Source organism: Coffea eugenioides, chromosome 3 (genome assembly GCF_003713205.1).
Source record: "Coffea eugenioides isolate CCC68of chromosome 3, Ceug_1.0, whole genome shotgun sequence".
Classification (NCBI taxonomy): Eukaryota; Viridiplantae; Streptophyta; class Magnoliopsida; order Gentianales; family Rubiaceae; genus Coffea; species Coffea eugenioides.
In genome coordinates, this window is record NC_040037.1 from 22952393 (window position 1) to 23024481 (window position 72089).

A 72089-nucleotide genomic window follows, 5' to 3' on the forward strand; every position below is an offset into this window, starting at 1 on the left:
AATTGCAATCATAGAACCATCGTTTTCTTCAAACTCATTCTTCAAAGTTAAGATGAATGGTCGCATGCTAGCAATATAGGAAGAATAAATGTTTTTGTGAAGAGTTTATTTGTATATCTGATGCATGGAATAACAAAGTGGATTAGCAGGCAAGATCATTACTCTTGGATGGCAATGACATAGTCTCGAGCAATGGATGGTTTTCCCTGAGAAGTGATAGTTTTGATAGGTAAAGCATATAGCACAATTCCCATGACATCTAAGGCAGTTAAAAAAAAAATTAGTATGCTAGTAATTTCTTGGCAGCCAGAAAAAATATTACATGGTATAAGCATTAACTTACTTATAAGCTCATCTGTGTCAGCAATTATATCTAATGCAGTGAACGAATATAGCTGGAAATGAAGAGGAAGAGAAGGCTGACTAGCCTCTTGAATTTCTTCAATTAAAGTATCTTCAGTAGCAATGAAATGAAATGGATATTCGATGATGGCAGTATGAGTGTCTGGCTGAGAAACAAATGCTCTAGAGATGTAGTATCTTTTAAACGATACAAGCAATTCTATTCTTTGATCGAAAATGTTTTGAGTAAAATGCATTTTGACTGTAGTACCCTGTGATTAGTGAGCATTAAATTGAATCAGAATTTAATTTGATGATAGGAAGGTAAAAGGAAGACTGAGATATATATCACCTCTGCGTCAGCTAGCACAAATGTTCGATAATGTTGTTGAAGAATTGAGTTATACTTGATATGAGTTGCTTCAATAGCTTGGACAGTAACTCCCCAGTCTTTCAAGGATGGATGAACAGCAGACAAAGGCATGCTAGAAGGGTTCATTTTGGGGTATGCTGTAACAGGATGTAATTTGAATATCTAGTTTAGCAAAGAAAGAAAGAAAGGATCAAGCACACCGTTTTGTGAAGAAAGGACTGAGCGTGCTAGTTATTTGATGGAGAAAGTAAATGTAATTTATTGGTAGCAGGTAATGAATATCTAGTAGACAAGTCAAAAATGATTTGTAGTGTGGTAGGTACTGAAAAGGTGAGTAATAAGTTGATTGACCGGTTGAAAAAAGAACAAGTAAGCAGTTTGTCAGGCATGAAGCTGGAAATGTAGCACTATAATGCATGTACTGAAGAAACTTTTGTTAGGGCTATGGTATTTTGTCTGTTACTAGTTTAGAACTTGCGATCTAATCTAAGCATTTTTTTTATTAGTGCATAAGCTGAACGAATAATATGGTGCAAATTAAGATGGCTGTGGCTAGCAATGCGAAATTATATAAAATGGAATAGTAATCAAAGGTATAACCGTAATATAGAAATAGATATTGGGAATTTAATGCATAGTAAAGGAATATTGTGGATAGAAAAGAAAAGTTTGTTTGATCAGTGTTGGGTCATGCGTGATATTTGGTTCAGATAAGGCATTGCATTGTCAAGAATCTGATTAGCTTTTGCAGTAGGGGAATATATTTGTGGGCAGAATAAATTGTTGGATATGCATGCTAGTCAAAATGAGCCAGAGCAGTTTTGTTATCGAGAAGCATGTTAACAATGAGTTGATTATACATTTAATTGAGTATTATCTAAGTGGATATCGCTCCATCATAAAAATACAGCGAAAATATACCGTACCAAGGGAAAATCTTCTCAACTCCATTACTATCAAAGATTAAAATAGCAAAGCTTGTCTCTGATTCTGGAATGAAGACAAGGGTGTCATTATACCTTAGGCGATGGTCCAAAACAAAGTTTCTCCAATTTCGTTTGAGTCGATTGCCTTTTATCCCAACTTCAGTGATGCTGTGTCCAGTTTTTAGAACTATAGTTGGAGTTCTCTCACCATTTAGAAAGTGATCAACAAACTGAGGGATTTTCTAGAACTAAGAGAATGAGAGTTAGTTTATCAAGGAGGGTAATTTATTTTGTCTGATGAAACTTGTTTAGAAACAGTGGGAATAAGTTCATTACCAAGGTACTTGGATACGCTGAGTCAAACGGTTAATAAAAGTAGATTGAATTGGACAAATCTTGAGAGAAATCTAGTCTCAGTGATGAGAAAACAATTTGTTGATGAAGCGGTAAAAAAGTAGGACCCGGTAATGGGAAAGAATGATATTGTAAGATATAGTATGTGGTATATGTAGAATTATAAATTAGAAAGCCAAACATAACTTGCGAACCTATACTGTTTTGCTGATGCAAAAGATCTGGCAGAGAAACTGTCCATCAGAGATAGACTTGCTTTTTCAGCTCACAGAAACGAATAATATCAAAAATTAGATCTCTAGCATGTTGAAGCAACAGCATATCATGTTCTTGGGTAATGTTCTCATGACAATATTCTACCCATCCTTCTCCAAAGCAGTTGTTTCTAGTTGAGATAGTCCATCGGTGTAATCCATGTCTGAAGGTGACTGAGCAATATTTCAAATTCAACAGGCAAAGGCTGTATCTTGCATAAAAAGGGAGTTCATGTTTAAACGCAAATTCAAGAATAAACCATAACAGAGTTATTACATTAGAGACAAATATTATTACCTACCCTCTGACTTGCATCTAATAAGAAAGCAATATGTTTGTGGAGCATTGCTTGATATGTGAGAGCAATCCATAGAAACCATAGATGCTTCCGCCATTAAGCTGCTAAGGTGAATGGATGAGATATTGTTTACAATACAGCGCAACATACAGTTTAGGAAGTAAAAGTAATAAATATATGAATGAGAGCAGTTAGTGAATGTAGTTGTATAAGTTTCAGCTATGACTACATAATGAAAGAGATTAGCAGGAAAAACCTATTAGTAAAGTCACGCACAAATATGCTGTTTGATGTGTTAAGTTAAGGAAGCAAAGACATGCACACATAACAAATTAATGGAAGACGGAACAGATTTCATTTATTTATACTACTAAGTAATAACTATTCATTACAACACAACAAATATAATAGGTTGTGTGTTGAACCAGCAATTTAGCAGCTGAGGACGTTGATGCGCAAAGGAGTATATGTTATAATTGATAGTATATCTGTTATATCCACTGAATATTTAATGTAGAAGTATATAACTATAGAGTAAAATTGTGACCAAAGTATCCTGGTCTAACTGGAGGATAATGAGCATGTGATTGAAATGTAAAGATTGAATAACTGGAAAAAGCTAAATGGCAGTAAAATGTTTAGTCAGAAAAGTAACAGAATAAGATACAAAAGTTTTTTTATATTAGCAGCAAGTTCCAAAAACGGGAATCAAGCACTGGTAGCATAGTTCCCCTAACAGAATAAGCTACCAAACAAAATAAAGTTCAAAAGAAGGGGATCAAGCACTGGCAGCATAGCTTCTCCAGCAGAATAAGTTGCTGAACAAAAATTAATTGATAGCAACATACAATTGCGTTAACCATTTATTGCTATGAATACAAAAGGAAATGAGAGCAATCTAAATGAGCTTCGCCTTTTTCTTGGAGCTTTCATCGACAATCTGGGAAGTATTATTGCCTCCATCATCTATCAGATCAAATTTTTCAGTCAGACATTGTCTAGCCTTCAAAGCTGGTTTGGTTTCTTTAACAGGTGAAGCTCCTGTAGCATGATGAATTTTGTTAACAAAGCCAAAATATTAATATATATATAGGCTATATTCAATTGTGATAATTAAATATCTACTCAATTGTATAATAGAATCAGAAGAACAAAGAAGTTTTTGAACTGATTTTTATGGGCAATCATTTTTTATTTGAGAATGAAATAAAAGCTTTTTTAATGTTACTAGTACTGTAAAATGCTATTGCTCAACTATTGATACCTGGAGTGATGGTGTCAGTAGTGTCAGCCTGGAGGTCGATTAACAAAGTATCATTCTTTGACTCGGTTGGTGGCTGAATAGCACGAGTAGCATCGACAACTTCAAAATAGTAGATAATTGTATAGCGCTGCTTTGCATCAGCCATTTGAGTTTGCACTAATTTTATATGTACCAGAAACCACTTTGACTCCAGCTCCTTATGGACAGCTTCAAGAGGGAGCTCAATGTTCTATGAAAGGAAAAGACGGAGAAAAAAATAAGTAAATGGATAAAGATTATATGCACAATGTAGACGTCTACTGCAATAAGAATTAAATGGAAATAATAATAATTTGACAGTTGTTTTTTTTTTAACGAGAACAGGCCTGCTTAATATGGTCCATTATTTCAAAAGCAGTGAATGTTAGCAGCTTTTCTGCTTGTTCTCCAAGGATAGAAGCTGTGATGGCACCAGTATCATCACATAAATCCATGTCAAAGCGACACCTATAGATGTATGTAAATTTCAGTGAATCATGTCTACAAAAGAATAGTTAAATAATCAATGAGCATAACTTATACGTTAATGAATTTTACAGCAATTACCTAGGCTGAGCAGGATGCTTTTCTTTGCATGTATTACACATAAAAATAACTCCATCTGCTACAGCAGTGCCTCGACAGCATTTTTTACAGCTCATATACCAGTATTTCTGGAATATGTGCTGAAAAGAAAACCTTGCTTTCACCCTTATATTCTAAAAGACAACAAATGAAAGGCAGAGTTTTAACCCATATGTTGATATGCAAATGGACAATTAAATGACAGATTAGAGGAAAAAGTTCTGAACCTTTTGTAATGGCCTGACATTTGAAATTAAAGTGATTTTTTAATCTAATTTCACTGATATGTGAGGGTTATACTTAATATAGCTTTTTTCATTAATGATTGCTGCAAGCAGTTTGGTATTTCTCATCGCCCTGTCATAGAGTAAATGAAAAAAGTAATGGAAACAATTGATTATAGGTGATCAATTGCTTACATGACATAAATAATTAATCAATACCAGTTCTTTAGTTCTCTTGCTTCCTGTACAGGAGGATCAACGAGGATCGCAGAATCAAACCACGTCGACAGTGCAACTCCTATAGGATTAAAAATGATGATACATTGGCAAGTCTGGTGCATCAATTTTTCATGGAAATACAACTTAAAATAAAGATGTATAGAGGCAGAATTACCATTATAGTTGCTAACTTTCAGCCAGCGACATATGACGACAGGGTAGTTGTGTATGTCAGCTAATATTTGTTGTCCTTCATTCTTGATGAAATCATCCCATATAGAAAATATCATAGCTTGTGATCTAATACGAAGACAGTAAGTAGCTGTTAAGACATATAAGAGATATACATAAAATAAAAATGGAACTAAGTAAAACTTGAAAGAGCAATAGAAAGGAAATTTTTACTCTTCATTGACAAGGACAAATTTCTGAGCAACAGATTCTTTGAAATCTTTATTAATGATCCTTTTGTCTTGTGCTTCAATAACTATTCCAAGGACATCTGTGAAAGAAAAATGTTCTTGTAAAATCTGTTCTAAGCTGGAATTCATGATATGTGTAATACACAACATACATACCCACAAATTTATCCCTATGATCCATGTATTGTGCCAAGTCTGTGAATTGAGTGCAGTTAAATTTGACAGGCATTATATCTTCATCATCAGCATCCTTTTCAATAACAGTCTTACTAGTGATCATCCACTGTATTGTCAGTTCATCTGTTTGATATTTTGGGTGGATTGGTCTTACCACAGCATTCGATATCTTGTACTTTTTGTACACCTGCAAGATTGGTCCGACCTTAGGAAGGTCATGGTTGAAAATAATGCCTTCAACCTTTGATCCCTATTGCATAAACGAAGATGTTCAAGTATGAATCAGTTGTGAATATGAATAAAATATAAACAGAAATTTTAAATGTAAAGGTTGTATCTATCTACCTCTATATCAACAAAAATAAACTTTTGCTTCTTCGTCGGTGTCGACAGTGATTGGGTAACCTGCTGTTTTTCCTGAACAATAACTTTGCATGACCAGTCTTGCATATCAGGTACAATTTCTTTTATGGATAACAGCTTGTCCATGCTAAATGGAAAACAATAAAGCAAATATCTATCAAATATCAGTACGGATAAAGAATGCTATTGCAGTATAACAACAAAATAATAATTATGGGCAACAAACCTAAAGTCTAATTAACTCTAACGTGCAGTTCTGGTGTTCAGTCAGTTGAAGTATTTCCTCAAACACAACATTTCTAGTCTTGCAATCAACTTTTATGCCATCAAAAGTTCTAGGCACAATAAGGACTTTAAGTGCTGCAGAAGTTTTAACTCTAGATATAGCAACATATAGTTGTCAGTGAGAAAAAACTGGTTCGCGAAAGTAGATTCCAACATAATCTAGTGTTTGGCTTTGGGATTTGTTGATTGTGAAGGCAAAACAAACACGGACAGGAAACTGTGTCCTTATAAATGGCAGGCCATTCTTCTCGTCATCAGATACTTGCAAAGGACTTTTAGGGAGGAAATTTCTTTTTCCTTGATGCTGGCCAACAGCTATCTCTGCGCAGATAGTATTTTGCCTCAGCTCTCTGCAAATGAGTTGCGTACCATTGCACAATCCTTCTGTAGGGGTTGTGAGGACTCGCAAAATTCTTCTTATTTTCTTAAAAGTCCCCTTTATTTTGAATAAATTACTTTATAATAGCTTTACTACTCATTTACCTTCTCCATAGTTGCAATAAATCATAGAATTAAGAGTTTCCCCTTTTCTTTCATCGTTAGGGTAAATTAGGGTTTTCGCGTATTTTGGTAGTGTAATTAATTGGTGAGGTGTGGGTACTAAATTTGGTGGTTAAAAATGAGTTTTAGATAAGAGGAAGTGTGTGATTAGAAGTGCTATTAAGAAGTTAGTGAATCATAGGTTAAAACCCTAATACGCGTGAGTTAAGGAAAATAAGCTTGAACGGACGCGCACCGTTTGCTACCGATTGAGTGTACCACTTGAACACTACTTTATTACCTTAATCTCCTTGTTATTAATTGAGCAAAATTAGCCCCAAAATATCCTCAAGCCAGCCGAAATTTTGGACCAAGAAAAAAAGACAAAAGAAAAAAAAAATTGACCACAAATCAAAGTGTGACACTTGTTGACTTTGACCAAGCAAATTTCCTATCTTCTTATCTTTCTTCTTTGCTGATTTTTCTTCATTTCTTGCTGGTCTTGGCCGAGAGTGAGAGAGAGAAAAACAAGTGAGGAAAGCTAGCAACTTCAACCTTGAATCCATCTTGTTTGAATGAAATCTCAAAACCTAAACCGATTAAACTTATCTTGTGGTGTTTGGCAAGCTTTGTATGGTAGAAGTTTTGGAAGAAAGGGGTTTGGTTTTCACTTACAAGCAGCTCTTGTAAGGTATAATGGTTTCCTTTCCTTTTCTTGTACTTAATCTAGTTAAAATTGGGGGATAAGCTTGTGTTCTTGGTTTCCTATGGTTAATTATTTAGTTTTGTATGATATGGTGGAATGTTTAGCTAGGGTTTGAAAATTTCAGTTGTGATTATTGTTGTTTAGCTAGTAGATGATGATGATGAGCTTGCATAAGGACTTGGGGTAGTGATTCAAGGCATGAATGTTAGTTTTAAACATTAAAACATCAAATTCCAGCAAGTGTAGTAGAATCTGCCTTGTTTCTGCACTGTATATTCGTCCATGATAAAGACTGAATCAGGTCTTGCTCAAAACATGAAAGTTGTAGAAAATGGAGTTAAATATCTTTCTGAAAAATTTCAACTCAAATGGAGCACTGTAGCTTATGAAATGACTAAATTACCCCTGACTGCCAAAAGCCCTATTTCACAGGCAGCTTTTTGTTTTCTCTAAGATTTCACATTTTGACTTTGAAAATGCATGAACTGGGTGTTGATGTCTTCATAAGAAATGTAGCTTTCTGTCTTAGCTTTGAAACGTCATAAAATATATACTAATCTGATAAGCGTAACTTCAGCTGTGACCAAAATGCCGGAAGATGTCAAACCTGTTACATAGTTATTCTTCTTTAACACTAGTTTCCAGCTTTGGTCTTGGTCGTTTCATTGCTAGAATTGCCTTGTATTTGGATGACATTGAACCTAGTTGAAGGGCTATTAGGTTAAGATTGTTTATGTGTGAATTTGGGCTGAGTTGAGGAAAGAAATGAAGCCTTAAGTGGCTGGAAAATCGTTAAATACAAAAGGCATGCTGCCCAAATTTCTATTACTTGCTCTTATGAATATTAGTAAGATATAAGGTTTGATTTTAGGGTTAGTTGGATCTTAAATTATATATGTATCCTTGAATGAACTTCAATAGTAGTATATGAGTTGTTTTTGACCCAGATTTGGTATCAACTAAGATGAAAAGTGTTAGTTTTATCTCAAAAACTTTGAATTACATTTGCTCACTTCAATTTGGGATTGGTTATTCTTAGGGTTTGTCGGTGATCAAGGGCATAATCCGGAAGGAAACTTTTGACGTTATTTTGGCTTAGACGGGTGAGTATTCTTTGTGAATGTTTGTTTGAATGTTAAATGATTCTAAGGATTGCTAAATGGATTTTTGATGGGCGAGTGTGTACCTTATTGCACTCGACCCAAGCCAAAATGAATTTTCAATGATTGAATGCTACTTGTGCATGAATGTAAGTCTTTTGGCTGAATTGGGCCCTTGCCCTTCATTGCTAGTCGACTCGAGCCAGAAGCGGACTCGGTCCGGCGCTGGTGACCCTCGGACAGTGTTTTGGTATACTCGAGTATGATGATGAAGGTTGGTGGAGAACTGGCCCGTGAATTGGTTAATGGCAGGAAATGAAATCAATGAATGAATGTCAATAAACTAGAGGAATTTTCACTTGCAAATATTTTCTAATATCGGAGGGATAAGGAAAATGATTGGCGAATGAATGAATGAATGGCTCCAAGTGAGCACGTATCTTTCCAATGATTGAGTGTTTATCTCTTGAATGACCGTATATTACTATGCAAAATGTGCAAATTATTAAACGTAACGTTTCCTTGATTTCTTGTTTGGGAACCTCACTAGAATTTTAGCTCATTCCACGCCATTTGTTTTCCTTACAAGGTGTACGAGCTAGCATAGTCTAGTTTTTTAAATTTTGCGATTGTACTCGCTCTAGTCGCTCAATTAGGATTGAATGTATTGAGAACTTAAGTTTTTGATATATTTGGGATTGTATAGATGTTTGAAATAGAAATGAATGTATCTGTATGTTCCAAACTTGGGTACTGCTATTTCCTTTATTCTTGAGGTTGCACCCTATTTTCTTGACGTGAGTGAGTGAGTTCTGGCGAGAGCTAGGTAGGCGGTCCGCTGAACCCCTGGGGTACGCCCTAGGGGGAGGTGGGGTTGTCACAGGGTTCAAGTTTCTTATAAGCATCATTGGATAATTTTCTTTGAGCAGCAACTTGTGAGGAGGAAGACCTTTTGGATTTTGAGAATTTAAAAAATCTTCATAGTCTCCTTGATGGCGTGGATCAACAGTTCTATCAGAACTGACATAGACATGAAGATTTCCAGAAAATCTTTTGATCATCACGTCATTTATTTCATCAACTGAACTATTTTTTGGAACAAAGACACATCTATTGATCATACTATAAGGATCTTTTGAATAGGTCATTAAATCTGAAAAAATTGATTTGAGCAACCTGTTCGTAAGAAATTTAAGTGAGAATATATAAATGTTCAACTATACAACAAAGACCTGATAAAAATAGTACTTGGAAGGAAAAATTCCTTAACCTGTTCAAAGATTCTTCTTTTTTAGTATAAGGGATGACCATCTCAGAAGATAAAGTTATTTCACCATGTCTATCAACAGCTTCTCTTCCTTCTCCTATTCTCAATAAGAATTCTGAGAATACTGGATCTAAGATGGCTCGTATATTCTGTGTCAACTAAAGCTTTTGTAACTTAGACCACAAAGGAAAGTTAGGAAGACTAGATTCTATAAGAACTTGCTTTGTAGCCTATTTGATAACTGGCAAAGTTTGACAAAAATCATCACAAAATACAACTACTTTTCCTCCAAATGGAAGGTCACAGTCCATTATATCTCTAAGCAAATCATCAAAGGCTTCAAGAGTTTCTAGTTTGGCCATTGAAGCCTCGTCCCACAAGATTAACCTTGATTGAAGAAGTAATCTTGTAATACTGCCCTGTTTACTAAGCTGGCAAGTTTTATTTCTAGAAAAATCTAATGGTATTTTAAACCTAGAGTGGGCTGTTCTTCCTCCTGGAAGAATAGAGACTGCAACACCTGACGTTGCAACCACAATAGCAATGTGTCCTTGGGATCTCAAGGTAGCAAGAAGGGACCTATATAAGAAGGTCTTACCGGTTTCTCCAGGACCATTAATAAAAAAACTTTGGCCAAGAGGAGAGAAAACTGGCTGGAGAATTAAATCATAGGCATGCCGTTGTTCAACATTTAACTTGAAAGACATAAGAAGATCCTCTACTAGAACTTCAATACTTTTCTCACACTCAATTTCCTTTGTTAGCTGATCATAGTGCACAACTGCCGAAGTGTCTGCAGCTAGATGGTAGTCAGCAAAACTTTTACCCATCTGTTCGACCAATTTTTTCAATTTCCTGCAGGACTCTATTTCTGATTTCTTCAGGGGTGTAAAAACATAGATGTTGGGATCAATGGTAATCTGTAGAGAGATCTAGCTCAAATTTGTCCCAAAGAAATTGAGGATATGCTGGAGAACAATGAACAAGAATAGTAGCAAATAACAGTCTCAAAGGGGATGGCATTTGGAAAACAACTGCTTCTTCAAGGGTCTCTTGTATATATGTATCTGACTGCAAAAGTCCAAGGACCAAAGCAGCATCTCTAAAGTAATTCATTTTTTGGCCATTAATAGTTAACAGGTCATCAAATGATGTAGGTGCTTGAACATGAGTTAGCAAGAGTCTAAGGTAATAACTCTCTCTTTCACGAGGGCTAACTGTGACCAGCCTTCCATTGGCTTTTTTACGCTTTCTCTCAATCCAAACTTTAAATTTAAAAGACCAAACAAAATTTTCTGGAAATTCTCTATAAAAGCACTTCAAGTTCTGAGCCTTTGCATTTGTTTTGTTCATTCTGAAGAACTCAGTCAACATGGTTTTTGAAAAGTCAATTTTCCTCATCAGCTGTAAAAGGTCTGAGTTATTGTTGAAAGTGATAAGCTACTGGCCAGGTAAGTGAACTTGAAGAGTATAAACTGCTGGAGTCATCTCATTTAGTCTGAATTCGAAGATGCGCCAAAAAGCTTTAGGGGGTGAAATCTATCTTCCTTGCTGGAATTCTTTTATTTCATCGACATCGGCATGGGAATCATCAGATATAATTTTAAAACTGATAAGATCATATCCTTTAAAGACATACTTGTATAAATATTTCACAAGCTTCAAAGTAGAACAGATTTCCACATTCATGTGGCAATCAAACAAGGCTAAAAGATATGGATTATAAGGGATAATCCATCTATTGTCAAGTTCAAACCTGCGGACAGTTACTTTTCTGCCATCATTCCTTCTCCTATAGTATGGATAGCTGTCTTTGGCATGAGTCGTATGTTCACAGAAGCTTTTTGGGTAATGATTTTTACAGGCACCATTTTTCATACAAGGGCTATTCTTGTCCATGTCTCCGCAAGGGCCATGAACCATGTGTTTAAGAATAAGAGAGTACAAATGAGGGAACTGCTTAGGATCAGGAAGTTCAGCAGAAACTATTCTATCATATGAGTCAAGATTAAGCAACTTGAATTATGGCTTCAAGATTAATAACAAGTGAGCACGAGGAAAGCCCCGTTTTTGAAATTCAATAACATAAACACATGCAGCGACTTCTCTAAAAATTTTTGTCTAAAAGTTCAGCCTTGAGCATCTCAAATTTTGTTCTAAAAACTCTAGACAAAAGATCTGGCCTATCTTGAGGTTTTTCTTTAAATTGCAGATTATCTTGAATCTCTTTCCACATTGGATTACATGTCATGGTCAGAAATATATCGGGCTTTCCATATTTTTGTACCAATGTCATTGCATCGAGATATCTCCGCCTCATATCTCTTGGGCCACCGATAAAAGAAGCCGGTAATATCACCTTGCGACCAACTTTTGAGCCTTCTGTCTGACCAATGGAAACACTATCTAGGACTCCTTCAAGAATTTCTGTCCAAATATCATTTTGCCTTTTACGCTGAAAATCCAGTCTTGATGTTTCAATTTTTACATAGGAATCAATTGAAAATTGTTGTAGCAATCTAAGAGTATGCAATAGCATGGATTCATCATTTTTTCTGATCTGGAACCTATAGCAATAATACTCTCTAGTTGATACAGTATGCTCATCCTTCTTTCCATGGTCAGCAGCTATAGGAAATGAAAAAAATTCAACATGTAAACAAAAGTTTATTTCGTAAACGCAAAGTCGGTAAATTATAAAAGGTAGGAGATGTACTTGCCTCTCTTTTCTAAATCCATAAGTTCAGATGGATCCTGTATAGAAGAAGGATCAATGATAACCTTTTCATCACAGGAATTATCACTTCGCCTTCTTTTATAGGCTCGCTTAATTGCATGGTGCCATCCATATTCACCACGAGGAAATAAGAAAGGATACTGCAAAGGATCATAACAAGCATAATAGCTGGACCTTGTTAGCAGTATTTGAGTGGCTATATACGAGAATATGCGCTCATTTATCGACTGATTCATCATCATTTTCAGTCCATATAACGGCAACTTGAGAAGTAGAAGGAAGATTATAAATACGCTAATCAAGGCCAGGATAACAGTTCAGCACAACATTATGCTTTTCAAGATGTGGAACATCCCTTAGATCCTTAAAGAATCTAGCATAAGAATTATCAGAAAGTATGTCCATCAATAGCTTTAAAGTGCTCTCATGTAGCTTGTCAGAAGCAGCAACTCGCTTGATTAATTCTTCATTGGTATAAAAAAAGTAGAGATGAATTCCACAAGGTCTATCATCGGGCTGTGATAAACTGTTTAGAAAATGATAAACTTGGCCCTAAACACCAAAGGTATATACTCCTCTTGCATTTCTTGTCAATTTCGGATCATACTTTGCAGCAAAGGAAGTGAAAGACAAGTTATTGTTATAAGTACGAGCTAATTTTCTAAAATGTTCACATTCTTCATCAATTCCTATAAATAGATGCTTTAGAGCGTAAGGCATTGGAGGAGCAATAATAGAAATTTCTCCTTGAGAACAACAAAAGGTAGGGGGTTCCAAATGAAATCTCTTAGCTCCACAATATTAACAATCAGGAGCATCGGGAAGCAATAAAGATTCTTTAGGAATTGCATCAATCCTAGAGACATTTGAACGACGGCGTCTAGTAATTGTCCCTGTAGTTCAGGCTATGTAATGGGAACGATACTCTCAAACAAATCTTAAACAAGACTAATATAAAGGGAATATGGGTGAAAAGGTCTGAAATACGACCAGCAAAGAAAGAGCAACCTGATTGCCTCCTTCTTGTCAATATAACATTTGAACAATTCCTTGTAGTAGCTGTAGCACCAACAGCAAGATCAGACGATTTGTTGGTCTCATTCATGTTGCCCGGCAAACCGTTCTATTATTTTAGAAGGAATAACTGTTTGTTTTTAAAGCAACAGGACATCTACTATTGCAAATACTAATAAGCTAGGCATAAGGCACAACATTGTCTTAGAAGAGGCAAATTATATTTTTTAAAAGGCAGAGGTTGAACACGGAAAGGAAGAAAAACAATTAGCAAAATGAATCAATGATACCTGTAGGTTGAGCAGGACTAAAAGATAGAGGATTGAATGTAATAGAAGAAGACACACCATGCTCGCATAAGCGACCTAAACAAGAAGTATCGGAAGAGCCAAGAAATCCAGAATTTGACCCATCCATAGGTTCAAATATGCTATTTGTATTTTCAGTATGAGGATGACAGTTTGTTCATTTTCATTATAGGCTGCAATGGTAACTTGTGGAAGATGAGACGCTTCTGTAGACAGACCACTCCAATGCCTCTGCTTAGAACACTAGTCATGAGGTAAAGAATGTGAAGGTAGAAGGGCCTTTTTTTCTTTTCTGAGAATTGAGCAAATTGCGCGAAATGTCACTAAACTATTCGAGGTGCCAGTTTTGGTCATTAAACTTTTTTATTAGCAAAAAATGTCACTAAACTAGTAAATCTGTACCGTTTTGATCATTCCGTCTATTTATGCCATTAGGAGAAACGGAAAGTAATTTTTTGAGGGACAATTTCATCTATTCATGCAGTTTGGTCATTCCAGTTACTCGTCCTTTTAAGTCAGAAGAAATTGCCACTTCACCCTACCTCTCTCTCTCTCACGCACACACACACACTCTGCAGTCTGCAACTGCTGCATTCCTCAATCATTCCTGTCTCGTGACTCACTTTCCATTTCTCTCCCCTTTCGCCCGCAATACGATAATATCTCCCCTCCATTTTATACACTGGTAAAGTGCATCTTTAACCAATATCCCATAAAAAAATTTTTTCTTTGAGAAAACCAATAGCCCATAATTTTCCCACTTTCTACATGGTATGGTAAGTAGTGAAATATCCCAGGTAGATAATAGATGGTTAGTTGATTGCCCAACTGCCATTTGACCTTTTTCCGTTTCCCAATTCACCTTTTTTTGCTTCTCTGAAATCCTATTTCTCATGTCAAATTAGGAATAAAAAAGGAAGAAAACTATGAAATGCTTTGATTTTACCAATGGGGGGACAAAGGGGGACGATGAGGACATCGATGATGTCATATTATCTCGGACATCCAAGGTGACGTGGCCACGCTCCTTGAGTGTGGCATCCAGTAGTGTTGATTCAGTGGGCGCTCTGAGTTTGGCTCCAAGTCCAGGGACTTCACTGACTCCTTCGGCTTGTACGAGTTTCTGAGCTAGCGGAGAGAGAATGAGCAATTTCAGAAGTTTTGGAGGAGATCAGACAGAAGGCAAGACAAGGACGGTGATAGGAACATAGAGTAGCTGGAATGACCAAAACGGCGTAAATAGACGAAATTGTCTGTTAAAAAGTTACTTTTCATTTCTCCCAATGGCATAAATAGACGAAATGACCAAAACAGTACAGATTTACTAGTTCAATGACATTTTTGGCTAATAAAAAAGTTTAATGACCAAAACCGGCACCTCGCAATAGTTTAGTGACATTTAGCGTAATTTGCTCTTGAGAATTACTCTCTATGGGACATTTCCTACGATCAACTCTGCCACTGCACGAAGCTGCAGTAATGCAGAGAGATAGATGGTCTTATGCATATCGAAATAGCAGACAAAAGATGACGATACCAGAAGCGAACAAGAAAGTCAAGGAAAATGATTGCCAAGTATTGAAATACATATACCCTAACAAATGCTAACAAATGAGAGATTGAACACAGCAGAAGAAGAAACACAGTCTCTGAAGAAGCAATTTGAAGACATCACATTGAGAGAGCTAAGGATTTCAAAGTGTAAGTTCATAGCAGATTTAGAGGCGTTATGTGCATTTTCATTCAAAGCATCAGAAGATTGTTCATTCTGGTTGGATGCTGTAACAATATTATCTGAAAGATGATCCAATGTTTTAGATAAGACATTTCTATGAGTGGGGTGAGAGGGCTGAACTTTTGAGCAAAGACGAGGGGAGAGAGAGTCTTGTTCTTTCATTTTTACAGCACTAGATTCTGGCTAATCTTGCCTAGTGTGAACTGTACCATTCAGTAGAGTTGCTGCAAAGCGTACAAATAGATGTCGTCACTTGTATCAGAGCACCACAGAGAAAATGAAGGCAATCAAAGATGCCAACACGGCGAAAACAACTAAATAACTAAATGGACATGGAACAGACAACTAGAATACTACAATGGCATATATACCTTTAGGAGAAAAATCACATTGTACTAAATGTGGCACAACAGGAAAGGAAAAAACACCACTAGAAACAGACAGCAAGTCAGGTACACTGGCAGACATATAGTCCAACGATTCTTCAACCACAACGGTATGATTATCAACAATTTGATTGTGACTACTTGCTAACTTGTCAATACCAACAGGAGCAAAATCAGAAAAACAGACACTAGTTTCTACATAACCGAACGGCACCCTACGAAGGTAAGAAAGCGATGATTTCTCCTTTTTCTTAAGAAGCCTGGCTTTACGCCTCTGACGTGAAAGGTCATCCTTGTCACTGTGTGACATTTCTATGTAACGCTTTCGTCGTATAGCATTTCTATCCATCTCACTCAAATAACTAAGAAGGAACAGTCCAAATATGATGAGCCGATGGCAATTAACAATAACCATAAAAGACCATAGTAGAATCTAAAGTAAAGAATACAACACACGTGAGTTGCTCCAAAGAACAGAATATAAGAAATGATACAATGAAACGATGAAAACATGCATGTACAGCAGCTGCACTGCAAGAATGTAGCGAGCAAAAACACTAAAGCATGAATATTCTGAAGATGCCATGCATGTTCGGCAATACACGTAAGTTGTGAAATGACCATTATCCAGGCAAAATACAAATGCAAAAACAGCACAGGGTGGAAAAAAAACAGCCATCAACTAATGCAGGCACAGGAGAGGAAGAGGCAAAGAAAACGAAAAAACAAGCATCTAACCTGCAAGGAAATTCCTGCCATAACACATAACAGAAGATGAGCTCCATAACAAGCTCCCTGCAAGAACGAAAGTGCCAGCAAATTCTAGAAATAAAGACATCAAATCAAGTTGTAAAAGAGGAAATCACAACTACAGAAAGGAAAGCTGGAGAGAAAACAAAATGGCGGGAAATTTTAAAAAATGAGCTCACCACAAAAGCAAAGGCATATATGGACTAGCATTTATCAGCAGGGAAAGGGGGAAAAAAAGAACAAAGTCAGTGAATAAAATGGCCAATGCTACCATAGTTCATAAGCAGGAATAGTTAAAAAACATATAAATCGATAAACAAAAAACTGACCGAGGCAATTTTCCTGAAGCAGGCGAAGAGAAACGAAGGCTTCAAAAGAACAGAGCAACAAGCAAAGAAAAAAAAGAGCAAACCAAGCTTATAACATAAACAGTGCAACAAAAGAGAAAAAATGGTGACCCAAACTGTATAGCAACCACAAAGTATGATAGCATCTGCAAAATCCAGGACACAAAGTATGGAGCAGCTTCTAAGACCATACGAAGAAGAGCAGAAAAGGCTGTCAAAGTCAAAGGAGAGAGTCTTGTTTGAAAGGTTGCACAGTGACTAAGCATCTCTTTTGACATCTATAACCTAACAACAACAAAACTAAGTCAACTCACAAAAAAAGAATGTAAATAAACATGTCAACCAAGGGTAAATAAGTAACTCATGAGCTGTCACATTGACCCAATAGGCACTCTAATCTCACCAAAGACCTGACATTAGGTAAAAAGCATAATAATTATTATCACCAGAAGCCAAGTATTATTATTATTATCACCACTATGAGTCTATTTCTCGGTTCCATACAAGCAGGTGAGTATTCTTATTATTAGCACCACTATGACTCTGTTTGTCGGTTCCATACAAGCATGCAAAACACACCCCATTTACGTTGTAACAACATCACAAAGCAGGTATTGAGCACGTGCAGGACTACAACTTTTCCACCCATCACAAAGCGACACATCAGCAAACCACATACCCTTTGGCAACTTTCCTAAGCACTTAGTCTACTTTAGGTTAATAATGATTATTATTTCTATGGGGAATATGAACTTGGACTATTAGTTTATGTTGGTCAAAGATTGTTATTTAGTCAACTTTTAATATTGATTATTGTGGATATAATTATTGTTGGTCTCTCTTTTTGACCTTACCTTTTCACCTCAAACTCCGAACCAATTTTTCATAAATTTCAATTAGATAAATTGAGAAAAGGAAAAGAAAAAAAATGAGATCTTAAGTTTGCAGATATGCTACACGAGCTGCAAGGACTCTTCTTTCTAATTCCACCAGGCAAAGCTCCCTTGCTTGTTCCGAAGGGCGAACAATAGTAGTTTCATTGAGAGGAAGGGCAATTAACCCTGCCGTGCATGGCAGGGTGGATCCAGGAAATGCTTCTAGAAGTTGGATTTCAGGGCTTCTTGCCCTTCCTGCAGCAGCTTACATTCTCACAGAGCAAGAAGCACATGCTGCAGAGTTGGAACGCATTTTTATTACCATCAAGACTGATGGGGTGCAGAGGGGATTGATTGCAAAAATTATATCCCGCTTTGAACGCAAAGGTTTTAAGCTCATGGCAATCAAAATTGTGGTTCCTTCAAAGGAATTTGAACAAAAGCATTATCATGATGTGACGCTCCCACTTCTCCCTAAGTCGAACCAAAGGGTATCCACGGGACGCCTGCCCAACTCTCGCCAGAACTCAAGCAATTTTCGTCCAAACTTAATACAATACTAGACGTTACGATTAAATACCATAAATACAATCAGTGCGTAAGCATTCAAGCTTATCAATATTCAACATCTGCCCAATCATTACATCGAGACCTCGAAATACATCAATATTCAAATTATACATCAATCACAAGTCTAGCCCCAAAGTGCAACGGAAACCCTAAAACAAGAGTACGCCAAGAGGGGTTTCTCCAACATTTCTCCAAGTCCAATCCTGTTAAGGAAAACAAATCTACAAGGTGAGTGTAGACACCAAATTTTTGGTGTAATTTCATTTTTAGTTTTTTTATTTGTCGAGTTCATTTTTAGTTTTTAGTTTCCAGTTTTATTTTTATTTTTAAGTTTTATCATAGAATTTGGAGAAAAGGAAAAAAAGCATTCAAGAAAAATATGATTTAGTCGTTTGTAGTTTAAATTCAATGCTTTCTTAAAAGAAAAAAAAAAGAAGAAAAAGAGGAAAAGAAAGAAAAATCATAAAAAAGAGAAAAAGGGAAATTCGTTCACAAAAATATGTTTATTTCTTTAAATTCAACCTTTTTGCACTTTAGTTATTCTTATTAAGTTATTTTGAAAAAGAAAAAAGGAAAAATGAAGAAAATTTGAAAAATGGACATTTTTGTGGTTTTTATTTATTTAGTTTGTTTTTTTATTTATTTGTTTTCATTCTTATTATTATTACATGGTTTTGTCGTTTTGTTATTCTTATTATTATTTATATTCTGTATTTATTAAGTTGTAAAAAAAAAAAAAAAAAAAAAAAAAAAAAAAAAAAAAAAAGCTACGTGCATGCAAGCTGCATTTTCGCAGCTTGCAAAGGAACTTTGAGGTAGCTCCTTAGCTGCAAATACAGAGGGAGTTTGTTAAGGGTTTAGGAGGGGGTTCTTGGTATAAATAGAAAAAGAAACAGCAGCCGCAAGAGGGGAGTAAAGGGCGATAGAAAAAATAGCGAGAGAAAGAGAGGAGGTTTTCATCTGGGTGGGAAGAAAACAGAGGGGGACGGACAAGGGGAGCTTCGATTGGAGAAGGAAAGGATTGACGGCTGCTAGAAGGGAAAACAAAAACACAGAAGGCTACGGGGGTTTCTAGAGAGCAAGAGAGTAGGCGGCGGCTGCATAAGGGATAGAGAGAAACTAGAAAAGTGACGGGAAATCTGCAAAAGAAAGGGAGGTTTCGGCAGTAGAGAAATCAGAAGCAAGAGCCTTCCGAACTTGAATCTCGCCCCTCGCCATCGTTGTCAACCTCCTCCTTCGCCGCAACAGCTGCATCGACTGCTAAGAAGAAGCTATCAACTGGCGCAACCACCAAAGCTGCTGTCTCTCGCTCCAAGTCAGTTACTGCAGCGGTTAAACAGACGCCGAAGCTAAAGCTGAAGACGATGTCCTCAACACCACAGCTCCTGCCCTCACCAAACCTGATGAGGACCACGACCATGACAGCGACATCCAGGAAGAGAGCTGGAAAAAGTTGAGGAAAACCAAGAAGGGAGCTGCGGCTGAAATCTGGAACTTGGAGAAGGAATTTCGGGCAGTGCGAGAAGCAAAAGAGGAAGGCTGAAAGAAAAGTGCAGAATTTTCGCAGAAAAGGCAGATCTCAGCCATTTGCAGCTTCAAACCTTTCGTTCGAACGCATGTCTTCAGATTGCTCGCGTTGCTTTGGCCCCGTAAACATACGGAGGTAACCCTTGCTTCCCGTTTTGTTATTTTTATATGCATTTCATGAAGATTCCGATTTGTTAGACATGAATCTTGAGTTTTTGCTAATGGGTTTTCTTCATGCTCATTTCTAGATGTTTTTCTTGACTATGGCCCTTTCTGTGTTTAAGTTTGGCTTTGGGATTGTGGAAATAAAGTCCATGAGAAGTTAATTGACGGATTTACATGTTTCATTAGAGTTCATGACTGTTCTTTTGTTTGTCTTGGTGCGCAATCTGGTTGGAGAATTCTGGGCAATGCATGATTCACGACTGAGCTTCGTTTGCTGCATTTTCTTTGTTGTTTCGGTTGGGATGGTCAGGCAATAAATTCATGTTCAAAGATGTTTGTGAGTTTAGTAAATAAATGGACAGATCAATGCAATGGTCCCAGCACGTAACCTACACTAGTTGGAGCTGCAAAATTCGAAGCAAGTAAAAAAGTAAAAAGCCGCTGCATTTTTTTCCTTGCTGTTTTCTTTTCCATGGCTGTTCAAGTGAATCTTTACACTTAAATTGCATGTTAATCTGATGTTAAAGGGAAGAAATGGAATGATTTGGGTTTGGGTTTGTGTGTTTGGGTCTAGAAATATTTGAGTTACGATTGAATGCTTGCTGGAAAAATAAATGATCAGGTTGTCGAATCGTTTTTGCATGCATTTTCCAGAAATCTTGTATGATGTCTTCCCAAGTTTTCTGGTCATTTGAATTGCGGTCACTAGGTAGTTTGTTGCTGGGTTTAGAGTCGTGATGCTGGGCTAAAAACGTTTGATCAAGGTTGTGCATTTGAATCAGAAATCTGGTTCACATGAATAGAGAGCTGCGGCTGGAAATTGCAGCAAACTTGGAAAACAAAAGGAAGCATGTTTTGTTTTTGTTGCAAAAGTCTAAGCTTTTACGTGGCTGCATGTTTTTGCATGAAAGTAATTTCTGAATTTAGCATTTTGCTCCCTCAAGTCTCCTCTTGACTCATTGTGGCCCAAGTAATTGGAATATTTAATCAATTTAATCCCTCAACCTTCTCCATGTCCTACAAAAAGCTCAAGCAGGTTCTAGTTCTCTTGCATTTAGGTCCTAAGGTTTTCTGCATTTCAATCATTACTTGGCAGCTTTAGTTTTTGCAATTTCATTGTTTGTTTTGTTTTAATTAATTACTATGTTTTGTTTCAATTGCATTTAAATCATGACTTTAGAGGCTTTATGACCAAGTGAGCTTGTTTTGCCCATTTCTATTAATTTTTCTTAAATAAAGTGGTGCGTTGACCTTTCTATTATTTTGGAGGGTAATTGAATAATTTCACTACGTTAGGGCGTCGCTTCAAGGGAGGTACACTCTATCCCTCACTTGCACTTCATTTGACCCTACGTGCTCCTACGTGTTATGTGAACATGCATGTCTACTCCGCTTTCCTTACCTCCTTGCGTGCATTTACTTGCTTTTACTTTTATTTAAGTTTTATGGGGTATGTGTACACCTCTTGGCTTGTAATAGATAGTGCTCGGAGAGCATCTGGTCCATTTCCCCTTCCCTTTTATGCTTTTATGGGGTATGTGTACACCTCTTGGCTTGTAATAGATAGGGCTCGGAGAGCATCTGCTCCACTTCCCCTTCCCCTTGGTTGCTTGCTTTTGTTGCTACATGTTAAATTGCCTTAGTAGGCTCTTGCATCTAGTCGAGCATGCTAAGTGCTACGTGCTACGTGTTTACGAGCGTTTTGGCATGTCTACTTGCTTTCATAACCATGAATGAATGGAATGGATGAATGTACGTCACCACACTAGTCCAACGCTAGTTGTGGCTCATTATTTCATTAGGAATTCATAGAAAGGGCTAGTCCAACGCTAGACCCAATAGAATTTTTCCTTTATTTTTCATTAATGCATTATTTGCCTGTTCACTACATATCATGCATTTTTTCTTAGTTTTATCATCTGGCATGCTCCTCGATTCCCCTTTCCCCTCACTTTAGGTTTTGCATCCCATACTAGCTATAGGGTTCATTTTGCTTGAGTGTCCCCTCTTGATAAGGGAAACGAGCGAGTGTGGCTACTCGATAGCCTTAGCACGCTAGTTTCGCCTTCTAATCAAAGGGAAAATCAAGTCACGATTTAGGTCTCCCCGTACCCAATATGCATGAATTCCCTAGGCTCATGCATTCTCAATCCACTCTATCATTACACTTTCACTTTTGTCTCATTTGCACACATGCACCTTTTTATCACCTTCACTTGCACACGAACACTTTTTTGTCTCCACTTGCACACGAACCCTTTTATCTTCACTTGCACACGAGCATTTTATCTTCACTCGCACACGAGTACTTTCATCTACATTTGCACACCTTCACTCTTATCTTATTACTTTTATCATTTTTCTCACTTCACACAAACTCACACTTTCACATGGCATGCATTCCACTCATTTTTCACGTCATTTAGGTTTAGGTGTGACCTCTCCAAAAGGATCATTATTGGGCTTCACAATTAATGTGATTGGCACCACTCAACCTTTGAAGAGAAATTTCCCCCAATCCCCCTAGGTCTAGGTTTTTGCATTCATATAGACATATCCAATACGCGATACATACCTTGGGTAGAAAAATTAGGAAAAATTGGTTTAAGTCGCGCAACTAGCCTTGGCTAGGTCAAAGGGGTGCCTTGGATTCTATCCTTGCCTTCCCCTTTGTCAAACGTGACCCCCGAACCTTTTTCTTTGGCTTACGTGGACTAGGAGTCGTTTTAAAAAGGGTTTTACTACTTTGTCTTTAAAAAACACTTTTTGGGTGACTTGGTACACCCCAAATCTATACCAAGTGGCGACTCCGTTTTCATATTTAAAAAACCCTTTTTAAAATTTTATTTGGCCAAATCGTCGCTTTCCAAAGTCCCATGGCCTTTTTACTTTTCATTTTGCACACGTTCACACCACACTTCACACACACATCACAATCTATTCGAAAAGTGGGGCGCGACAGTGAGCAAAACGCTCGTGAGGCCAAGAACACACATGCAAGCACGTTGTTCAGGTAACAAGCCCAAATAACAGTTCAAGTGATAAATTACAAGTAATTCATAAAGCCAACGAAATGTAAACAGAAACAATTCAAGGATATGATAGCCCTCAGGATCTAAGTTCCACTTGTTTTGACAGTTCATTCGTATATCTTCCCACTGTCGCGCCTCACTTTTTGAATAAATGATGTGAGTGGTGTGTGTGAGTGATATACATGTGAACGTGTGCGGAATGAAAAGTAAAAGGCCATGGGACTTAGAATGCGACGATTTGGCCAAGTGAAGTTCAAAAGGGTTTTTGTATCAAAAATGGAGTCGCCACTTGGTATAGAGTTAGGGTGTACCAAGTCACCCAAAAATGGTTTTTGTTTTTGAATAAAAAAGTAAATAAACTCTTTTTGAGAACTTTTGGGTCTGCGTAACCAAAAGAGGGATCGGGGGTCACATTTGACGAAGGGGAAGGCAAGGATAAAAAAATCCAAGGCACCCCTTTGACCTAGCCAAGGCTAGTTGCGTGACTTAAACCAATTTTTCCTAATTTTTCTACCCAAGGTATGTATCGTGTATTGGATATGTCTATATGAATGCAAAAACCTAGACCTAGGGGTATTGGGGGAAATTTCTCTTCAAAGGTTGAGTGGTGCCAATCACATTATTTGTGAAGCCCAATAATGATCCTTTTGGAGAGGTCACACCTACACCTAAATGACGTGAAAAATGAGTGGAATGCATGCCATGTGAAAGTGTGAGTTTGTGTGAAGTGAGAAAAATGATAAAAGTAATAAGATATAAGTGAAGGTGTGCAAATGTAGATGAAAGTACTCGTGTGCGAGTGAAGATAAAAATGTTCATGTGCAAGTGAAGATAAAAGGGTTCGTGTGCAAGTGAAGATAAAAGGGTTTGTGTGCAAGTGGAGATAAAAAAGTGTTCGTGTGCAAGTGAAGATAGAAAAGCAAGTGAAAGTGATAAAAAGGTGCATGTGTGCAAATGAGACAAAAGTGAAAGTGTAATGATAGAGTGGATTGAGAATGCATGAGCTTAGGGAATTCATGCATATTGGGTACGGGGAGACCTAAATCGTGACTTGATTTTCCTTTTGATTAGAAGGCAAAACTAGCGTGCTAAGGCTATCGAGTAGCCACACTCGCTCGTTTCCCTTATCGGAAGGGGACACTCAAGCAAAATGAACCCTATTGCTAGTATGGGGTGCAAAAATCCTAAAATGAGGGGAAAGGGGAATCGAGGAGCATGCAAAATGATAAAACTAAAAAGAATGCATGACATGTAATGAACATGCAAACATGTACTAACGAGGGGAAATCCCTAAGGGTCTAGCGTTGGACTAGCCCATTCTATGAATTCCGACTAGCGTTGGACTAGTGGAAACGTACATTCATCCATCATATTCATTTAGGCTATGGAAAGCGAGTAGACATGCCAAACACTTATAAACACATAGCACATAACATTTAGCATGCTCGACTAGATGCGAGGCCCTAACAAAGCAAATTAACACGTAGTAACTAAGCATGCATGACACATAAGACAATTAAAGCCCTAACTATTACATTTGCTAGCTAGGCACATGACTTCGATAGGTCTTCATTGAATGCTCCTCCAAGCCCTATCTATTACATTAGGGAGACCCTACTACAATCTAAAAGGGGGAAAAGGAATAAAATAATTAAATCCCTAACTATTACAAGCCAAGAGGTGTACACATACCCCATAAAGAATAACTTCAATAAAAAGCAAAAGTAAATGACATAAATAAAAGAAAGGCAAAGAAAGCAAAGTAGACATGCATATTCTCACGTAGCACGTTGGTTCACATAGGAAAAATAAAATCAAAGAGATAGAGGTTACCTCCCTTGAATTGGGGCCCAATGAAATGAAATCAACTATTTACCCTCCAAAATACAAAGAAAAGGTCAAGGCACCAATTTATTTGGCAAATAATCACAAAGGATAAAAATAAGCATGAATTTGAATCAATTAAATCATGTCAGCAACCCACATGTAAGAAGTCAAAAGAAAAGAGGACTTGATTGCAAAAATTAACAAAGCTTTGGGGTCAAAATTAAAGAAAAATAAAATTCAAGGGCCTATTTGCAATTAAGTTAAGGACCCAATTGAAAGAAGTTGAAAATATCTAGGGCCACAGCGAAATTAAAGAAAAGTACAGGGACTGATTTGCAAATTCGTCCTCTGGTTTCCTAATGGATCAAGCCACTGGGCCATTTTATTTATTTACTTGGGCCAAAGCCTTCCTAGCCCAATCGAAACCCAAGCAAAAAAAGATGGACTAGTCTACTATTCTGACCCCAAGAATGATCCAACCAAACTGATGGGATTTAACCCTTTAGCCCAACAGGAGTCCGAAACAAAAGAATGGGCCAGCCTATTGTTTATGACCCCAAAACTTCCAACAAATCTGGTGGGCTTCTACTTCCTAAGCCCAAGCCAGAGACCCAAACAAATTTATCAAACCCAATTCTCAATCCCAATCAAACAAATTTATCCAAAAAAACTCAAACCCATAAAACTAAAACCAACATGATTAGCAAAACAACTAAATTATCAAGTCATCATAATGATAAAAAACAAGAATTAATCTAACTAAAAGACTTCTTATGCATATTAAGAGTTAATTTAAATCTAAAGAAAGAACGAGCTCATTTTCACAATTTTGGGCCACATCAGAATAAGGGACACATGAGAGGTTCAAACAAAACTAAAGTAGGGACCTAATCGAAGGACTTATGAGGGTTTTGGGGTCGAATTATGAAGTTCTGGAAGCCTTGGGGTTAAATTACAAAGAAGGAGAAATAAAGAGTCGGGAATTGCAACTTTGGAGAAATCATTATCTTCCTCACCGAGCTACATCAATCAACATTACCGTTCTTTTCAATCAGCTAAACCAGAGATTTAGTTTTAGTTGCAATCATTCCAACAGACAACAAAATTTCCCCAAAACACTAGCTCGGATTCATATGACAGGAAATAAAAGGAAACAGCAAAAATGTAAAACGGCATGCATCAAAAGTTCTCAAAATATGAGGAAAGGGATTGGCCGGCTTAGCTGTTTTCTTCACATGGAGATGCAGACAAGTTATCTTGCAATTAAAATTCTCAGTTGGGCATTTCGCCGAACAGGTTACGGGCATTAAAGATTTCACTACTTTTTTGTTCCATTGGAGCTACAATTGGCCTCAAAATTATCAACAACAACAAGGATTCTTGCCCAGTCAACATACGAAGCATATGTATTTCAAAGAAACATGAACAATCAGCACCAAAATTGAAACAAAATGCTCCCAGCAAACCATTTCAATAACTTGACCGAAACTGAAATTTAAAGAGGGAAGAAAAAACTTACGGTGCTCTTGCTTGGTGAAATTTGTGGACGACGGCAGATTCCAGCGGTGTGCTTTAATTATAGCATCCAACCCAAACCCATCTCCTTCTTCGACATATCTCTCAAATTCTGGGATTCAGGACCATTCACGTTTCCTCGGCGAGGCCTTGCTGATAGCAGTGGCCAGGGACGGGGGGGTTGGCAGTGGCGGATTCCGGCGATGGCAGCTCCGGGTGGCAGTGGTTCCAGCTCTTCCTCTGTTTCTCTGGTCCCTTGCCCGCAGCCTTCTGTCCTCGTGTCCTCTGTTCTCAGCTCTTCCTTTCGTTTTGCTTACCCACCGGTTCCCTCCTTTTTGTTTCGGATTCATCCGAGAACTTCCCCAATTTTTCCAGATTTCTTCCCCTCTGTTTTTCTCCTCTAGTTGCTCCTGCCTTGCTCTGTTTTTCGTTGCTTTGCCGAAACTCCTCCCCCCATTTCTTCCGCTGCCTTCTGGTTTTTCTTCTCTGATTTTTCATTGCTTGCCTCTTTAGCCAGCTCCCTATTCTGATTGTTCCCCCTCTTCGCGGTTTTCCTTTTCTCTCTGGTTTGTTGTCTTCCCCTTTCAACCGAAGCCCCCTTCTCTGTTTTTTCTTTTTGCTCTCCTCTTTAGCCGAATCCTCTCCCCTGTTTTTCTTGCTCTCGTTGAAAACCTCCACCCTTTTTCTGTTTTTCTCTCATCCGTGGCCTCTTTTCTTTTTTTCCTTCCAATTCTCAAACCTCCCTTCTAAGCTAAACAAGTGTCCTCCTAAATGTTGTGTTGTCAATTAAACAAAAGGGACACTTGTCCCATGATTGTTTTGTACACTTGTTCAACATGCACACTTCCACCTATTTTTGCCATTTTCATTCTTTTCCTTTCATTTTTCATTTTTCATCATTTTTCACTTTTTTCTTCTTTTTCCTTTTTTTTCATTTTCAAGAAATTCTATGCTAAAAACTTAAAAATAATAATAACACAAAAAACTAAAAAACTAAAAACCAAAAAGTGAAAAAAACGAGCACAGACTAAAAAAAAATAATTAGTAAATGAAATTACACCAAAATTTGGTGTCTACAGTTTGCCCCTCTTTGTCTGAGTTTTGGAAAAACTTGAGACAAAGAAGTAGACACCAAATGCTTACCTGTGTTATTCGGCTACGAGCGTCTCGAACGATGGATGCTTTAGAAATGGGGACTGACCCCTTTGACAAAAATTTAGAATGGGATTGATCCAAACAGAAAATTTAAAACCGGGATTGACCCGAACAGAAATTTAAAACGGGGATAGACCCACGGGATAGACCCGGACAGAAATGTAAAATTGGGATAGACCCGAACAGAAATTTTAAAAATTGGGATGGACCCACGGGATAGACCCGGACAGAAATTTAAAATTGGGATAGACCCACGGGATAGACCCGGACAGAAATGTAAAATTGGGATAGACCCACGGGATAGACCCGGACAGAAATTTAAATGGGATAGACCCAGACAGAAATGTAAATGGGATGAATTGAAGTGAGATGGAGTATTGGTGGGGTTGACCCATGTTTATTGGTGATGCAAATGAAAGAAGCGAAATGAAGTGTTAATGGGACTGATCCACGTTCCAGTGGCTGTGAAAATGAAATGTCTCGACAAATGGACAGTGGGATCAAACCCGAGCCTGCCGTGATGAACTTGATTTGATTTGATTTTTTGATTTTTTTGATTTTTCTTTCTTTTTTTTTGATTTTTTGGATTTTTTTGATTTTTTTGGATTTTTTTTTTTAAAATGAAGACTTTAAGATGGGATTGATCCAGACGGGAAATTTAAAACGGGACTGGCCCGAACAGGAATTTAAAACGGGACTGGCCCGAATAAGAATTTAAAACGGGACTGACCCGAACAGAAATTTAAAAAAACGGGACTGACCCACGGGATAGACCCGGACAGAAATTTAAAACGGGATAGACCCGAACAGGAAACTTAAAACGGGATAGACCCGAGCCTGTAGTGATGAACATGATTTGATTTTTTGACTTTGATTTTTTTTTTTTATTTTGATTTTTTATGATTTTTCTGATCTTTTGAGGAAATCTTTTCAAAATTTGCCCCAGTATGACGAATTGGTCAGTGAGACAACACCTGAGCCTGACGGGGTGTGGACGGTCAGCGGGATAAAACCCGGTCCTGCCGAGGTTATTGAATAAAACACACACGCTAGTGAGATAAACCCGATGCTAACGGTGGTAGGGTGAAAACGCACACGTTAGTGAGATAGACTCGATGCTAACGGTGGTAGGGAAACGCACACGTTAGTGAGATAGACTCGATGCTAACGGTGGTAGGGATGAAACGCCACGTTAGTGAATAGACTCGATGCAACGGTGGAATAGAAACGCACTACGGTAATGAGATAGACCGCTATGCTAAGGTGGCTAGGGTGAAAACGCACACGTTAGTGAGATAGACTCGATGCTAACGGTGGTAGGGTGAAAACGCACACGTTAGTGAGATAGACTCGATGCTAACGGTGGAATAGAAACGCACACGTTAGTGAGATAGACTCGATGCTAACGGTGGTAGGGTGAAAACGCACACGTTAGTGAGATAGACTCGATGCTAACGGTGGAATAGAAACGCACACGTTAGTGAGATAGACTCGATGCTAACGGTGGTAGGGTGAAAACGCACACGTTAGTGAGATAGACTCGATGCTAACGGTGGAATAGAAATGCACACGTTAGTGAGATAGACTCGATGCTAACGGTGGTAGGGTGAAAACGCACACATTAGTGAGATAGACTCGATGCTAACGGTGGAATAGAAAACGCACACATTAGTGAGATAGACTCGATGCTAACGGTGGAAGGGTGAAAACGCACACGTTAGTGAGATAGACTCGATGCTAACGGTGGTAGGGTGAAAACGCACACGTTAGTGAGATAGACTCGATGCTAACGGTGGAATAGAAACGCACACGTTAGTGAGATAGACTCGATGCTAACGGTGGTAGGGAAAAAACGCACACGTTAGTGAGATAGACTCGATGCTAACGGTGGTGAAATAGAAACGCACACGTTAGTGAGATAGACTCGATGCTAACGGTGGTGAAAGAAACGCACGCGTTAGTGAGATAGACTCGATGCTAACGGTGGTTGAATGAAAACCAATCCCAACATGACTTTTGTGAAGTTGGCGGCACAAAATCCAGGCCCAACGTGATCTTGTGATAGTTGGCGGCACAAAATCCAGGCCCAACGTGATCTTTGATAGTTGGCGGCACGAAGTCCAGGCCCAACGTGATATTGTGAATGGTCAGTGGGATAAGACCCAATCCTGCCATCCAATTGGTCAAGAAATTGAATTTGATTTGTCAAAATACAAGAAATTAAATTTGACTTTCCAAGAGACAAGAATTTGAACTTGATTTTTGATTTTTGACTTTTGAATTTTTCTGATTTTTCGAGAGAATCTTTTTCCAAAAATAATTTGCCGCAGTGTAGGGCCCTTTTCCCTTCTTTCTTCTCTTTCTTCGGCATCGGCCTTCCACATCGCCAGATGCTTTTCGTCGATTTCAACTATGAATACCTGCACAGGGGCTTACATGCATTCGAATTTTCATGAAAAGGACAGCATGATTGATTTGAAAGTCTTGCTTGAGTCCTTGACGAAATCCTCAAATGGACTATAAAATTTTGCCCCAGTGTGGGCTTATTTTGTGAAATCTTGGAAATAAAAATTTTGCCCCAGTATGGGCCCATTTGATTGCAAGAAATTGGTTTGGATGTCTCTCCATTTATTTGAACCAAGAGAAATCACACTTTCCAAAACTTAGAAAGTAATCATATATACAACGTGAAGAAATTTGAACGTTGAGTTTGAACTCATGGCGAAATTTCATGATGAATCTCTCAGAATAACACCAAATTTTCATCCTCACTTTTAGCATCGGTGCCCAGAGTGGCGGGTCACCACTTCTTGTTGGCTCATCTTTCAGGGCTAATCGAATGGGGTGTTATTTCTGATTTGGAAATGGCTAAAGGAAATGGAAGGTCAAGACTTGGCTTATTTTGTGCCCCAATTGTATGTACTCTATTCAATATCACATCTTAGTGAAAGCAAAGAGTTTGTCACCCTTATTTTTTAAGAAAATTTAGTCAACGTATAAGCTTCATGGGCTTGCAAAATTTTGGGTAGAAATGATAGCTAAACATGTGAAATCTGGTTATACCCTTATGATCATGAGTGATCGATGGATTTTTATGAGCATAATCCTCACTTTGGATTGTCATGAAGGAATAAGTCAACGATGGACTTTATTAGCTTGTAATTTGGCTTGAAAACGATAGCTAAAGAAATAATTTTCAAAGGACATTGCACCGAAGATCGCATTTTCAACATTGCCCTCATCTGGACTCCAAATTCTTGGACTTTTTTTTATCATCACCCAACAGCATCGAATCTTTTTGCATCTTTCTTTTGCATTCATTCCGCTCGTTTCTCTTTTCTTTTTCCCTCTTTTCCAAAAAGACCCTCGCGGGCTTTCACATGAAGAGCAGTGTCAACCTCACACCTAATCAATTCAGAAATACAGCTAAAATTTTCGACATCAGAGATTTCCTTGACAAGGCCAGTGCAAAGAACAGAAGTCAGGACTTTCGGCTTTGTAATGGGGTCAGGTGGGGTGCTTAGAAAAGTTAAGGCTTGAAAACGGATTTCAGAACTGGTTTGAAGAATCTGAGTTCGCATTGTTGCGCCAACCCTATTTTAGGGTAAAATCAGAATTTGCCTCAGTTTTTGCTCAATTGAGGCTTTTCACTTTCATTTTTCTTTTTCCTTTTGACTTTTCGGCCTTTTTGCCATTCTTTGAAATTTCACAAAATTTGCCCCAGTTTACTTTTGAACTGAGGTTCTCTTTTCTTCTTTTGCCTTTTGATTTTGTGGGTTTTCACTTTTTCGCTTCTTGAAATTTTCTTTTTCAACCCAACTTGCCCCAGTGTGGGGTTTGCGATTCTCAGGGGGTGCCAAATGAAGTATTTTATTCTGAAGGCTCAAAAGGGATAACTAGGGATAGAACGTTTGATTGGAAAAGAAGATGGCCTGACTTGTATTCCGTTCCTTACAATAACTCTGAAAGGAAACTTTCATTAATAGGAAATTTCTGGCATGTATCTGAATTAACTGATTGGGGAAGACCCTTGTTCATCCATATTTGTGAAACATAGGTGATCCACGCGGACAAATCTCTTCCTTTTCTCTTTTTCAAAATTGGAACCCAAGTGGAATCAAATTTCCCCAACTTGCGGTTCTCTTTCCCCCTTTCTTTTCCCTTTTTTTCCAAAATTCTCCAATCTCCTTCCCCAATGTGGGGTGCGATCATATGTGCACTCGAAAAAGAACCACCAATTTTGCTCAAATAGGGATGCAAGGGATGATCAGTGTTTAGGTTGTAGAAACGACGGCCAAAGCGTCATTCTTACACCTCATGACAACCAAAGTAACGAAATGGTCATTAAGAATCCATTCCCCTCTTGATATTTGAAAATTTTCCAATGAAGGGTAGTGATCATTAGGGCTCTTATTTGAAACGAAATTATTCTTTTAAAGGCTCAAATGGGAGAGCAAATGATAAAATGTGTATAGGTAGAGAAACGAATGCTCAAAGTATCATTCTAAATTTTCAAAATAAACAAGAATGATGCACATTTTTGCTTTCACTTAGATGTGATTGAATCCAATTAAACCAATGTGAATTTTTCCAAGCAAAGATTGTCCCAATTTGCAATTTATCAATCAATGTGACTGATTTTATTCTGGGGTTAAGTGAAGGAGAAAAGGTATCTCATTGGGCCTTTTGAGTGACCTCCTTCAATTTTTGAGCACTCTTATTGTATAGCTCGGATCACCAACCTAGTGTACATGAGGATTTTAAAGAGTGTACACTTGTGAAATTCAGCCTATAGGTTGAAAAAATCTCAATTTGGTCTTATTTCTCAAAATTCATCATGAAATCTCCAATGAATAAGAATAAAGAATGAAATGTACCTAAATATACACAATTTTATTGCTGAAAAAGTTTGAAACAAAATTTCTCGTTCAATTATGATACAAATGAGAATAGAAAGCTTCTAAAGAGCTCCACATATATATCCCTTTTGTCTCCTTCTCTTTTGACACAAAAATATATTAACAAGTCAAATATACAGAATCTTCCTTGAAAGCAATTATGAAATCTCTTAGAAGCTCTTAGCCTAGAGCTTTCAGATGGATCTTTCAGGTTTCCATTATTGGATCTGCCCAAGAATCAAATAATACTTTCCAAACTTTATCGGATCAAAAAAAAATTGTTATCCAATATAGGGAAATATTTTCATCTTATTGAAACCTTTTTTATGAATGCAGGGGAGGGGGAAACAAAAGAAAAATACCCCGAGTTAGTAAACAAGAATATAAAATCGGTATGCATGTCCTATGGGGGAACCCTTTTATGCCAAGGGTAGGCCTAGCATGAAAATGCAATCCTCTAGGGTAGGCACTATACCATACCTGACGGATCTGATCAACTCATTGAGTGAAAAATAATTTTGAAAAATTTGGTCAATTGGAGTGACGAGAGACACTTTGTCAAAATGAGGTCAACGTCCGAATGGATTGATCACTTTTGATCGATACAAGAATTTGCAAAAACGCACGGGTTTGACCTTGACGAACTTCCTATCGAAGAGATTGGAACTTTTCCCAGTGAAGCACGGGTCAAAACTCCAACTAATCAAATGGCTGGATGCAATGGATGCTTTTCTCAAAATCGACTAGGTTTTCCATTTTGAAATTCGACATTGAAACCCTAATTAGTCGAGTGAAATTGACAATTTATTAAAAATCGACCGGATTACCCTAAAAAGGGAAACAGGTCAAATGAATGATTTAATTTATCCAAAATTAATCAGATCACCCTAAAAAGGGTAAATTGATCAAATAGATTGAACGAAACTTGATTTATTCAAAATCGGCTCGGTTGCCCTAAAAATGGGTAAATTGGTCAAATGAATGAAATTGAATTAGGGATTTATTCAAAAATCGGCCGAAAGACCCTAAAAAGGGTAAATTGGTCAAAAGACCCTAAAAAGGGTAAATTGGTCAAATGAATTGATGATTTATTCAAAATCGACCGAATGACCCTAAAAAGGGTAAATTGGTCAAATGATTTGATGATTTATTCAAAAATCGACCGGGTGACCCTAAAAAGGGTAAATTGGTCAAGTGAATTGGATGAAATGAATTTATTCAAAAATGATTAGATTGTACTAAAATTGAATGAATTGAAAAGAAAAAATGGATTGGATAAGATGGATGATTTGTTCAAAAATCGATTGAATTATTCGCCCACTGGGTGGTTTCAAGAAATCATTACAATGCCTTGGCCTATGAGCCTCTAAAATCAAAATTTGGCCTCTATATTTATCGTCTCAACAATGAGGAATCATTTGTGAATTTTCTTCGAATTAATGTCCTTTTACGCAAGGGAATTTTACCAATTTTGAGAAAATGGCCAAAAAATGATTATTAGATGCTCATATTCCAAAAATCACTCTATGAAAATGATCGGATCCTACCTTACCTCGTGCACTACCCCTTTGGATGGTACAAAATGTAAACGTGCAAGTCTCATTTGGATTATATATCCGAGACATGGGGTGGCTTATTCCTAACACGGGATCCCCTAAATGGCATTCCCTTTCTAGGGTTTATGCGTGATGCCAGTTTATTAAAGCGATATAAATATGTGACAAATATGGCCTAAAGGATATAAATAATGCAACGGGGGAAAAGGTCTAAACATGAAATGTATTTACTGAAAGGTAAGTGCAAAGACTGAAATTTAGACATGTGAGCTATCTAGTGGATGAGTCACTAAAAGAGTGCCAAAGAGGCCCCTTATTGCTATGGCACATGAATGCAGGCCAAGAAAACAAAAAAATGGTTAGTGCAATTGATAGTACACATAACACATTATAACAACAAGATAAAGCAATCAAAGAAACAAAGCAATAAAAAGGAAAAAGGGGTTGGACCCCTCCCCTCGTGAATAGTGTCCCTAACAGGATAAGGCAGACTCTACCTTAGGCAATTCTACTATGGATGCATGAGGTTGGGGTTGGTTAATGCATCTAGACTCGATAAGCTCAGGTCCCCGAGCCTTCAGACTTAGAAATCAAGGGTCATCAATCCCAAGATTCTTTGTCGGTGGCTCGAGCGACTCCCCAAACACCGCTACGCACACATCGTGTCACGACTACGTGTTTGAGTGAATCTATCAAAACCTCAATCTTCGACCAAAAGCTAAAGGCTATCAACCAATAGCTTTAAGCGGAAGATTGAGTGACCCATTGGAACATGCTACACACACATCGTGTCGTGATCACATGTCCAAGTGAGTCACCTAATCCTAATAGGGTGGAGTGGCGTGACAAGCCACTAAAGAAAAATAAAAGGGATAAAAGAAGTAAAGCGTATGCTCGTATGCTAGTGCTCGTTTGGAGGGGAAGGGTCAAGAACCAACGCGAGGCTCTAGGGTGACCCATACCTCCCAAAATGCAATGCAAGCGCGAGATAACAAGTAAACATTCGTTCAAACATACATTCGTGAGTCGAGGGATTGGTTTGATTACGTACATAAGACAAAAGGTCCTAAAAATGAAAAATGCAATCCTAATATCCACATGCTATACATAAAAGGGGTAGAAAAAGGAAAAGAATGGCTAAATCAAATGCTCGGACCCACTTAGGAAGTCCCCAGTGGAGTCGCCAACTGTCGCGCCCCACTTTTTGAATAAATGATGTGAGTGGTGTGTGTGAGTGATATACATGTGAACGTGTGCGGAATGAAAAGTAAAAGGCCATGGGACTTAGAATGCGACGATTTGGCCAAGTGAAGTTCAAAAGGGTTTTTGTATCAAAAATGGAGTCGCCACTTGGTATAGAGTTAGGGTGTACCAAGTCACCCAAAAATGGTTTTTGTTTTTGAATAAAAAAGTAAATAAACCCTTTTTGAGAACTTTTGGGTCTGCGTAACCAAAAGAGGGATCGGGGGTCACATTTGACGAAGGGGAAGGCAAGGATAAAAAAATCCAAGGCACCCCTTTGACCTAGCCAAGGCTAGTTGCGTGACTTAAACCAATTTTTCCTAATTTTTCTACCCAAGGTATGTATCGTGTATTGGATATGTCTATATGAATGCAAAAACCTAGACCTAGGGGTATTGGGGGAAATTTCTCTTCAAAGGTTGAGTGGTGCCAATCACATTATTTGTGAAGCCCAATAATGATCCTTTTGGAGAGGTCACACCTACACCTAAATGACGTGAAAAATGAGTGGAATGCATGCCATGTGAAAGTGTGAGTTTGTGTGAAGTGAGAAAAATGATAAAAGTAATAAGATATAAGTGAAGGTGTGCAAATGTAGATGAAAGTACTCGTGTGCGAGTGAAGATAAAAATGTTCGTGTGCAAGTGAAGATAAAAGGGTTCGTGTGCAAGTGAAGATAAAAGGGTTTGTGTGCAAGTGGAGATAAAAAAGTGTTCGTGTGCAAGTGAAGATAGAAAAGCAAGTGAAAGTGATAAAAAGGTGCATGTGTGCAAATGAGACAAAAGTGAAAGTGTAATGATAGAGTGGATTGAGAATGCATGAGCTTAGGGAATTCATGCATATTGGGTACGGGGAGACCTAAATCGTGACTTGATTTTCCTTTTGATTAGAAGGCAAAACTAGCGTGCTAAGGCTATCGAGTAGCCACACTCGCTCGTTTCCCTTATCGGAAGGGGACACTCAAGCAAAATGAACCCTATTGCTAGTATGGGGTGCAAAAATCCTAAAATGAGGGGAAAGGGGAATCGAGGAGCATGCAAAATGATAAAACTAAAAAGAATGCATGACATGTAATGAACATGCAAACATGTACTAACGAGGGGAAATCCCTAAGGGTCTAGCGTTGGACTAGCCCATTCTATGAATTCCGACTAGCGTTGGACTAGTGGAAACGTACATTCATCCATCATATTCATTTAGGCTATGGAAAGCGAGTAGACATGCCAAACACTTATAAACACATAGCACATAACATTTAGCATGCTCGACTAGATGCGAGGCCCTAACAAAGCAAATTAACACGTAGTAACTAAGCATGCATGACACATAAGACAATTAAAGCCCTAACTATTACATTTGCTAGCTAGGCACATGACTTCGATAGGTCTTCATTGAATGCTCCTCCAAGCCCTATCTATTACATTAGGGAGACCCTACTACAATCTAAAAGGGGGAAAAGGAATAAAATAATTAAATCCCTAACTATTACAAGCCAAGAGGTGTACACATACCCCATAAAGAATAACTTCAATAAAAAGCAAAAGTAAATGACATAAATAAAAGAAAGGCAAAGAAAGCAAAGTAGACATGCATATTCTCACGTAGCACGTTGGTTCACATAGGAAAAATAAAATCAAAGAGATAGAGGTTACCTCCCTTGAATTGGGGCCCAATGAAATGAAATCAACTATTTACCCTCCAAAATACAAAGAAAAGGTCAAGGCACCAATTTATTTGGCAAATAATCACAAAGGATAAAAATAAGCATGAATTTGAATCAATTAAATCATGTCAGCAACCCACATGTAAGAAGTCAAAAGAAAAGAGGACTTGATTGCAAAAATTAACAAAGTTTTGGGGTCAAAATTAAAGAAAAATAAAATTCAAGGGCCTATTTGCAATTAAGTTAAGGACCCAATTGAAAGAAGTTGAAAATATCTAGGGCCACAGAGAAATTAAAGAAAAGTACAGGGACTGATTTGCAAATTCGTCCTCTGGTTTCCTAATGGATCAAGCCACTGGGCCATTTTATTTATTTACTTGGGCCAAAGCCTTCCTAGCCCAATCGAAACCCAAGCAAAAAAAGATGGACTAGTCTACTATTCTGACCCCAAGAATGATCCAACCAAACTGATGGGATTTAACCCTTTAGCCCAACAGGAGTCCGAAACAAAAGAATGGGCCAGCCTATTGTTTATGACCCCAAAACTTCCAACAAATCTGGTGGGCTTCTACTTCCTAAGCCCAAGCCAGAGACCCAAACAAATTTATCAAACCCAATTCTCAATCCCAATCAAACAAATTTATCCAAAAAAACTCAAACCCATAAAACTAAAACCAACATGATTAGCAAAACAACTAAATTATCAAGTCATCATAATGATAAAAAACAAGAATTAATCTAACTAAAAGACTTCTTATGCATATTAAGAGTTAATTTAAATCTAAAGAAAGAACGAGCTCATTTTCACAATTTTGGGCCACATCAGAATAAGGGACACATGAGAGGTTCAAACAAAACTAAAGTAGGGACCTAATCGAAGGACTTATGAGGGTTTTGGGGTCGAATTATGAAGTTCTGGAAGCCTTGGGGTTAAATTACAAAGAAGGAGAAATAAAGAGTCGGGAATTGCAACTTTGGAGAAATCATTATCTTCCTCACCGAGCTACATCAATCAACATTACCGTTCTTTTCAATCAGCTAAACCAGAGATTTAGTTTTAGTTGCAATCATTCCAACAGACAACAAAATTTCCCCAAAACACTAGCTCGGATTCATATGACAGGAAATAAAAGGAAACAGCAAAAATGTAAAACGGCATGCATCAAAAGTTCTCAAAATATGAGGAAAGGGATTGGCCGGCTTAGCTGTTTTCTTCACATGGAGATGCAGACAAGTTATCTTGCAATTAAAATTCTCAGTTGGGCATTTCGCCGAACAGGTTACGGGCATTAAAGATTTCACTACTTTTTTGTTCCATTGGAGCTACAATTGGCCTCAAAATTATCAACAACAACAAGGATTCTTGCCCAGTCAACATACGAAGCATATGTATTTCAAAGAAACATGAACAATCAGCACCAAAATTGAAACAAAATGCTCCCAGCAAACCATTTCAATAACTTGACCGAAACTGAAATTTAAAGAGGGAAGAAAAAACTTACGGTGCTCTTGCTTGGTGAAATTTGTGGACGACGGCAGATTCCAGCGGTGTGCTTTAATTATAGCATCCAACCCAAACCCATCTCCTTCTTCGACATATCTCTCAAATTCTGGGATTCAGGACCATTCACGTTTCCTCGGCGAGGCCTTGCTGATAGCAGTGGCCAGGGACGGGGGGGTTGGCAGTGGCGGATTCCGGCGATGGCAGCTCCGGGTGGCAGTGGTTCCAGCTCTTCCTCTGTTTCTCTGGTCCCTTGCCCGCAGCCTTCTGTCCTCGTGTCCTCTGTTCTCAGCTCTTCCTTTCGTTTTGCTTACCCACCGGTTCCCTCCTTTTTGTTTCGGATTCATCCGAGAACTTCCCCAATTTTTCCAGATTTCTTCCCCTCTGTTTTTCTCCTCTAGTTGCTCCTGCCTTGCTCTGTTTTTCGTTGCTTTGCCGAAACTCCTCCCCCCATTTCTTCCGCTGCCTTCTGGTTTTTCTTCTCTGATTTTTCATTGCTTGCCTCTTTAGCCAGCTCCCTATTCTGATTGTTCCCCCTCTTCGCGGTTTTCCTTTTCTCTCTGGTTTGTTGTCTTCCCCTTTCAACCGAAGCCCCCTTCTCTGTTTTTTCTTTTTGCTCTCCTCTTTAGCCGAATCCTCTCCCCTGTTTTTCTTGCTCTCGTTGAAAACCTCCACCCTTTTTCTGTTTTTCTCTCATCCGTGGCCTCTTTTCTTTTTTTCCTTCCAATTCTCAAACCTCCCTTCTAAGCTAAACAAGTGTCCTCCTAAATGTTGTGTTGTCAATTAAACAAAAGGGACACTTGTCCCATGATTGTTTTGTACACTTGTTCAACATGCACACTTCCACCTATTTTTGCCATTTTCATTCTTTTCCTTTCATTTTTCATTTTTCATCATTTTTCACTTTTTTCTTCTTTTTCCTTTTTTTTCATTTTCAAGAAATTCTATGCTAAAAACTTAAAAATAATAATAACACAAAAAACTAAAAAACTAAAAACCAAAAAGTGAAAAAAACGAGCACAGACTAAAAAAAAATAATTAGTAAATGAAATTACACCAAAATTTGGTGTCTACACCCACGATGACTCTCCGTCAACCGGGTTGATATTTCCAAACCGTAGATCACCACTTATTTCTCATCCGTCCACCCTACACCGCTTCGGGCCCGCACGACATTTATAAGGCTATACTCCACGAGTATGCCAAGCAAGATCTCTCAAATAGATCAAACTTATCATGTGATTCTCAAGGCTCCCCAAGGTTCCCGACCAAGCCCATGCCGGCTCGAGTCCCAAGATCGGCCTATGAGTTTGGGCGTCCCCTATGTATCATGTAAGTGTCGAGGAGATTCACTCCAACGACGTATGCAGCCATAGCACACCATGTCATGTAATAAAGCATTCGACAGGTCTAAACAGGTATTTCAAGTCATGTAACCCAGGTAAATCATGTTAAGCATGAGTCATTTGTTTCAAATGAGAACGAGTGCGATAAAGTACACACTCGACTCCATTTTTTTCAAAATCAAGGAGGCTAAGCATGTAATTCGACAAGCCAAGCATGAATCAAGTCCATAGAATTCAAGTAGACACACACTTGACACTCACCAAGTTATGCGAGCAAGTAGATTCAACCGATAGTTCAAACCTCCACCGTAGGATCCTCTTGAAGGTCCTCGTGCGTGCCTGAACAACGAATAGTAGACCATTACTACAGGTCCCCAAGTGGTGAGAAAGATTGAACACGAGTAGGGTTTGAAAATATTTTGGAATTTCGTTTGAGTTTGTCTTTGAAGTTGGATACGCAAAAGGGTACAAGACTAGAGTAAAATTGGATTATTATTCTTGAAATCATTGGACGGAAGCAAGTATGAGTAAAAGGATTGCAAAACGAACGATCGAAATCGGAAGGAGGCGGGCCACGTCACAATCCGGCCGGATTCTTGGCCGGGTTGGAGGCAGTGGCTAGCCTCCATTTTTTTAAAAATCCCATCACCAATCCGGCCGCTAATCTAGGCAGAAACTGGCCGGATTCTGGTAGAATAGTTCCCGCGCGGATTTCTTTTGAAAGTTCCAAAGTTTTCGATTTTTGGTGCAATCTTTGAAAAATCGTAACTTATTTTCTACAAGTCAAAAATTGGTAAATTTGATACCGTTGGAAACATCTTCCAAAATACTAAAATTTCCTAGAAGATACCTTTCCATGAATCTAAGTAGAAGGCACTCAAATTTTGGCTCAAAGTTGGTAACTTGAGTTACCAAGGTAGTTTTTAAGTTGGTTTTTGGCCAACTTTGGAAATTCGGCAAAATTCACTCGATTTGAACTAGCCTTTGAAATTTTAAACTCTATTAGAATTGCAATCCAAGAGTATAAAAAAATAAGTGAAATGATAAATGGAATTTTGAACACTGAGATATGGTGACCCAAAGTTACCAAAATTTCCTTGATAAACATGGGATTTTCAGCTTAAATCATGAACTTTGGAAGTTTGATTGAACATCGAAACGGCTTTGGAATAGCACCAAATTTGGTATGGACATACTACCATATGAGGGTTAGTCCTCTACCAAATTTCATGAATAAATATGCACGGAAAGTTGGTGAACTAAATCACCAAAGTGTCAAAGTTTCCAAGGCAATTTGCCTTGTAAGTTCCGTTTTGCCGTTTTCAAAACGTTTAACCTAGAGGGTACCTCAACCATGGTCCATTTACATAGAAAAGGTCTAAGGGCATCCCAAAACAACATTTGTGGGTGATTAACACCAAGAAATTCAATTAGCAAGTCTACACCAAGCCTTGCATCAATTCTGTCCAAAAGTAAGGGTTTTCAAGAGCAGGGCAGGTTCCATATTTTGATCACAACTCACTCAATTTAACTCCGAATTGAGCATGGTTTATGGCATTAGAAAATAAATCCATAGAGATATAATTTAACAGAAGAAATCATTTTGAAATTCAGCACACAACTAGCTCGAATTCGAGCCTCAAGTCGCAGCTTTAGCATTTCATTCCAGGAAAACAGAGAAACAGAACAGCCAACTTTAAATGGCTGGTTCGGCTCACACACATGGAACCAGAACGTGCATTTTATACCGTTGGAAATCTGGGAATGTCTAGTTTCAAATACCGCTGAAGGCACTCAATTTTGACATCGGAGCACAGAGTTATGGACGAAACAAGAAAGCTGGTCTGAGCATTACGGGAACAGTTTCCAGGTTTACTAGCTTCACGAAAATAATTCCTTTGACCAACCAAATCTCAATATTTTTCCATGAAATTTTGTACACTATCCATACAATATATAAACATCATATACAAGTCATTAAACCCTCAAAATTTTACAAAAAGGGGCACGATCAAAACAGGGGCAGAATTGGAACTTTTTCTCTCATGCACTCCTTGAAGTTTATACTAGCTATGCACTATTAATCTACCAGTTTGAGCACTAAACCAACATTAAATCCATCATCAAGCACCACATCAACCATCAACCCAAGAGTAGGAGTTCATAGAGCCCACATTCAAAATTTTCCAACAATAACAAGCCACCCACATGAATATCTAAACTCCTAAGTGTAAAACAACCTCCATAGGCCAAGATTAGAGTGTTGGATCATTACCTACTTTGGTGGGTGTACAAGAGCAGAATTTCGGTCCCTTGAAGCTCCAAGAAAACCGTGGAAAGTGAGCTCCTTTGATAGCTAGATGAACTCTCCAAGTAACAAGTTAAGTGTGGTGAAAATTTGATGTGAAATGGTGCAAGTTTGGTGAGGGAAATGAAGAAGAAAATGGAAGAACTTGGGTGTTGTTCTTTGCTCCCCTTTGGCCAGCTGCTCTAGTGAGGAAGAGAGAGAGAGTTGATTCAATTTTAGCTTCCAAGAGAAGCTTCATTTGTGTGGTGTAAAATGGAGCAAAAGTCAACTCTCAATAGTGCGCGTAGGGTGCGTTTGGGCTCGATTTCTCTCGCATTTGTTTCACTAGTGCACTAAACCTCTAATGCACTTATATTCATATAAATATTATTCACTCTTATTCATCCTAAAATAAGGGTCTAAAGTCCCTCAATTAAAATCGCGCGTGTGAAAACGCGTACCACCAATTTAAGAGCGATAACGCGAAACCTCCAAGAAATCCTTATAACGATAATACTAATAACTATCACTTGAGTATTTAATCGTTAAAATACATAATTTAGGTCCATTGTATAAGTCTTTAATATTCCAAGCCTATTGTACTCTGAATCGGGTAAAATTTCCAAGCACTATTCACTGTTCTTACTAAACGCGCTCCCAGAAATTAATTTTTGAAACAAGTCACTTTAAAAATATAATGAAGTTATATTTCCACGTAATTAGGTTCAATAGGTCTAGAAAATAATACTCGGAATAAATGAACAAGTAAATAATTAAATAAGCTCAAAATAGGGTTTTAATAGGAGTTTTACGAGTCCTCACATGAGTCGAGTATTAACTCCTCAAATCTCCAATAAATTTGTATCCATGCGTCTTTTGGAAAACTATCGAGCGTCACCCTGTCTATCTTTGGCAAAAACTATTAAAATAGTTTAAATCACTAAATTAGTGATTGGCAGAACCCAAAAGTCTTCACTACCTCCATAGGATCAATTTCATTTCCAGCACTAGGAGTTTTAGATCTCATGTCCCTTATCGAATATCTTGTCATTCTCCACTCATTCAACCAAGGTAACAAACCTAGCCACGACTCATCCATCCTGTCTTTAATTTCGGGCACTACCCTAACAAATCGGTTTCTTAGCTTTACGTTTTTCCAACTTATACTTGACAATTTCCATTCATTCGACTAGCAATCAAACCTTGATTTTTTTCTTCAATAAGCATTTTAACTTCCGAGTCATAGAGCAACTTAATCGGCCTCATGTCTACCTCATATAGGCAATATCTTCACTTCTTTAAGGCAAATATTGTAGTTATTTACTCCCAATCAGGAGTTGGCTACTTCCTCTCATAATATTTTAACTTCCTAGAGGCATATACAATCACCTTATCATGTTTTATTAATATACATTCTAAACCATCCTTTGAATCATCTGTGTAAATCACAAAATTACCTCCTACACATGTACACCGATTAACATTCTTCATCTCAAGATTTTCCCTTATATTTAGAACCTCAAATGGTTTGCCAAGTCTTGCACTCTTACAAAAATCCTTGATAAACCAAAGGTAGTATTCGGCTAACTCCGAGAATTCCAAATTTCAATATGCTTTTCTGGTCGTTTCCTCTTATACAATCTTTCATTTTAGCTGAGTCAATAATAATTCCTTCCTTAGATACTGTATAACCTAGAAAGGCTATTTCTTTTAATCGAACTCACAGTTATTGAACTTAACAAAAGTTGCCGTTCTCTCGAGGTTCGTAAAACTACCATCAAGTGTCTTTCATGACCTTCTCAAACACTAGAGTATATCGATATATCATCAATAAATGCCTCCACCGATTTGTCCAAATACGGTTTAACTCCGATACCTTGGGTCCATAAATGCTTCTAGTGCATCCGTCAACTCGAAGGGTGTACCAAAAATTTTAGAGTGTCCATGTCTTAATTTGAAAGCGGTATTAACCACATTAGTTCCTAGGGTTCCCAAATGGGTAATATCTCTACTTTAAATCCAACTTAAATAGGATCACGGCTCCTTACAAATTATCGAATTCTTATCCATGTAAGACAAAAGGTAGTTGTTCTTAATGGTCACATCGCTCCAGACTCCATAATCTATAAATACATAGCTTCTAGCCTTCATTCCAAATACGATATCTAGTCCTTAATCGTTAGGCACATTGAATCCATTAATTATTTCCTTTCACTAACTCAAATCCACCGATTTTAATATCTCAAATTGGCATTTCAAACATTGAATCCCATTTCAACGCTAAGTCCTCACTTCGGTCCCGATCTCTAGTCACTATCAAGACCTCAGGTGGTCTATATTCTCAAGCAAAATCTCGATCACATCCAATACCATTCGTGTCTTATTATAATTCTAAGGGCGTGGGGCAGGATTTAAACATACGTGTAAGTCATAAAAACAATTAAAAGCGAAGTAAATTTTCATGAGTCATAAAGATCATAATAATTACATCCAGTTGGAAGAGGTTTATCAAATCCTCTCAAAAGGAAAAGGAGAAACGACAGGATTGTAGCAAAACATGTCAAGTTGCCAGGATACAAAACAACAAAAGACTTTTCTCTTTTTCAAAAGATCACAACCTCCAAAGGTGCTAGCCTAGTCTAGGGTAAAACTACAATCTCTATTCCTCGAGTGAAGTCAAACCATCTCAATCTGTGAAACCTTCACTACTAGGACCCCGTTCATAGCCATTAGTACTAATTACTCCCATCTGGCACTTGATCGCTTTGCGGTGGACCTAGTTGGCTATTGAGTACTTCCTCTTTTTTAAAAGCTCTAGGGCAATCCGAAATCTTATGCTTGGTACTACCGCACCCCAGACACTTTCCTTGTTTCATCCAGCACTCGGCCTCAACGTGGTTAACCTTGCCGCAGTATCCACAATTTGCATGAGAAGTGGCGGCTTGGCCAGTTCGAGGATTTTCTTTGCATTTCTTCTCTAATTCTACATTCTGGCGTAGTAATTCAATTTTCTCTGCATATTCTTGTTTCCACCGTCCTTCCCAGTAGTCAGCCAATTTCCTTTGAAATTCTACCTCATTTCGAAGAAGGTCCAATTCCTTACGCATTTCTTCCAAAGTTGTCATCTTACCAGTTGGCTTAAGTCAAATGCTAACCCGCCAGGCAAATCAAAGGATCAAAAGAGTAGCTATGCATAATGGAAGTTCGAGCCAGATTACTCTTTCATTCTTTTGTTTGTAGGTCACCCCGAAATATAAATCTTAGTTATTCTCTGCCGAACATGGGTGAGTTCTTAAGTCTCCATAAAATCACTACCATTAATTCCAATTACAACCAGATATGGGGACTCTATTCCTTGATATAAAGTTTTTCATGTCTTACTTCAATCTTCGATACTTGTCTATGAAGTTGTTCGAAAAGAGATCAAAATCTCGTAGTCCCATTAGTGCCTTATTGTATCCTTTCAAATCAACCTTACTGTTTCAAGGTTAGGTCCCCCGTGAAACCTAGATAGACGTCCTTCAAGAATCATTTCATTTTCACACCTCTCCTGGTTCTTAGGTTGGCTTATTGGTCCAGAGCTTTGGTACTCAACCAACCGTTCTAGGATATCAGTCGTATGGTCAATAGTGGGAGCTATGTAGGTGTTTTCCTTCATTTCTAGGGTTTCGGTTCAATCCAGCAATCGTTCCCTAATTATCCCTGGAGCTTGGGGTGGCCTAACCCCTCGCCCTCGGTCCCTTTTTACTTATTTGGCCACTCATAACTTTAACAGTCATATAAACATGGCATGAAATGAATGCACCTAAACGAAGTTTGAAAAGTGAGACTTTGATCACGCTAAACAAATATGAGAATAAAAGGGAAGACGCTGAGATAATCGCAAATACGTATAACCCCAATCATGGATTTGAAATCATAAAGCAAGTAAGGTCAAACATGTCATGAGAAATGTTTAATTGCCTCAAAAGGTAGGAAACATATTGAAACAAGACACAAAATACAACGGCCTTTAAGCGAGCGTCACCCTGTCTATCTTTGGCAAAAACTATTAAAATAGTTTAAATCACTAAATTAGTGATTGGCAGAACCCAAAAGTCTTCACTACCTCCATAGGATCAATTTCATTTCCAGCACTAGGAGTTTTAGATCTCATGTCCCTTATCGAATATCTTGTCATTCTCCACTCATTCAACCAAGGTAACACACCCAGCTACTGACTCATCCATCTTGTCTTTAATTTCGGGCACTACCCTAACAAGTCGGTTCTTAGCTTTTGAAGCTTCTCACTAGGAGCCTTTGTCTCCCTCGCTCCTTAAGTATTTCAATTTCAATTTCAGGAATTCTAGTAGTCTAGGCATCCGCAATTGTCCTCACTTCTCGATCATCCCTTCGAATCACTCTAGTTTCTTCGGATAGCCACTTCCAATGATCGACCACTATTAACACCCCACTATTTGGGCTCGAGCAAGTCTTTTGAAATTCACATGAAGTCCTAGTCCAGCATATCGGACCATTTCTCCAATGCTCTCTTAGATCACTCTCTCGATAGTGGACCACCGGAAGGCGCCCCCGAGACAATTTAATATCACCATTACCTTCTATAGTTTACACTTAAGAGTAAATGCTCAGGTAGGTCCAGATACACTAAATAAACAAGATTCGATCACTTCATACTATCCCACATGTATCACACCATATCAAGACTCCTTGTCATCCACTAATTCGAACCTAGGTTCTAATTTTCATTTTCACAAGCAGTCACTTAACTTTCAATCCAATTCCACAGTCCGGCATCCTAAACGTTTAAGCCTAGGGTACAGTACAGAGATCTAAAACCTAAGCTCTGATACCAACTGTGACGCCCCCACTTCTCCCTAAGGCGAACCAAAGGGTATCCGCGGGACGCCTGTCCAACTCTCGCCAGGACTCAAACAATTTCCGTCCAAGCTTAATACAATACTAGACGTTACGATTAAATATCATAAATACAATCAGTGCGTAAGCATTCAAGCTTATCAATATTCAACATCTGCCCAATCATTACATCGGGACCTCGAAATACATCAATATTCAAAATATACATCAATCACAAGTCTAGCCCCAAAGTGCAACGGAAACCCTAAAACAAGAGTACGCCAAGAGGGGTTTCTCCAACATTTCTCCAAGTCCAATCCTGTTAAGGAAAACAAATCTACAGGGTGAGCAAAACGCTCGTGAGGCCAAGAACGCACATGCAAGCACGTAGTCCAGATAACAGTCCCCAAATAATAGTCCAAGAGATAATTACAAGTAATTAATAAAGCCAGTGAAAGTAAGCAGAACAATTCAAGGATATAGTAGCTCTCAGGAGCTAAGTTCCACTTGCTTTGCCAGTTCATTCGTATATCTTCCCGCGATGACTCTCCGTCAACCGGGTTGATATTTCCAAACCGTAGATCACCACTTACTTCTCATCCGTCCACCCTACACCGCTTCGGGCCCGCACGACATTTATAAGGCTATACTCCACGAGTATGCCAAGTAAGATCTCTCAAATAGATCAAGGTTATCATGTGATTCTCATGGCTCCCCAAGGTTCCCGACCAAGCCCATGCCGGCTCGAGTCCCAAGGTTGGCCTATGAGTTTGGGCGTCCCCCATGTATCATGTAAGTGTCGAGGACATTCACTCCAATGACGTATGCAGCCATAACACACCATGTCATGTAATAAAGCATTCGACAGGTCTAAGCAGGTATTTCAAGTCATGTAAACCAGGTAAATCATGTTAAGCATGAGTCATTTGTTTCAAATGAGAACGAGTGTGATAAAGTACACACCCAACTCCATTTTTTTTCAAAACCAAGGAGGCTAAGCATGTAATTCGACAAACCAAGCATGAATCAAGTCCATAGAATTCAAGTAGACACACACTTGACACTCACCAAGTTATGCGAGCAAGTATATTCAATCGAGAGTTCAAAATTCCACCGTAGAATCCTCTTGAAGGTTCTCGTGCATGCCTGAACAACGAATAGTAGACCATTACTACAGGTCTCCAAGTGGTGAGAAAGATTGAACACGAGTAGGGTTTGGAAATATTTTGAAAATTTCGTTTGAGTTTGTCTTTGAAGTTGGATTCGCAAAAGGGTACAAGACTTGAGTAAAATCAGATTATTATTCTTGAAATCATTAGACGGAAGCAAGTACGAGTAAAAAGATTGCAAAATGAACGATCGAAATCAGAAGGAGGCGGGCCACGTCACAATCCGGCCGGATTCTTGGCCGGGTTGGAGGCAGTGGCTAGCCTCCATTTTTTTTTCAAATCCCATCACCAATCCGACTGCTAATCCGGCCAGAGACTGGCCGGATTCAAGGCCGGATTCTGGTAGAATAGTTCCCGCACGGATTTCTTTTGAAAGTTCCAAAGTTTTCGATTTTTGGTGCAATCTTTGAAAAATCGTAACTTATTTTCTACAAGTCAAAAATTGGTAAATTTGATACCGTTGGAAACATCTTCCAAAATACTAAAATTTCCTAGAAGATACCTTTCCATGAATCTAAGTAGAAGGCACTCAAATTTTGGCTCAAAGTTGGTAACTTGAGTTACCAAGGTAGTTTTTAAGTTGGTTTTTGGCCAACTTTGGAAATTCGGCAAAATTCACTCGATTTGAACTAGCCTTTGAAATTTTAAACTCTATTAGAATTGCAATCCAAGAGTATAAAAAAATAAGTGAAATGATAAATGGAATTTTGAACACTGAGATATGGTGACCCAAAGTTACCAAAATTTCCTTGATAAACAAGGGTTTTTCAGCTTAAATCATGAACTTTGGAAGTTTGATTGAACATCGAAACGGCTTTGGAATAGCACCAAATTTGGTATGGACATACTACCATATGAGGGTTACCCCTCTACCAAATTTCATGAATAAATATGCACGGGAAGTTGGTGAACTAAATCACCAAAGTTTCAAAGTTTCCAAGGCAATTTGCCTTGTAAGTTCCGTTTTGCCGTTTTCAAAACGTTTAACCTAGAGGGTACCTCAACCATGGTCCATTTACATAGAAAAGGTCTAAGGGCATCCCAAAACAACATTTGTGGGTGATTAACACCAAGAAATTCAATTAGCAAGTCTACACCAAGCCTTGCATCAATTCTGTCCAAAAGTAAGGGTTTTCAAGAGCAGGGCAGGTTCCATATTTTGATCACAACTCACTCAATTTAACTCCGAATTGAGCATGGTTTATGGCATTAGAAAATAAATCCATAGAGATATAATTTAACAGAAGAAATCATTTTGAAATTCAGCACACAACTAGCTCGAATTCGAGCCTCAAGTCGCAGCTTTAGCATTTCATTCCAGGAAAACAGAGAAACAGAACAGCCAACTTTAAATGGCTGGTTCGGCTCACACACATGGAACCAGAACGTGCATTTTATACCGTTGGAAATCTGGGAATGTCTAGTTTCAAATACCGCTGAAGGCACTCAATTTTGACATCGGAGCACAGAGTTATGGACGAAACAAGAAAGCTGGTCTGAGCATTACGGGAACAGTTTCCAGGTTTACTAGCTTCACGAAAATAATTCCTTTGACCAACCAAATCTCAATATTTTTCCATGAAATTTTGTACACTATCCATACAATATATAAACATCATATACAAGTCATTAAACCCTCAAAATTTTACAAAAAGGGGCACGATCAAAACAGGGGCAGAATTGGAACTTTTTCTCTCATGCACTCCTTGAAGTTTATACTAGCTATGCACTATTAATCTACCAGTTTGAGCACTAAACCAACATTAAATCCATCATCAAGCACCACATCAACCATCAACCCAAGAGTAGGAGTTCATAGAGCCCACATTCAAAATTTTCCAACAATAACAAGCCACCCACATGAATATCTAAACTCCTAAGTGTAAAACAACCTCCATAGGCCAAGATTAGAGTGTTGGATCATTACCTACTTTGGTGGGTGTACAAGAGCAGAATTTCGGTCCCTTGAAGCTCCAAGAAAACCGTGGAAAGTGAGCTCCTTTGATAGCTAGATGAACTCTCCAAGTAACAAGTTAAGTGTGGTGAAAATTTGATGTGAAATGGTGCAAGTTTGGTGAGGGAAATGAAGAAGAAAATGGAAGAACTTGGGTGTTGTTCTTTGCTCCCCTTTGGCCAGCTGCTCTAGTGAGGAAGAGAGAGAGAGTTGATTCAATTTTAGCTTCCAAGAGAAGCTTCATTTGTGTGGTGTAAAATGGAGCAAAAGTCAACTCTCAATAGTGCGCGTAGGGTGCGTTTGGGCTCGATTTCTCTCGCATTTGTTTCACTAGTGCACTAAACCTCTAATGCACTTATATTCATGTAAATATTATTCACTCTTATTCGTCCCAAAATAAGGGTCTAAAGTCCCTCAATTAAAATCGCGCGTGTGAAAACGCGTACCACCAATTTAAGCGCGATAACGCGAAACCTCCAAAAAATCCTTATAACGATAATACTAATAACTATCACTTGAGTATTTAATCGTTAAAATACCTAATTTAGGTCCATTGTATAAGTCTTTAATATTCCAAGCCTATTGTACTCTCAATCGGGTAAAATTTCCAAGCACTATTCACTGTTCTCACTAAACGCGCTCCTGGAAATTAATTTTTGAAACAAGTCACTTTAAAAATATAATGAAGCTATATTTCCACGTAATTAGGTTCAATAGGTCTAGAAAATAATACTCGGAATAAATGAACAAGTAAATAATTAAATAAGCTCAAAATAGGGTTTTAATAGGAGTTTTACGAGTCCTCACATGAGTCGAGTATTAACTCCTCAAATCTCCAATAAATTTGTATCCATGCGTCTTTTGGAAAACTATCCACGCGTGAGTAGTATATGCTCACTTAGAACTTATTCACCTTTAATTCTCGATTAACTTTTCTTAATCTGCTATTGTCCGTTCTTAATTTCCCCAGGATAATCATACTCTCGAATATAATATCACCTTGAAACACTCGTGTTCATTATTTCTCACCTAACAATCCTCCGAAAATTGAAGTTGTTAACGGGACGTTTTAAAAGCATAATGAAGACATTATTTCATACGATTGGATTTAAAATGGTCGTAATAAATTATTTGGGGAAAACAGGTGGATAAATACTTAATTAAACCATTAATATTCGATAAAAATAAGAAATTTTTCGGGTCCTCACACATGATCTCAAGGAAAAGACCATTCTTTAATGGCCTTTGTTACTTCCTAAGCTTTGGTCCTGTCATTGCCATGGTTTAGGAAGGTGGAGGAGTAATAAAATACAACTGGAAACTTATTGAAGCTACAAATCCACAGAAATCAGAACCTGGAACCATCAAGATGACTTTGCTGTTGTGGTTGGAAGGAATATTATTCATGGAAGTGATGGCCCTAAGACTGTAAGGGATGAAATCAGCCTATGGTTCAAGCCCGACAAGTTGGTTAGCTACACAAGCAATGCAGAAAAATGGGTCTGTGGAGTCGATTGAGATTTTTTTTCTTCGATTTACAATTTCTTCTGCTACTTCAGCCCACATCGAAAAGTGGATAAACGTAAAATTATCAAAATAATGTGCATGTTTTTGTCTAAGGAACAACACTATTTTGAAGCAAACTCATAGTGAATATCACTGCAATAATTTGCTTCCCCAAAATTAATTTGCGAGTGACTCAGGTCAATGCAATTTTACCTTGATAGTTTCTCCAATAAAAAAATTATCTTTTCTTTCAAGTATGTATAGTTATTTTTGGTACATTTATTTAATTACATTATTAGAGGGTTATATATTGTAAGCATGTTTGGAACTAAGTAAAATTAGCAACAAAATAAAACTAACCAATGTATGATACTATACCAAACCCAAACATTATTTTTGGTATATATGATTAGCAAATTGTATTTGTTAAGAGAATGATTATCATATGACATGTTTGGAACTATGTCAAAATTAGGGAACTAAATACACCAACAAATACATGACATTATGAAAAATCCAAACAAAGGACATGAATCAATTTTTGGCAAAAAATAATTAAATAATCTAAGAAAAAAGAATGGGATATATATATAGATATCTTTTATATACTGACAGTGTATACACGGTCAGTTTTGGATGAATAACAACTATGTACTTGAATTTGAAATCTAACTTTATACATATATCGATCATATAAAGAATCAAAACATGTGAGAAAGTGATGAGATGGTGATCACGACTGGACATGGTGAGGGTGATACACACATGAAGGTTCCAGTCGGACTGATAACAAGATCACATGCTAAGAAGTTAAGGGATTCTCTACAAGTCTTGGCTCATGCGGAGAAAGATCAAATAGGTCAACCTATGATGATTGAAGGACTTGAACATCAAGACAAGACCATTTATACCTCATTTCAAGTTTCGGAAGTGGAAGAGAATGACTTCGAGGTTGGTCGCAATGTCCAAGTTGAAGAGAAGTAGTTCGAGTACAGCTTGATCTACAGATTAGTCATTGTTTAGTTATTATTTTTAACATTTCATTAATAGTTTGAGTTGTTTATCAGCAGAGAATAACCGCCAGCTTTGTTAAGAGTCTTGGCCAAGGTAATGTGTCCTAGTTTGGGTAGCAATTTTGCTTGTTTTAGTTGTTTGCTTGTTGGAGTAGGAATTAGGGTTCGACAAAGGCTAAAAATAAGCTATCTCATGCACTTTGTGTCATTATTCAGAATTTTCCAACAATAAAATGTGAGAATTTGTTCTCTTGGCTTCCTTGAGAGCTTGCTTGAATACTTGAGAGACTGTCTTGAGAGTATTCAATCGACTTATTAACCAAGAAACACCCTTGGTTGTGGCATTGCTCTGCTCAACACTTTGGTTCGCCATTCTATTGAGTTATGGGTTGCGATCATCAATGCTCATAACTCCGTGGGTTAGAAGGGTCAAAGTTTTCCATCACTTCAACTTTGATACGTGAGTCTAAATCCGGGACTTTGTGGGATTCAAGTTCTAGCCATCTTGGTAGGTTCGTATCAGTTTGATATTTGAGCTAGTTGACAGTATCATGTATATCCCTTTTGTCTATTATTGATCATTTGTTGTTATTTGTTAATTGTTTGTTCGTGTTAGTCATGTCTTGTTCTTGAGTTATCCATGTGAGTCTTGCAATTCTAGGGTTTACTATTTTTGGTTCTCGTGTCGAAACAAAACTAGAATCACGATTGTCATCTAGGGTTTCTTCTCCGTCACTTTAGGGTTTGCGTTTCATTAGGGTTATTCTTGTTGAAGCTGCCCGAGTTTTTTGGTTGTTGAATTCATCATATTTTTCCATTCAGTTTATGTGTTAATTTGTATCGTTTAGTTGTGATATTATTCTAGGAAAAAAAACCAGCTTACTAATGAATTCATGGTTGTTCAATTTTTTTTTTTAAACTGTTATTAATGAATTTGTGGCTGTCCAAGTGTCACTTCACGGCTGTTTAAGTGTCAATCCATGTCTGTTTAAATTTCTTGGAACACTTGATTGATTTTTGGACCCATTCTTGAAGTGTTTCTTGATTTTCTTGATCTGGAACACGGCTTCTTGAAGTTTCCTTGGGAATTTCTTGAATTTTTTTCGAAGGTTTCTTGAAAGACCTTGAGGAATTTTGAGTTCTTGATCAACCCAATCTTGAATTCTTACATTCTTGAAGGTCTAGTGTTGGTTGTAGAAATAAACAAAAATCTGGACGGCTTTGGCTTGGAAATTCGACTCTTGATTTCTTCTTGATTCAAATTCAAAAAAAAAAAGCGGATCAAGAAACGAAACACTAAACCTAGTCGGATTACCAAAACAATTTCGTTAGTCACTTGTGGTTTATCAAGGGAATTTCTTTCCAATTCAAAAGCCTTTTCCTAATACCTCTTGGATTTGACTAAGAGGAATTAAAAACCTGATTGAGTAGGAAAGGGTGGTAGATTTCAATCCAAAACCAGCCAGCCACATTAATTTCAAAACAGTTTCAGATTCCTTGAGTTTTCCTAGTGATCTAGGTTTCGTCTTTCCTTGTCCAAATTAATCTGTTTGGGTTCATCCATCTTTGTCCAAATTCTAGCAAGCAGTCACGAGTCCTTTGAATTAAATCTGGTCCTTTCTGAGTTCAAAACTCAGTCCAAGTGAACCGAATTATCATTAGCCATGCCTTGAATGATTCTTGACTACAAGTTGGCTGGAACACTTGAGCAATTTCTGATTTCTTCAAGTGAAGCAATCAAGTGCCTTGAGAAATAATTGATGAGAATATTAGAGTGTTGCATACACTTGAGTGATACACGAGTGTGAGTAAAACACGTAAGAGAGAGTGTGAGGTTATTTCTTTTATTACTAACCAGTTTTTGTAGGTTTCATATACTAATGTCTAATGGTGGTGAAGAAAATTCTCAATCATTTGATGTTGACCTTTTCACTGAAATGCTGGAAACTAAATTTAAGAAGATGCTAGACCAAGTTTTGGAGCCAATTCATGATGAACTTTACATAACACGAAATTCACTTAGCAGTTTCAAATCATTCTGCAGCAAAAGTTGAGTAAAAGAATCTGATAGCTCTAATGATGAGGAAGAGCACCTTAGGAGACTGCGAAGGAATACAAGACCAGTTGGGGACACTATAAAAGGTATTAAAATGAAAATTTCGCCTTTTCAAGGGAGATTCGATCCAAATGCTTACCTCGAATAGGAAAGGAGAATTGAATTGGTCTTCGATTACAATGACTGCTCCAAGGAACAAAAAGTGAAATTGGCCATGGTAGAGTTCACAAACTATGCCGTAGTTTGGTAGGACCAGGAGACGACAAGTCAGCGAAGAAGTGGAGAACCAGCCATCAATACGTGGGCTGAATTGAAGCGTATCATGAGGAGGCATTTTGTTCCAAGCAACTACCAAAAGACTTGTACCATAAGCTCCAAACCATGATGCAAGATAGCCAAAGTATCGAAGATTACTACAAGGACATGGAAATCTCCTTGCTAAGAGGCTACATTGTGGAAAATAGAGAGGCAACCATGGCTCATTTTCTGAATGGTTTGAGGCCATGTGACGACCCCACCTCCTCCTAGGGCATACCCAAGGGTTTGGCGGACCATCCACCCAACTCTCGCTAGGACTCGCTCACTTACTTCAATAAAATAAGTTACAACCTCAAAAGTAAATGAAACAACAGTTCCCAAGCTTGGAACGTACAATTACATTCATTTCTATGTCAAACATTCATACAATCCCTAAATATAACAAAAGATTTGAGTTCCAAATCCATTCAACCCTAATCGAGCACTAGTACGCGTACAATTGCCAAAAATTTTAAAAAACTAGACTATACTAGCCTGTACTAGCCTCACGCCCTCACTCGTAACCTCTGTAAGGAAAACAAATTTAACGGAATAGAGTGAGCCAAAGATCAGTGAGGTTCCAAAACTTCATGCAGACCCAAACAGCACGTTGGTCATTATGTAAAACTTGAAATATCAAAGTAGCGAGCATAAGAGTTCATGAAAGAGGGCAATAACAATTCAAATTAGCAAATCATTAGTTATCCAACAAATTCCAGGTAAAAGGATACGAATGGCTCTCAAGAGCCAAATTCCCATTGCATTATTTGATCTAAACCCGTTGACACTGCATCAAGGTTTGAAGAAGCAAACCATGACCGTAGATCTCCACTTTACACTAATTCCGTCCACCAAACATACCTCTTATCGGGCCCGAACACCAAACAAAAACAGTGGTGGTAATACTCGAGTATACCAAATCCAGTGGACCTAATCCAAAAGATTATACAATAAACAATAAACAGTAGTACGTATGATTCGCTAGTCTCCTCGACCAAGCCCTTACTGGCTCGATTCGACTAACTAACCAATAGGGTGTAGATCTAAGTAGTGAAACGGGATGAGAGGTACCTCCCACTCGGATAGAGTGTGGTACATGCTACCGCTCAGCACTTATAAGTCAAGTATAAGATCTCAGGTAGTATTCAAGTTGTACACGTGTATATCAAGTCAATAATAGCCAATAAACAGTAATAAATTATATTAGGGTAAGTTCGATAAAGTACACCCTTGCCCGTTCAAACAAGTCAAGTATTTTTTTTAAATATCAAGTTCAATCATGCACTTGGAAACACTCACCAGTATGAGCAAGAGATATGTCAAAAGTTTCCTTCCGGATTGTACTCCGGATCACCAAAGAAACCTAGATTAGTCAAAATAAGGTATTATGGTTCAATTAATCAAAATCTAGATGAACCATCAAAAATTCAAAAAGTACTAGTGCAAATATGAAAATACAGTTTTAGAGTGAATAATAACATTTGAACTTTCAAGTCATGAAAAATCTTGAGTCATTTCTCAAATTCAAACATAAGCAAAGAAAATTCCAGAAATCAGTAGTTGAAACAACAACCAATCCCAAATTGAAGTGAGCAAATATAATTCAAAGTTTTCGAGATAAAACTAACACTTTTTGTGGCGACCCCACTTCCCCCTAAGGCGAACCAGAGGGTTGGCGGGCGGGCCGTCTGCCTAGTTCTCGCCAGGACTCACGCAAGCAATCTAGCCCAAATCCTTCCGAAGAATAACCTAAGCTATTCCAATAACGAATCTCCCCAAAATAGACCAAATGCTAAAGCCACATTAATTTCAGAGATAGCAACATTTAAAGATAATTAGTCGTCGCTTCTTAAATACCCTACCCGGTTACAAACCGTGAAACGAAACTTACAAATCAAATACATTCGTACAAGCCAAGTAACAAATTCATACAAGCCACATAACCAATCCAGGGTGTACATTTTTCCAGCTTCAAGTGGCAACCCGAAACAAAGGTACATTTTATAACTCGAAATACATTACAAACCGCTAAGCGAAGTCATGAAGTTCAAATACATTCATAAGAAAATAGAAGTAGGCTCAGCTCTCTCAAATGTCAAGACCTGTTAAGGAAAACAAAATAACGTGGGGTGAGCTAAAGCTCAGTGGTGCCCCAAAACATGCAATCACATAAAACAATAGCGAGTATTAACTTCAATTAAAGTAAACAAATAGGAAAGCACTTAACAGCACAAGATAGGATACAGGGGCTCTCAGGAGCCATTTCTCCACGAGCTTGATCAAATTTTCCGTAGTCGACCCTCCGTCAACTTTCACTACCTAAGGTCCATATAGATCTTCTTATTTTTCTCAACTCTGGCCACCAATCATACCCCTTTACCGGGCCCGCACGACAAACACGAGAGTGGGTATACCTTAGGGACTGGTCGAGGAATTCGTCCAACGACGTTACGTCCAACACGTGGTTACCAGGTCAGCATAAGAGGCCCTCCCACCCTTAAGGTGTGGTACATTCCCCTGCCTAGTGAGTTAGTACTTGAGATAGGATAAGAGGCCCTCCCACCCTCAGGTGTGGTACATTCCCCTACACAGTACTTAGCACATGAGATAGGATAAGAGGCCCTCCCACCCTCAGGTGTGGTACATTCCCCTACTCAGTGCTTAGCAAGTATTCCAAGGTTTTAACAATTGAGATAGGATAAGAGGCCCTCCCACCCTCAGGTGTGGTACATTCCCCTACTCAATGCTTAGCAAGTGCAAGCAGGATATTTCACGAAAATATTTCAAGCAAGTCACCACTCGAAAGAGCTAGTGCGATAAAGTACACACTGCCCACTTCGATGGATCAGAAAACCAATTTTCAATTATCACATATCAAGTCAAGAAAGTACTTTAATCAAGTAAGCATAGAACAAGCAGGGACACTCACCAAGAGTGAAGTTCAAAGGTCAAGCTGGGATTCAAAATTCCACGTCCTCGCTATACCCTAGAAAACCAGGTTTTAAAACTATAAGTTTTACTATACAAGTGCTTGATTTATATATAAAATTATCGAGTTTTATAACTAGATTATTTTCTCGAAGTAACTTAACCATTCTTTTGAAATTAAAACTAATAAAAGTGATAAAACATTCCGTATGGTTTCTTTTAAGAGAAGTACTTTTCTTTCTAGAGGAGCAAATAGAACTTATTTATGTCAAGTGAGTTTTCTTGCCGAACAAGTTTTCTACGCCTTTTGTTTAAAACTATTAAAATCTCGCGTTTGTAATGAATTTCTCAAAACCAACTAGCCAGGGACAAATTTTAAGGAAAGAAAAAAAAATAAAATAATACCTAGGGTTTTAAAAACAAGTGAAATCATTTTCCAAAAATAATAAAGCTAATTTAAGCCAGGAAAAGAAATAACTAGTTGACAATGTATTTCAAATCCCAAATTTCTCACGTGATCGTACAAGACGAATTTTTGTAGTTTAATACATAGAGTAAAATATATTCACGTAGCCCAATTTGAAAATACTCAAGTTCACAGGGTCAAAACAAACTTTTCAGATTCCGATTCACAAGCACATTATATCTCAGATTTACCAATATAGCAAAATCACATTTCAAACAGCAATATCACTAGGGCTTCGTCGATCATTAGCCCTAGGTTTCAACAGATTCATTGCTGATCAAAAATAAAACAAATGACCAAGGCTTCGTCAATCATTAGCTCTTGGTTTCAACAAGCTCATATCAGATCACATTTAAACACAATAAATTCAAGGCCTCCAAGAAATTCCATCGACTAAACCGCAAGGGTTTTATCCATCAAGTAGAAATAATAACAAGTAATTCCAGCAGTTAATTTCATCAAAACTTTAATACTTGTAAAATCACTCAAATAGCCAAGGGCTTCATCAATCATTAGCTCTTGATAACCAATACTCACTTTCAAACACCAATCCATTCAAAACAAGAAGAAAAACTACAGCCAACTTGAGTTCCAAATGATTCTAAGAATTCAAAATATCCACTAAATTCTCATCTTTTACTTGCTAGCTACACTAAACATATAGCTTATAGTCTGCTCAACTTAAACTAGAGCAAATACTACATGAATCCAGAAAATAACCTCGCTAAAAGCTTGAACTAGTACAGCTAGCAACCAGGTACAAATTTCTGGCAAAGATATTTCAAAATTTTCGACAAAGTTTCCATCCTTAGCCTGCTTTAAACAATAAACACTTAACATGCATTTTGTCCAATCATGGAATGAGTCAACTGACAAATAATTCCAGTAAATTATTCTACCAAGAGGTCCCCATAAATCTGTCATCAGCTAAAATATAATTTTCCAGCAATTGATAGTTTAAATTTGAATCTTTCTCCATAATTCCTCATTTTTTTTTCATCCCAGGTCAACATGCAGAGTGCAATTATCATGCTAAGGAGTATCTTGTGCAATAATATGAAATTTACAGCGAAGGTTTCGAAGGAAAAGCTAGATAAAATTTCTTTTCCTCGGCTGAAACTGGAAAAAATTCCAGCATGTCTCCTCATACGATCTCAACCCAGAATTCCATCCTTTACCCAGGTTTTCTTCAACTAAACTTCACTTAATACTTAAAGCTAACAAACTACATGCATTTCATAACACCATTTTCCATTTGACAGCAATTACGGCTGCAAACAAACATGAAGTCTCTCGGCTATTCCAGAAAATTTCCAGCAGCTTAATTAGTCGCAAATCTGGATTTTTTTCCAGCTAAAACTTTAATTTTTTTTTTTGTATTCAAAACTAACATGCATGACTAATCAATGTATTTACTATCAGTCCTAGTTCAAATTAGGTTCGGACATCAACAACATTCAACCACAATTCCAGAATTTTGTTCACTACTCTCGGATGAGCTTGCATGCAGCAGATTCCTGTTTCATTTTTTATCTTCTAGCGTAATCCGGCTAATAATCTTCATGCATGGTTTAAACATCTTGTTTTCAGTTAGCTAATCACATTTCTAAGCTCAAATTACCTCAGATGAACAAATTTAAAGCTGCATTTCCAGTTTAAGCTCTCGGCAAACCCATTCCTTCGCACATCAGATTTTTTTTTTCTCACGGTTCATCAGCTACATGCATGACCCCAAAATCAGTTATCTATCAGTTTTGATCCATAAGCAAGTTCGGACAACATCAAAACACTACCCAACCAGAAATTCAATCAATCCTGCTCTCGTTGGCTTACATGCAACCTGATTTTGTATCTTTTAAATTTTCTGACTTAATCAAAGCTAATTAACCTCATGCAAACTTAATCATCCAGATTTTAGTTATTAAAGTACATTTCAGATTATCACAGATAGCAATTAAGGTTACAAATTTCCAGCTCAAACTCTCGGCAGCTTCAATTCTTCCAAACCAGATTTCTTAAGTCTTAATTCTTCATCTAACCTCACAAGCATCACATGCAAGTCCATAGCTGACCTCACTTGCCTATAATCAGCTAATTTCAGTTCAGAAATTACCTCAACTTGGAGTACACACACGGTTAGCGGCAGAAATTATTTTCCTCTCTTCGGCAGTCCAGAAAAATGCAGACCGCTAGCTCTCTCCCTCTCTCCCTTGCTCTGGCTTGCGGCTGGATGAAGGAAATCTGGTCTCAAGCTCTTCACCAGCTCACGGATGGAAGACAGAATGAATCGCAAGTCCCTCTCTTCCCTCTAGCTCCCGGACAGAACAGAAAAACTACAGCTCGGGGTTTTCTTTTTCTTACTCTCGGGTACCGCGGCCAGCTCTCTTCTCACGGTCGATACTCACGAGGTAAGGTGGAGTGGTGGTGCGAGGCTGAGATAAAGTGGAGTGTTTGAGAGAGGTGATTCGCAGTGAAGAGAGGTTGAGTGTTGGAGAGGTGAAAGTGAAGTGTGTTCGGCCGAATGGAAATGATATAATGGAATGTGTGGGTAGTGGAAGGTATATATAGAAGTGCTTAAGTGGAGTTGAGCCACAATAACAAATGGAAAATGCTGGAATGAGAAGTGGGAAGTGGAACCGGCAGGAATTGGAATTGTTTGGAATGTTCCATGGCTGCATGGTGAATTTGAAATGGAGGAGGGTTGTTTTAGTCTTTTAGCAACTTGTTCAATCTTTCACTTAGGTCCCTCATCCTAAACTAATTCCAAAATTTACCCCAAATGTAATTCGAATGCCTACTAATATTCTACCCTCGTAAAAATTAAATTATCGAGATTCAACGTCCTAAAAATAATTATAAAGAGCTTTAACCTAAAACGTTTCGTCTTAATTCTAGTTTCCCTTAACACCTATTGTTATTAATACTTAAAATTAGTTATTGAAATCAAAGAATTAAATAAAAACAATGGCACACTCAACGTCAAGAAATATTACCTTAACTTGGCAAAAATTCAAATAATCTAATATTTTGCACAATTAAACTATTTATAACCTAAAAATTATTTTTGCATACTTATTTAAGAACAACTAATAACAAAATTTATTAAAAGTCTAAAATGCAAATGCAACAAATATATATATATATATATATATATATATATATATATATTTTCAAGGTTCTCACACATTTAATTTTTAGGAAATTAACTAAACAAGTTGCTTAGCACTAACATATGTTTAATTCATACCAATTATGGTATAAACCATGTTTTTATTTGGTTCGTATAGTTTGTTTTATAAGTTTTAAATTTAAACGTTTAATTAATCTATGAATTAGTATATAATAATTCTAATGGCGAAAATGGAAATAATACATGCATGGTTTACACAAAAATTTTCTAGGGTTTCCACACTTTTCATCTTAGTTGATACCAAATCTTGGTAAAAAACAACTCATATACTACTATTGAAGTGCATTCAAGGATACATATGTAACTTAAGATCCAACTAACCCAAAATCAAACCTTATATCTCACTAATATACATAAAAGCAAGTAATAGAAATTTGGGCAGCATTTCCCCCTATTTTCTTACTTTTCCCATCCAACTACAACTTGGATTCACAAGCCAGCAAACCTCCAATTCAACGTTTGAACTTTCAAGTCATGAAAAATCTTAAGTCATTTCTCAAATTCAAACATAACCAAAGAAAATTCCAGAAATCAGTAGTTGAAAGAACAACCAATCCCAAATTGAAGTGAACAAATGTAATTCAAAATTTTCGAGATAAAACTAACATTTTTCACCTTAGTTGATAACAAATCTTGGTAAAAAAACAACTCATATACTACTATTGAAGTGCATTCAAGGATACATATGTAACTTAAGATCCAACTAACTAAAAATCAAACCTTGTATCTTTCTAATATACATAAGAGCAAGTAATAGAAATTTGGGCAGCATTTCCCCAATTTTCTTACTTTTCCCATCCAAGTATAACTTGGAAATCCAACAAACCTCCAATCCAACCACAAGTGATTACCAACAACATACATCTATTCAAGGCCTTAAAACCAACCAAACTAACCAAATAATCAACTTATCACTATGGATATCAAACCTGGAAACCAATTTAAAAAGGAAATTATAAGTAGCAGATTTGTAATCCTTTGGTGTTTTGGTCATAACTGTAGCTAGGTATATCGGATCAAGGTAAATTTGATGGCGTTTCGAAGCTAAGACAGAGTCCTACAACTTTGATGAAGGCATCAAACCCCAATTCAAACATTATCATGGTTTGGCAAAAACAGAGACATAAAAATTCTATTGGAGCCAAAACAGGATAACTGAACAGTTTTGGTAAAATGGCTATAACTTAGTGTAGAAAAATCGAAATTGAGCTCTGTCAGCGGCGTCTAAAACTAGATTCATAGAGGTTTCCAACGGTTTAAAAATCAGGTTCTAGTTCATCTCCTACAACTACCGGCAAGCTCAGGAAATTGACTGAAATTCACCACCAAATGCTGAAATTTTGCATATTTTAGCCAAATCAACCTATACAAACTAGTATATCCACTTAGCAAAGCTAATAAAGCAAGATTCAACTCAAAAAAACAATATAAAGCTAAAATCTCATTACCAAGGTTGAAAATTTCATTTCACCACTAAATCAACTAACAAGTCATGAAAATCACCATAATCAAACCTAAAAATCACTTATAAACATGTATCTAAGATAAATATAGCTTCTTGAAACGCATACCTTGATCACCTTCTTGAAGATAGCAAATCCTAACTTAACACTGCAAAATCTCTCCACCAAGACCTTCAATCTTCCTTGAGTACCACTTTTTATAGAGTAGATTGTTAGTTTTATGGTACAACTTCAAGATCCAAGCAAAAATGGAAGTAGAAAATGAAGCTTTTCTCTCTTCTTTTCTCTCTCTCACATTCGGCCAACCATGGAGGAAAATGGAAAAAAATGAAGACAAAACAAAGGCTTAAGAGAAAAGCTTAAGTTGGTCTAGTCAAAATCTTTGGTCAAATTCTTAAACAAGACTTAATACTACGGCGACAAGTGGCATCATCTAAGCTAATATATATCCTTTTGTCTCCTAATTGCATACTTAAGCAACAAGTTCCAAATTAATTCTTAGCACATTATAAATAATATCCTTTAGCACAACACTTTCACCATACTTCAAAAATTTAACGCGCGTCGTCACATCTTAGTGGGTCCTATCACCTTAATGCACTTCAAACTTATCATGTACTAACTTATACAAGAAAAATGTTTTAAAAACTTGATTCACTTATAAAAATATTTAAGTAATTAAAGCAATGAGTTAAAGTAAAGAAAATGTATTCGAAGAAATAAAATATAAAATACAAAAATACAATAAATTTATGCAAATGTAAAAATCATTTCAAATCATTAATTAATCAAACAAATGAGGTGCAACTATGTTAAAATAAAGTAAAAATAGCAAGAATTTAGGTCGCCACATTCTCTTCCTCTTACACAAAAATCTGGGGTGTCACATTCTCCCCTCCTTAAAAGAATTTTGTCCTCGAAATTCCAACCTTAGTTCGAAAATTTCAGATATCTCTTCTGCATCCCGCTCTTAATAATTGAAAAACCTATTTCACACTAGATATCACGTAATTCGTATATTCTTAATATTTTCACACGTTTCACAAATTCCAATACCTCATTAACGAGTCAATCATTAGTAATAAAGATCACATCAAGAAATTTGTCAATCTATGTATTCTAATTCAAGAACAAATCATGTAATCCTTATCTCAATATCCCAATAGTCCTTAAGTACTCTCCTTATTATCTCTTAGTTGTCTTTTTCTTTAGTCAATGTAGTGATGGAACTACTAGAACTATCCACGAAATCATTAGTACACCCTTACTCCTCAATCACACTAACTTCAGACTCCTTCCTTAAACCAAGAATTTCACATTCAAATCTTGGATAAGTTCTTGGAAGACGTAAGAAGAACAAACAAAATTAAAAAAAATCTAATAAAATCCAGATTTTACATTACCGGAGCCCAAGTCTGCAATTCTTCCAAAATTTCAAGTTCTTGTTCAAAGCATGGCCAAATCCAGGTGCGAAAATATATCAGTGTACAATCAAGGATTGAAAAACTTGGTTAGAAAACTTCAACCTTTTCTTGGGTCTAGCATATATAAAAATTCAATATATTCATTACTTGTTCACAAATTTCTAGTTTTAAATTCAAATGAAATTCATATAATTATCATAATTGGTAAGTTATAAAGTACTTAGAGCATATATATGTTATTTTCAACCATCGTTTGAAAATAAAACTAGTACATCTTAAATTTTTTTTTTTAGATTCCAAAATAGGAATATTTCAGTAAGTAAATAGGTGGAAAAATACATTTTATTCCTTTGAAAATTCGTTGGTTTTGGTTCAAAACCACCATATGTGAAATTAACTAGTAAATCTCAGTTTCTTATCTCCTATAGCTAATACCAATAGTTACACCGATTCCTTCCATTCCTACAAGTACAAAGCCAATTCAAATCTTATTCAATCTTTCACTACTAACCTTTCACATAATGTTTCCTTTCCATATAACACCATAAAATTTCTCAGTTTTGTTTCTACCAATCCCATATAAGAAGTTCTCAAGTAACAATTCTCTTTAACTACTAGGATACAGTAGATTCTCTAGTCCATGTAATATTCAAGTTAATCCCACAGTCTGACATCCTAAACTTTAAGTTTAGAATATACTACAAAGATCCGAAATCTAAAACTCTGATACCACTTGTGATGATCCCACCTCTCCCTAGGGCATACCCAAGGGTTCGGCGGACCGCCTGCCCAACTCTCATCGGGACTCTCTCACTTACTTTAATAAAATAAGTTACAACCTCAAAAGTAAATGAAACAACAGTTCCCAAACTTGGAACGTACAATTACATTCATTTCTATCTCAAACATTCATACAATCCCCAAATATAACAAAAGATTTGAGTTCCAAATACATTCAACCCTAATCGAGCACTAGTGCATATACAATTGCCAAAAATTAAAAAAAAAAACTATACTATACTAGCCTGTACTAGCCTCACGCCCTCACTCGTAACCCCTATAAGGAAAACAAATTTAACGGAATAGAGTGAGCCAAAGATCAGTAAGGTTCCAAAACTTCATGCAGACCTAAGTAACACGTTGGTCATTATGTAAAACTTGAAATATCAAAGTAGTGAGTATAAGAGTTCATAAAAGAGGGCAATAGCAATTCAAATTAGCAAATCATTAGTTATCCAACAAATTCTAGGTAAAAGGATACGGATGACTCTCAAGAGCCAAATTCTTGTTGCATTATTTAATCTGAACCCATTGACACCCTGTCAATGTTTGAAGAAGCAAACCATGACCGTAGATCTCCACTTTACACCAAATTCCGTCCACCAAATATACCCCTTATCGGGCCCGAATACCAAATAGAAATAGTGGTGGTAATATTCGAGTATACCGAATCCAGTGGATCTAATCCAAAAGATTATACAATAAACAATAAATAGTAGTACGTATGGTTCGCTAGTCTCCTCGACCAAGCCCTTACTGGCTCGATTCGACTAACTAACCAATAGGGTGTAGATCTAAGTAGTGAGACGGGATGAGAGATACCCCCATTCTGATGGAGTGTGGTACATGCTACCGCTCAGCACTGATAAGTCAAATATAAGATCTCAGGTAGTATTAAAGTTGTACACGTGTATATCAAGTCAATAATAGCTAGTAAATAGTAATAAATCATATTAGGGTAAGTGCGATAAAGTACACCCTTACCCGTTCAAACAAGTCAAGTATTTCTTTTAAATATCAAGTTCAATCATGCACTTGGAAACACTCACCAGTATGAGCAAGAGATATGTCAAAAGTTTCCTTCCGGATTGTACTCCGGATCACCAAAGAAACCTAGATTAGTCAAAATAAGGTATTATCAACTAATCAAAATCTAGATGAACCATCAAAAATTCAAAAAGTACTAGTGCAAATATGAAAATACAGTTTTAGAGTGAATAATAACATTTAAACTTTCAAGTCATGAAAAATCTTGAGTCATTTCTCAAATTCAAACATAAGCAAAGAAAATTCCAGAAATCAGTAGTTGAAAGAACAACCAATCCCAAATTGAAGTGAGCAAATATAATTCAAAATTTTCGAGATAAAACTAACACTTTTCATCTTAGTTGATAACAAATCTTGGTAAAAAACAACTCATATACTACTATTGAAATGCATTCAAGGATACATACGTAACTTAAGATCCAACTAACCCAAAATCAAACCTTGTATCTCACTAATATACATAAGAGCAAGTAATAAAAATTTGGGCAGCATTTAACCTATTTTCTTACTTTTCCCATTCAAGTACAATTTGGATTCACAAGCCAACAAACCACCAATCCAACCACAAGTGATAACCAATAACATACATCTATTCAAGGCCTCAAAACCAACCAAACTAACCAAATAATCAACTTATCACCATGGATATCAAAGCTGGAAACCAGTTCAAAGAAAAAATTATAAGTGGCAGATTTGTCATCTTTTGGTGTTTTGATCATAACTGTAGCTAGGTATATCGGATCAAGGTAAATTTGATGGCGTTTCGAAGCTAAGATAGAGGCCTACAACTTTGATGAATGCATCAAACCCAATTCAAACATTATCAAGGTTGAAATTGGCAAAAATAGGGACATAAAAATTCTGTTGGAGCCAAAACAGGATAACTGAACAGTTTTGGTAAAATGGCTATAACTTGGTATAGAAAAATCGAAATTGAGCTCCATCAGCGGTGTTTAAAACTAGATTCATAGAGGTTTCCAAAGATATAAAAATCAGGTTCTAGTTCATCTCCTACAACTACCGGAAAGCTCAGGAAATTGACTTAAATTCACCACCAAATGTTGAAATTTTGCATATTTTAGCCAAATCAACCTATACAAACTAGTATATCCACTTAGCAAAACTAATAAAGCAAGATTCAATTTAAAGCAACAATATAAAGCTGAAATCTCATTACCAAAGTTGAAAATTTTATTTCACCACTCAAATCAACTAACAAGTCATGAAAATCACCATAATCAAACCTAAAAATCACTTATAAAAATGTCTAAGGTAAATATAGCTTATTGAAACCCATACCTTGATCACCTTCTTGAAGATGGCAAATCCTAGCTTAATACTCCAAAATCTCTCTACCAAGACCTTCAATCTTCCTTGAGTACCAGGAGTAGATTGTTAGTTTTATGGTACAACTTTAAGATCCAAGCAAAAATAGAAGTAGAAAATGAAGCGTTTCTCTCTTTTTTTCTCTCTCTCACATTCGTCCAACCATGGAGGAACATGAAAAAAAAATGAAGACAAAACAAAGGCTTAAGAGATAAGCTTAAGTTGGCCTAGTCAAAGTCTTACACAAGACTTAATACTACGGCGATAAGTGGCATCATCTAAGCTAATATATATCCTTTTGTCTCCTAATTGCATACTTAAGCAACAAGTTCCAAATTAATCCTTAGCACATCATAAATAATATTTCTTAGCACAACACTTCCACCATACTCCGAAAATTTAACGCGCGTCACACCTTAGTGGGTCCCACCACCTTAATGCACTTCAAACTTATCATGTACTAATTTATACAAGAAAAATATTTTAAAAATTTGATTCACTTATAAAAATATCTAAGTAAGTAAAGCAATGAGTTAAAGTAAAAAAAAATGTATTCGAAGAAACAAAATACAAAATACAAAAATACAATAAATTTATGCAAATGTAAAAATCATTAATTAATCAAACAAATGAGGTGCAACTATGTTAAAATAAAGTTAAAATATCAAGAATTTAGGTTGTCACATTCTCTTCCTCTTACACAAATATTCGGGGTGTCACAGGCCAAAGATTGCTAACCAATTAGAATTGCAACACTATACAGAGATAGGTGAGATGGTCGAAAAGGCAATCAAAATTGAGCAGAGGCTCAAGAGAAGGGGTCAAACACGATTCCAACCTACTTATTCGCCCCCAATCACATGAAATCAGCCAATAAAGAAGGAAGAGAGGGGGGCAACTAGTTCACTTACTAAAAGGCCAAAGCAAGAAATGCCAAGAAGTGAATCAAAGAAAGCTTTAATAACCGCGAATTATCCATCTAAGTCCCGCAATCGTGACACTATGTGTTTTAAATTTCAAAGGAGAGAGCATATAGTCAGCCAATGCCCGAATGAAAAAGTGGTAATGATTCCATCAAATGGGGAAATTGTGACTGTGAGGACCCATATTTTTATTTTAATTTAGTCTATTTTATAATTATTTTTCCCTAGTGCTATTTAATTTTACTATTTTTGCATGAATTTTTCTTAAATTAAGCTTTTATCGTGTGCGCGTCGAAAGTTTCTCAAAAGTCACACCGGCGCGACTAATTGGAGATTTGAGGATTTAATACTAGACTTGTAAGTATGGGTAATTACAGTGCTAGAGGAACTATACCATGGAGGATTAGTAGTTAAGTGTAACAAACAAGAGGGAAATTGATAGTGCAGGGCACTATTGAGCCACTATTGAAAATTGACTTTTTGTACAAACTTATGGCTAGCCTTTCCTTCATTTTTCCTCCACAAAAAAAATCAAACATTTCACTCCCTCACTCTCTCTCATTCTCAGCCGAAACAAAGAAAAGAAAAGGGGAAAGAGAAAGTTTCACTTGTTGCTCCAATCTTGCTTGATACTCTTCATCCAACCCACAAATCTCTTGGAATTTTGCTCTAACTAGAAGAAAGGTGCAAGCTTGTGGTGTTTTTTGGTGAAGTATTGGTGGAAAGTCTTGCTTACAACTAGGGTTTAGGAGCTTGAAGAGGTAACCACTTCATCCTTCTTTAATCTTTCAAATTTTACCAAGAGTAGAGGTTGTATTTCATGGGTTTGAAACCCTAATCAAGAAGTTGGGCTAGAGGACTTGAGGAACTTTCGTTTCTTGCTTTATATCCTAGGCTAGTGGTCTTGAGGTGGCATTTTAGGTAGCTGACTTGAGGCCTCTTGCTTGATTGTTGTTGTTTTTGTGATGAGTGACTTGATATTGGCCTGGTAAGTGGAGAGAAAGTTGGAAGAAACTCATGAGAAGAGCTGGCTGAAACTGCTGCCTTGTTGCCTTGCTTGGATTTTGAATTTTTGTTGCTCATATGGCTGGTAAAATGCTTGTTATATGTTGTATTATGTGTGTGAAAATTGTCTTTCAAAAATCATTTCAATTGGTTACATAAAACTTGAGTTTTGAAGAAAGGAAGAAAACTGGAACAGCCACCCAGGTCAGCTGACCTGTGATTCTTTGTCTGCATATAAATTTTTGTACAAAAGTCGAAATCGAGTGCCGTTTGTGACCTTTGAAACTAGACATCAAGGGCTTTCAAATGGTATAAGATTCCCCTACTGATTCGTTTTGAGTGAGCCGTAGCGAACAAGCAAAATGGACTGACCTATTTTACCTGTTTATCCAAGATAAACTGTAAAACTGTATTTTGTGGCTCAATTTCGTCTCACTTGTGAAAAGATTTTGAAAATGATGTCTTCTGATGAATTATTGCGTTTTGAATCTAGTTTCTAACGCCATAAACCATTCTCAATTTGGACTTGTGTGTCGTTAGATATGGTCTGATATCAAAACTTTGTCAAAGCTGGTAACTAGAAAATTGTTGAACAGGTTGAGAAATCTAGCCATCTGCAAACAGTTGTATCTTGCTGTTAAAAAATCCAAACTTAGTTCCGCTTATTGCGTTTGAAACTTGACTTGAAACTCTTGCTGTGTTATAAATTTTAGAGGCTAATTCAATTCTTGTGAATTTTTTTGAATTTCCAAACACTGCTGAAAAATCAAGACTAGTTCTGCCCTAATTTCATGAAATAGCAACTTTGAACTGAGATTTGAATGATTTTTAGTTGAAATCTGGGAAAAGCGTCTTCTAAAAAGTTTTAGTACTATGAATCTAGTTTCCAAAGGTATAAATTTTCCAATTTTTGGACTTACCAAACTCAAGATCTGATTTTCCAAGTATTATCGCATAAAGCTAGAAATTTCTGATTTCTTAAGAAATGAACTTCCAACTTCCTTTTGAAATTGATAGTCCGTTATAAACTTGATTTCATGGATGATACAAGTTTCTCTTGTGACTTTAAACCCTCATTTTTTAATCTCAATTTTCGATGAATTAAAACTCTTTTAAGGCATTGTTTAACTTTTAAACTAGTGCATTTTCTTCTTTGAATGCTAAGTGGTCTAGAGTATGTGTAAGTGATGGTTGGTCACTATTTTTTAAGGTGCTCAAGAGGGTTTCGAAGGAAATCTCGGTGCAGACAACTAAAGGCCTTATTTGCTCACTTACTTTTGAATTGTTAAGTGTCAAGTGCATGACTTGTTACTAAATACTTGAATTGTTTCTTGTTAATTAAGTGATTTGGATTTGTCGAGACGAGTGTGTACTTTATCGCACTCATTTTTTTTTACCTGACTAGATAATTGACTAGTGTGAATGTGACTTAATAATTGAATTGTGTGAACTTGGCAAATTGTATTTGTACATCTGGGGATGCCCAAAACTCATTGGCTAACCTTGCGACTCGAGCCGGCATGGGCTTAGTTAAGAAGTCTGGTGAACCATGAGAAAATTATAAGTTTGATCTTTTGAGATCTTGCTTGGCATACTCGAGTAGTATTGCCCTTCCAGTGAGTATTTGGTTATGGATACGAGAGGGTGAAATGAGGGATAGAGAAAGTAAGCGGGGTTTCTACGGACTTGCTACCTATCCAGTTGACGGAGTGTCATCACGTGGAGGTATTGGATCAAACCTTGGCAAAGTAATGGGAAATTTAGCTCCTAAGAGCTCCCGTATCCTTATTGATTGTGCTTTACTATTATTTGTGAATTACATGGACTTTCTAGTTTTATTTCTTGTACAAGTGTTATTGTTATTTGCACTTATTTGTTTGCACGTTTTTCTTGGCCTCACTGAGCGTTAGCTCACCCCCATAGTTTGTTTTCCTTAACAGGAGTTCGGAATGGAAAGATTTTGGAGAAACTGACTTGATTACCTTTTGATAGAATTCGGATATAAATGGTTTAGTTAACTTTGGATGGTTGTATTTTGGAAAAATTGATATACCTTTTGAAAACTTTGTGATGTAAGACTTGAATGATTATATAAGGAAGCGACTTTTCTTTAGATTGACTTTTATTATTGGTTATTTACCTTTAAGTTTAATTTTGGCTCGTGTTGAGCCCTAGCGAGAGCTAGACAGGCGGTCCGCTGAAACCCTAGGGTTCGCTCTAAGGAGAAGTAGGGTCGTCACAGGTGGTATCAGAGTCTAAATTTAGAGATCTATTTGGGAGATGTTTTAGAGGCTTTACTGTTGAGAATAGGAATGAGATAACTTAGTTATGCCTTAAATTAATGTTTGAGTGAATTAGTGATTTTAAGTTTCTAACCTTGAATTTTGTGGTTATTTTGTAGGAATGGAGAACGGTAATGGAGGTCATGCGGATAATGGTACTGGAGATACTAACGGTCATATGGAGCCTCTTAGGCTTATCCGATATCGAGTACTTGGTGGAGGACCTCGTGTCCGATACTCACATTCCTCTGGTTCCCTCGTAGTTACTAATAGGGCACTACTTGAGGAAATTGAGAAGTTGAGAGCTAT

At 37.3% G+C, this 72089-nt stretch overlaps 1 protein-coding gene and 1 pseudogene across 1 annotated transcript; one reads left to right on the forward strand and one right to left on the reverse strand.

Annotated features, from left to right (window-relative positions):
• Positions 1-10567: 10567 nt before the first annotated feature.
• Positions 10568-11032, reverse strand: LOC113766323. The gene has a single exon (XM_027310527.1). It carries the CDS (start codon positions 11030-11032, stop codon positions 10568-10570), a length of 465 nt encoding a protein of 154 aa, XP_027166328.1.
• A 6831-nt stretch (positions 11033-17863) lies between these two features.
• Positions 17864-51592, forward strand: LOC113764580 (annotated as a pseudogene).
• The last annotated feature ends 20497 nt before the right edge of the window (positions 51593-72089 follow it).

Excerpts from the sequence above, each read along its gene's own strand:
- LOC113766323 (XM_027310527.1), bottom strand. The coding sequence starts at position 11,032 with ATGTTGACTGAGTTCTTCAGAATGAACAAAACAAATGCAAAGGCTCAG.